A 72,089-nucleotide genomic window follows, 5' to 3' on the forward strand; every position below is an offset into this window, starting at 1 on the left:
GCAAACCACTTAGACTTATCCAGAATTCACGAATTAGGGACTCAGTGCTCCACAATATTGCACTTACTTCAGATGCCAGCCACAAGTGGGGTCCCTAGGCCCTCCACCCTTCTGAATGACTGGATATACGTTAGGAGTTCCTACAACAATATCAGAGTTGATAATTTGTTAGAATGACTCCCAGAACTCATTGAGAGTGCTACGCTTACTATTACAGTGGTGTAGTAATAGGACACTTACAGGGTGAGATCAGAGAGGAAGAACAAAGCTTCCCTTTCCTTCCCTGGTGGAATCCAGGCATGGCACCACTTCCCCACATCAATGTGCCACCAAACAGAAAACTCTGATGAGCTTTGGTATCCAGAGATTTTATTGGCATTTCACTATGTAGACATGATTGATTAAATTATTACTTGTCTGATTGAACTTAATTTCCAAGTTCCCTGCCCTCCTTAGAGGTAGGGTGACTGAAAGTTCAAATCCTCTAATCATGTATTCGGTCTTTCTGGTGACCAGTTTCCATCCCCATCCTGAAGGCATCTAGGAGCTGCCAGGAGTCACTTCATTATCATGTAAAAGACATTCTTATCACTCTGGAAATTTCAAGGGTTTTTGAAACTTATGCCAATAACTGGAGGACAAAGACCAAATATAGAGTTTATTGTACTACAGTTGTATTAGTCAGTGTTCTCCAAAGGGACAGAACTATATATATACACACACACATATACACACACATACATTTCATATATATATATATATATGAGTTTATTAAGTATTAACTCACACTATCACAAGGTCCCATATAATATGGGTGAAAGATGTAGGCTGCGAGGCTACACTCAGTATTAACAATTACAAGTTCACCTCTTGTCAACTTGAACCCATACACATCTCCTGAGATAATACATATCCTCAAATAAAGACAATAGTAAGGTCATAATTGCACCTAACATAATACAACTATCCTTTATACAACCAGAAATACACCAATCCCCAACCCAAATTGTTACATAAAGTTAACAATGTTTAAATGCTGATGTGAAGTCAATAAATCACATGTTACATGATAAAGGAGAAAGGAAATAAAATGAAGATATTGAAACACCTATGAGGGTCTGCCAAAGGCTTCAAACAGCATCCCCATCTGCCACTGACACCGCAAGGAACTGGATCTGCTGGGTCATATGGCCCAAGTGGCAGACCAGCTTCCACAGCAGCCTGGATCTGTTGCAGAGCCTTCTCCTGTTCTGAACCCCATACAAAGCAGCCTTTTGGTTCAGTCGATAAATGGGCCGGAGTAACACACCCAAATGAGGAATGTGTTACCTCTAAAATACAACTAGGCCCATTAGGTATTGTGTCTCTTTATTAGTTGTAAAAGGGCCAACTGCAGCAGCTTATCCTTTACCTTAGAAGAATTGTCTCGACAGGCCCTACACCACTTGACACCTAGAAATTTTACTGAATCTCAGTCAGATTCATTTCCCATCCTCTGGCACACAAATGTCTCACCAGTAAGTTCAGTGTGTTTACCACTTCTTGTTCACTGGATCCAATCAGCATAATGTCATCAATGTAATAAACCAGTGTGATATCTTGTGGAAGCCAAAAGCCAACAAGCTCTCTCCAAATAAGATTATGACACAAAGCTGGAGAGTTGATATACCTTTGAGGTAGGGCAGTAAAGATATATTTTTGGCCTTGCCAGCTGGAGACAAATTGCTTCTGGAGGGTCTTAAGGACAGGAATGGAGAAAAATTTGCAAAGTCAATGGCTGCATACTAGTTACCAGGAGTTTGTTAATTTACTCAAGCAATGAAACCACATCTGGTATAAAAACTGCTATTGGAGTCACCACTTGGTTAAGCTTATGGTAATCCACTGCCATTTTCCAAGATCCATCTGCCTTCTGCACAGGCCAAATGGGAGAGCTGAATGGGGATGTGGTGGGAATCATCACCCCTGTGTCTTTCAAGTCCTTAATGGTGGCACTAATCTCTGCAATCCCTCTAGGGATGCAATATTGTTTTTTATTTACTATTTTTCTATTAGTCAGTTCTAATGGCTTCTATTTGGCTTTTCCCACCATAGCAGCCCTCATCCTACCAGTCAAAGAGCCAATGTGGGGGGTTCTGCCAGCTGCTAAGTATGTCTATGCCAATTATGCAATCTGACACTGGGGAAATGACCACAGGATGAGTCAGGGGACCCACTAGACCACTGTAAGTAGAACCTGAGCTAAAACTCCATTAATTACCTGACCTCCACAATCCTCTACTTTGACTGGAATGATGTTGTGGGTTACATGGAATCGACCCAGTGTCCAGTAGTCCCCAACATGTCTGATCATTTCCCTTCCCATAATGCTCAGTTACCTTGGTAAAATGCTGGATGTCTCCTTGGGGAAGGATGGGCAAAAGATTCACTGCATAAGTTGTTGGTAATGTAGTGGGGTCCTTCCTCAAGGGGACTCCACCTGCCTTTCATTCAAGGAGTTCTGGGTCTGTAAACTGGCTCAAGTCTGGAAATTGATTGAGGGGCCAGAATTCTGTTTTCATAATTCAAATTAGCCTTTGTCCGTTTGACCTAGAAGTTTTCTGTTTATATAAATTAAGTAGGAATGCAATAGGCTTCCTATCAATTTCACTTTTAGGAACACTATGATTAATTAGCCAATGCCAGAGCTCTATACAAGTGAGACTATTCTGATTGCCACTTTGCCTCTCCTGTTCATTATGGTAGCTACATCCACCTTGACTTTGAGGGTTGAGAGCCACCACTTGGCCCCTATTACCTTGGGATCCAATTATTCCCATTGTATTTAAATTTTGTAGTTGAGTGACTGCGATTCCCACTGTTAGATCTGATGTATAGAGAAGAACAATTGTAGGGCTCTTCAAAGATGTAGGTGCTGCCCTCACAAATTTATTTCACAAGGCATTGGTCAAGAGTATCTCTTCTAGACCCTCCAAGCTGGGATTAATAGGTCTAAAGTGACTAATCCATTCCACCAACCCAATTTCCCTAAGCCTTTGGATCCCTTCCTTTACATTAAACCAAAGGAGATCAGGCATTTCCAGCTCACTCACAGTAAGCCATCTTTGAATTCATATTTCAGCTAACCAAGCAAACAAACTATCAGAACCTTTTTAAACTCCCCAAGCTGCAACACTAATTGCAGAGTCCTTACTTAGTAGGCCTGAATCAATAAATTTAGCCTGATCCCATCAATAAATTCAGCTTGATCCAACTTTGTTCCTTCCAACATTATCCCACACCCTTAATGTCCATTCCCATGCCTGTTCTCCATGTTTCTGTTTATATAAATTAGAAAACTCAAGCAGTTATTTTTGAGTGTAGCTCACTTCCTCATGGGTCACACTCTCAATCTCACCTCTAGGAGCTGCCAGGACTTTAGTCTAGTTATACGTCCAGAAGAAAACAGGGGTGAAGGGGATGGCTCCTGAGGTGAATCAACATTATTTTGCCTGGCAACTGCCTTAGGGGAGGCCATCACTGTTGCCTCAGGCAGCACAGGGTTTACCTCCTCAGACAAAAGTGGAAAGGCTGATGGCAGCATGGGAAGGGATGTTGCCACTGCTGGGGATGGGGAAGTTGTTTCTCCTGGCAAAAAGTTCATCAGAGTTTACAAACTCAGTGTCCCTAGCTTCATCACGGTCCTCCCACACATCCCAATTCCAAGTTGCTGGGTCCCATTTTTTTCCAATCAATGCCATCATCTTAATAGTAGAACCTGGCAAAGCTGTGCACACACCTTTTGTTGCAGGTCAGCCACTCACATGATAAGAGCTTGTGTCTGGTTTTCCCACAATTTCAGCTCTTTCTTTACAGGAGATAAAACTCTCACCTGGGCAATCTTAGCAGATTTGAGGCTTAGTAATCATTTTCCTTCTTTTTGATCCATTTCTCTGTCCTTGATCACATGGCTATTAAAAAAGCCTTTCTTTCCTTTAAGTTTTCTCTCCTCATCATTTTTGCTTTGAGTGGATAACTTACTATGGAGAAGGAAAAAAATAAATTAGGAACACTTTCAGCTTTCCTGACAATCCATAGTTAAATTCTCTTTAAAGGTCACCTCTTTTCCCATAATTAAGAAGTTGGGAGATAGAATCCCTGAGTTCATCATTTTCTTTCATCAGTTCATCTACTGAACTTAGGAGCAACAAACCAGTTTCATTATGTTCCTTGATACTCCACATATGGTCAAAAGTATTATGTAGAGAGTCACTAAACTCCTTGCCTCTCATGAGCAGTAAATCAGAAGTGTCAAATGCATTTATTTTGCATAACTCCCTAAATGTTCACAACAAGGACTATCAGTGTTCTCCGTGGTATTAGAAGTAGGGTTCTTAGCATTTTGAGGTCTAATCACATTAAGCAGCCAACTCTAGAAACCCCAAAACCAGTGAAAGAACTTCATCCTTAATATTCTGTTCCTCTAGAACCACTCTTGGTACCAAAAGCTGTATTAGTCAGGGTTCTCTAGAGGGACACAGAACTTAATCCTCTGGGGGATTAAACAGCTTTAACCATCTGAGGAAACTAACTGGAATTTCTCTTTTGAATCCATGCCCAGGTAGAATCAATGAGGACGTCAAACATGGAAACCTTAACTTGGACATCAGCAATAGTAATGGGCTTAGGGCTAAGTTAGGAGACAGAAAAGACTTCCCAGTTAAGAGAAAGAGAAGTTCAAGTCCAGTTCAGTGCTTTTCTTTCCTCCTGAGCTGAGGCCTGTGTACTATGAACTTTTAGATTAAAAAGAACTATATAAATGCAGAGAAACATTATCATAATTACTTTTGACACAGAAATATTTTTAGCTAATGTTATTTTAGTAAGAGCTTCTGTCAAGGGGGAAAAGGCAAACCATAGTAAGCAAAATTTTATTCTGATGTTCTCTGATTTAATGTTCCCCTGCCTGTTTTACTGGATATTTTAGTGTTTTAAGCAGTCCATTATTATTAGAAATGCCTATTTTCCAATCCCAGATGAAATATGAGAAAAGTCTCTGTGCCAGACATTGTGCTAAATATTACAGGAAATGGGATACAATAATAGGACTCTGTCTGTCCTCAAGTAGCTTACCATTTAGCCATGTGGTGACATAGGCATCTGGATGCTAACAATACTAGACAGAATGGGATTTAGTTATAAATAAATTATATGGGTGCAAAAAGCAGAGCTCAGATAATTCCAAAGGGAGATGTGATGATATGAATTCCTGGGAAGGTGGCATTTGTGCAGGGTCTAAAAGGATGTGTAGAAACATCATTGATCTAGAAAGGAAATATTATTCTAAGCCAAGAAAAGAGCCTGAATAGAGTCAGAAAATCTTGGAAATGCATAAAATAAATCTCATAAATTTCATGAACTTTTGCTACAAAGATCAATCTGACAAAATTATATACATTAAAGTGCACTACAGAGAAATTATCTGGGTTGCAAATGCTATTTACTTTATAACACCTAATAGCAATGGTTCTCAAAATGTGGTGCCTATACCAGCAGTGTCTGTACTAACTAGAAACATGTTAGAAATGTATATTTTCATATCCTGTTTCAGATCTACTGTACTATAATCTCTGGCAGTGGCATACAGTAAACTGCTTTGACAAGTTCTTCAGGTGATTCTGATGGATGCTAAAATTTAGGAACCAAGTGGCATAGCTCGATTGTATTTTCCTTCTTTTTGGTCAATTTTCCTGTCCTTGAGCACATGGTTATTTTAAACCTTTCTTTCTTTTAAGTTTTCTATCTTTGTCATTCTTGCATTGAGTGGATAATTTACTATGCAGAAGAGAAAAAAAATATTAGGAACCTTTTCAGCTTTACTGTCAATCCACAGTTAAATCCTCTTTAAAGGTCCTCTCCTTTCCCATCATTTTTACAGAAAGAAATATCGCTCTTCCTCTACAAGCCTAATGATTCCTTACTGTATCTTGGAGTTTATTCTTTCCACCAAGACTCCCAGATTTTACTGTACCAGTCACCGCTTCTCCCATGTACTTTCATACCTCCTTCCTTACTGGTCCAATTCTTTCTGCTTATGAATCTGGTTAATCTCCCAAGAAGACAATAATAAAATCATGAATTATGGAAATCTTAACTTTAACCCTGTGTATTCTTTGGCTTTTGATTATCAGACTATGCAAATTCAGGAAACCAAACCTGTTGCCAAAGTTCAATGATAAATATCTATGATATGTAATGCTACTCAGGCTTTTTATAGTTTCTGATTTTTTTAATGCTTTCTGGATTTAAGATGGGTCTTCCATTGATTTCTGGACTGTTACTAACTCCCAGATAGTCTACATTTCTGACTCTTCCACAGCTTCTTTACCTACCCTTCTGGTTCTTGCTTTTTTGACATTTAATCTCTTTTCCATTTGTTTTACATGGCTCAATGGCTGATACAAGTAACTTAGATGGGCCCAACCATTGACTATATTTTGCTTTGCTACCAAATTTGCAGTTAAATCTCTAACCTCCATACTTAAAAGAAACCCTATTTATACTTTAAATTGGGTATTTGTATCCCCAAAGCTTGAATCTTTAACCCCCTAGACTAGTTTTTAAAATATTAATTCATGGCAGCTATCTAATATGTCAAGCCAAAAACTTGGGATTCATTTCAATGCTTTTTTTTTCTTTCAAACCCTGAATTAATTTTGACACTAAAGTCTATAAATTTATCCTCATGAGATGTTTATATACCGTGTTTTATTCAGTTGTATATCTGAGAGCATAATAAATTAGATTTATTTAACAACCTTCCCACTATTAAAAAGTAAAAAGCCTAGAACATAAACACACATATTCACACACAAACATATATAGAACACCATAATCAAAAGTCAGAAAATAAAATGGAGACTTCAGATATTGAACTTAATTCATGTAAAATATAAAATAAGTATATTTAACACATTTAAAGCCATAAACATGGATTAAAATATGATTAAGAATTAAGAGACTGTAAAATTATAAGTAGATTTCAAAAAAGAATAAATAGAGCTTTTATAAATTAACTATATAGTTGAAAATAAAACCTCTATAGTAGTGTAAAACATAAGATTAGCCACTATTTAAGAAAGAATTAGAAAACTGGAAAACAGTTTTGAAGAAAATTTTTTAAACTGACGAACAGAGAAAAAGAAAGAAAACATATAAAAAATGAGTAAGAGATATGAAAATAGAGGTCTATTATATGCGCAGTTGAACTCCAAAAGGAGAGGAGGGATATAATGTGGACTATGCAATATTCCAAGAGAGAAGGGTTAAAATATTTAAGAATTAATTAAAATTTTTAATCTTAGATTTAGAGAGCATAAAAAGTCATAACAAGTAGAAATAAGAAATCTATACCTAAATATCATGACAGCCTATACACTAAGTCAAAGATATAATCTTAAAAGCAATCAGAAGGAAAAGATATCTCCAAAAAAAGAATGATAGTGACATATGACTTTTAGTGAAAACATGCTCAAGTTCAAAGTCTAGAAGTAAATGCAACTTCGAGACTCTCCTTCATTCGTACAGCTTCATTTGCCCCTTCATCAATTCTTATTTATTGTACATACCTCCAACCTTTTATTCCCCTTAATATTTTATTCCACTTTGCTGTACATGATATCTTTCCCACATCCTGTAAAAGAACTTATTAACATGTAATCATACCACTCTTCTATTTAACATTTCTGTTTGTTTCTTACTGCAATCACAATTAGTTAAAAATTGTTAACTTCGGCATTCAAGATTCTTTCCAAAACATTTTGTTATTTTTCTTCCTTTCCCAATTTTCTGCAATTTCCCTAGGATTCTGCTTCACTGACTTTTCATCAGACTCTGAATTCACAGGCAGTATCATGACCAGCCTTTAAAACGCTGTCCTTTCTCTAAGATCTTCCCTTTGAGTTCTCTAATCATGCATTTCTATCTTCGCCTATCAGCCTCTCTATTAGACTGCTTGGACTGCATAACAAAATGCTGCTGATGGTGCGGCTTAAATAACAGACATGTTTTTCGCACAGTTCTGGAGTCTGGGAAGTCCAATATCAAGGTGCTGATAAAATTTCTATCTCTTGAGGTCTCTCCTTGGTCTGCAGTTGGCTGCCTTCTCGCTGTATCCTCACACGGTCTTTTCTCTGTATGCATGTGTTCCTGATGTCTCTTCCTCTTTTTGTCAGAACATCAGTCCTGTTAAATTAGAATCCCATCCTCGTGACCTTATTTAATCTTAATTACCTTCTTAAAGGCCCTATCTCCAAACATAATCACATTGTGGACTAGTGCTTCCATGTATGAATTTTTGGGGGACACCATTTAGTCCACCAGAGCTCTCTTTTAGAATTGTTTAAGATCCCATTTCTTTGAGAGATTTTCTGAATCATTTCCTACAGACCCTTAGCACTAATCTTTCATGTGCTGTAGGCTCACAGAACATTTTCCCTAACAGGGTGGCTATACCCTTAATGGAGAGTGACAGTGTACATACATGGACTTCAGGAACTGGACATAGAGACCATATTTGCTTTCAATTCGAATCCACAGAAACTAGAATGCCTAGCTTAAATAAGTACTCAACAGAAGTAAAAGTAGTAGGTTAAAAATATATTCAAGATCCTAATTTAGTGTTGTTTATAACATGAAGTAGCACTCTCCTCTTGGGATAACAACTCTATCAATATATGTTACCTTCTGTTACAATGATTAAAATGTACCATCCATGTATGCACACCTACCAAACTTCTGGTTCCTATGGTAGTGGAACAACCTTCACATTAAGTATGTAGATCTGTTCTCATGGAGGGGGAGATGAATCAAAGTAAAGGTGTGGGTTACATAGTCTTTGTTCATCATGCATAATACATGGTGATTATGAAGAAGTTTTCCCTGTAGGATGATGTAGTTACAGGGATACTTACAGTGGCTTTCATGTATGATATAATTGCCTCTAACATTCTCCAAGTCAGCCTTTCAAGGTGACTTTTCCTCTTGTATATATCCTCTCCCATCCTGTGATTATTTTTTTTTCCTATTGATAAGATTACAGATTAAGATAAAGAAAATTTGAAGATCACTGGTGTGTTATTTCTTCAGGAGATTCCACAAAGATGTAATTTTTTGTTCTTGCAAAAGTCAAAGTACTGATAAGGGGGGTTTATTAGAAGAGATTATTTTTTAGGTAGAAAGATGGGAAAGACTATCTGTAACTAACAAAAATCCTCCTGATTTCCACTGCTACTTATGTCAAACATGAAATTAAAGAAAGCTTACAATAACCTGTTTTAAAGTAAAGTTTTTATTCTTATCCAGAAATTTTAAGGCCAAAAGATCAAGAGACAGTTGCTATTGAAGAGATAGGTTGTTACTCACATTTCTAAACAGGAGCAGGTAAGCCACATATACAGGGTCACATGGAAAAGCACCAGTTTCAGTCAGGAAGCAGAAGGAATATGACAGGATGACATAGGCAAGAGTCTTTCTGTCTTTGGAAAGACTCTTTCTTTCTTTCTTTCTTTCTTTCTTTTTCTTTCTCTCTCCTTATATTTTTAATTTTTTACAGTGAAGGCACATTTTTATTTTCACTTTAAGTTTGGGGATACATGTGCAGAACATACAGGCTTGTTACATAGGTATACATGTGTCATGGTGGTTTGCTGCACCTATCAACCCCTCATCTAGGTTTTAAGTCCCACATGCATTAGGTATGTGTCCTAGTGCTCTTTCTCCCCTTGCCCCCCACCCCCTGACAGGCCCCTGTGTGTGATGTTCCCCTCCCTGTGCCCATGTGTTCTCATTGTTCAACTGCCACTTATGAGTGAGAACAGGCACTGTTTCGTTTTCTGTTACTGTGTTAGTTTGCTGAGAATGATGGCATCCAGCTTCATCCATGCCTCTGCAAAGGACATGAACTCATTATTTTTTGTGACTTTATAGTATTCCATGGTGTATATGTGCCACATTTTCTTTATCCAGTCTATCATTGATTGGCATTTGAGTTGGTTCCAAGTCTTTGCTATTGTGAGTAGTGCTGCAATAAACATACATGTGCATGTGTCATTATAGTAGAATGATTTATAATCCTTTGGGCATATTTATGGTTTCCTTGGAAATAAATGGTCACGGTGGGGTAAGCAGGTTTGAGATTGGTTAGCTTGATAATTTTAGTGGGTTCTAGGGTATAGGGCTGTCCCTTGTTGTCTGATACATGGCATTTGGGGAATTTGGGAAGGGAAATAATGGCTCTGAGTGTAAGAGCCTGGTAGAGGAGATTGTTGAAGGTATGGACTCTGGACTTGTTGGTTTTCATATGAAAGGCAGGTGAGTTATTTGCCATCTCTAGGATTTGGTTGGCTCCGGGAAAGGCAGTCTCTCTAGGGCCAGGAACGTGCCAGAGTCAAAGCATCAGAATGAAAAGACATGCTTCATACATAACCGATTCAACTTAACCACAGATTCCCTTAGCAAGTTTCCAGAAGTCATCAGAGAAAAAGAAAGATAAAGGAAATTAGCAGAATGAGGTAGGATAGGGTAGAGGATAAGCTAAACATTCCTTTTAAATACACTTTAAGAGTTTCTGTCTTCAAAAAAGTGTTAGGAAAACAGGTCCATGTGGGGAAAAGCTCAGTGAATATAACTGCGGGAAACAGCAGCAACACCCTCACCCCGTTAGCCAAGCGGGTCCTGTGTAAGTTAAGGTGCTATTTCCTATGAGTGACCTCATACAATTTTACTAGAAAATGGCTATGATAAAGCTTGCAGCTTTTGCTGCCTCTGAACATGAAGTTTAGAAACCCCTGGAGTTTGGGGTAGGGAGTGAGGGGTGGTGGTTGTTGTTTGTTTGCTCTTAAATTAAAAAAAATGGGAACATCGAAAGTGAATGTCCTGGTGGAGGTTCATGTCAATAATGAGTGAGTAGCTAAAGGCTACCATGGGCTGCCACTTGGCTGGACCAGCGTAATATTCATGTCCTCATTCCATGCCATCCTTTCCTGGCACTTTTTTCTCTGCTGTATATCCCTCTGGCAACCTGTAAAGCAGCTACTTATCTGATTTTTTTCTGCACACCCGTTGCTGCCAAGAAAATACATTGCACACCCAGCCTTGCATGTGCTGCCTTGAATCATCTTTCCGTTTTACCACTTGCTGGAAAAACTGCATCTCAGCAGTGCCCCAACTCCCCAGGGAAAGACATCCATCAACACAGACCTGCTTTTCCCCTTAGGTGTCTGTCCATTTTGGTGCCTCTTATTAAGCCTCATAGGTTCCTATTCATCAAAATCATGCCAAGGAAGCCTTCAATTCTTTCTGAGGTGCATATTCAGCAGAATGCCAAGGAAGAGTGGAGATAGCAGAGGGAAAGCATTGAAAGAATGTGCAAATTAGGCTTCCTATTTTTATTCAGCAGACCCCAAAATGCAAAGGCATGGATTGGAGCTTTAAATAAAACCCATTTCTGATTTATTAGAAGCTCTGTGCCTACTCTCCTCTGTTATTAACCATCCAAGGAAGTAGGGAGGTTAGAGGTCAAAACATAAGGTTAAGAATGTATATCCTAAGGGTAGTCATTCAGCAGGGAAGGAAGCACACACAGGCTTTTGTTTATCTTCTTATCTATTTCCATAGCATTCCTAAGATGTCTGAAATAAATATGAATGAAAAGCATCACTTGTCATGTTGAAGAATATTCGATGGAAAGAATGCTAAGATGGGAGCTGTGACAGGAATCTACCTTAAAAATCCTGTTGAACTTGAGTGTATGTCCAGTGTAATAGATTACCTAGGAATTGAACTGTAATTAGGCTAGAACAATGTTAATGATTATACTATTTTTAGAGAAATAATTAACTGAGTGTTTAGGACATGTAACTGCAATCCCATAGTGGCTGGTGGAAGCTGTGGTCATTGATGGGAAGCCAGAAGACAGAATGCTTCTCCTGAGGGGAAAAAGTAATAAGTAGACTTCATCTGTTAAAGATGAAGAGTGCAGAGTCCCATTCTAGGAGCTGTTCGTGTTTATGTGTGCATCTAATCTCTTTGCAGAATATGCTGATCTTGATTGGAAGCTCAACCAAGGGAGAGAAAAACAGAGGGTTGTGTGTCCAGGGCAGGTAAGCCTAATTCAGATGGTCATCACGTGCAAAATTCAAAAGTCACTGGGCTTAGTGGATAGCAGAAAGCATGGTTTTTGCATAAAGCGGAAGAGTAGCATCAGACCACAGGCCAGAACCAGGTTGAAAGAGAGAGAGAGAGTGAGAGTTTCCAGTGGAAAAAGAGGTGGGCATTATCTTGGTCCTCTTTAGGGGCAAAGTTTGAAAATTGCTTTCTGTACTGAATAACCTCTTTGCCCATAGCGTGTATCTGATAAGTGAGGCAACAAGCACTGGCAGTGGTGCCTAGGCTTCCCTTTGAATGACAAGGTAAGAGAAGCACAGAGAATACACCTGGGGTTCATGCAGCTGGCCAGTAGTTCCCCAGGGAAATCAGCTAGCATGAAAGAGAAGCAAATCTGTCAGGGTGTTTGTGGTTGCTGTTGTTGGTGGTGGTTATTTTCTCATCTTGTTGCAGCCTGGTTTCCTGGAATTTGGTTTCTGGGTGTGTGGGTTTGAGATTATCCTCTCTCCATTATGTTCTTTTAAATAGCATTGGATATCAGCACAGGAAACTAGTTTCAGCCCCCAGAGAATCACTGAAGGTAGCCTCTGCCTGCACCCACCTGATTTTCCTCAGTTCAGCCACGATCTATGCTTTCTGGGAATATATGTGCTGGAATTATTTAGGTTACCCGGAAGTGAACATAGTCTTTGCAAATAAAGGATTATGAGATAAAAATTGAGATTCTAAAGTGGAGTCAAATAGGAAAGAATTGAAAGAGATTGTTTGGTTGATTACATTCACACGGGTTTAAAGGATTAATGTTAAAATGTGCACCTGCATCCTCCTTACCCAGAACGTAGTCTGTGAGCCAAGATTATTTTGCTCAGTTGTAAAGATATTTGTGCATTAAAATTCCCAGATCTACATTATGTTATTAGATAAGATGAGTGAGAGAAAAAAGTGAAACTATTGCCAGAAATGACTTAAAAGCTAGAGAAATGCTCTCTGAGGATAAGCTTCCTTCTCATTCTTTAACATGTACTAGTGGAAAGTTACCTAAGAAAAGTACAGAGCTCACCTGAAGAAGTCCTTGGACAGAAGGGTGTTGTGCATTTAAATTTCCCCTCATCTGTCTCTTCTCTAACATCATGGAATACTCAATAAATATGCTGCGATCAGTGTTTTTCAAAATAATGCATATATGAGCATAATCTTGAATTGGGCAAAGTTGGCAGATTGCTTTCTATACCTAATGCCCTTCTTTTTTTATAGAATTTTACCTTGATACAGAAGGCAATATTCTATACTCCAAGTAGAAACAAAGTTTGCTGTCTGAAAACTGGAGATCATTTCACTTTCTGGCATTTTCCTCTACTTCCAATAAATGGCCTCTGGTTCTGAACAGTTTGTGCCAGGATCAGCTGTACAAGCAGACTAGAAGTCAGGAATCAGGCTTCTTCTATTCTGTTACTAAAGGCCTGTGGGCATTCATGAGACTCCACTATCTCTTCAGTATGATTCCTTGGGTTTTGAATTATCCCAAAGCATTCTACAAGCTTTAAAATCATAAACCCATGTTTCTGTGATTCTAACAGCAGAGTTCCATGTTGGATGTTTTCTCAAAGATTAAGTGCCATAAATTGAAGAGTAATAATAGGCCACATTTTTCAGATACAGTCACTTTCATGAGAGAGATCATAATTGAGATTTGCATTTTAGTCCAAGACTTTCATAAGAGCAGTTGAGAAAGGTTGTTTCACTTCCAGTCTTTTAATTATGTCTTTTTGGAGGGAAGCAAGGTCTTCTGCAAGAAAATGATTATACCACCTGACAGTAGACAATTTTGGAGGCTGCAGTTTATGGAAAGAAGACATGAATTTTTTTTTTTTTTTTTAATTCTATGAATTTGTTGCTCTGGGGGTGTGTTGTGTGTGTGCATGTTCATATGTGCATTCAATCATTTGCAGATGGACTTATTTAAAATATAGCTTATCTAAGTGATCATCTTATCTTTCTTTGTAGGGAATTACTCAAGAACCAAGGACTAGCTTTTCAGGTAGCTGTTTTATAAAAGTGTTGACACAAGCACAGACACATAAAGGTTTGATGCAATCCCTGTCAGTTGCCTTCAGGTAAGCTCACGTGCACATCCGCAAACACGCTCACGTGCATGCTCTGGAAGGCACCCTCCTCCCACTAGTCAGAATTAATTTCAGGAATACTGATTTTTAATTTGGTACTCAATATGCAACCCAGCTATGGAGTGAATATCTGGCAGGAAGGACGCACCACCTCACTGGTCACTGCTGGTTAGCAACACCAGAAGCAAAAAGGAAAAATACATCTGAAAGAAAGAAGGGAGTAGCAGGTGTTGGATTTCCAGATCCGCTCAGGTTCCAAGATCCCTTGTTTTGATAAAGAGTCTCAGGAGACTAATAGATGCTGCATTTTCCATCTGATTTGTGAATTTTTCTGCTCATTGGCTTTTGTTTTTTGTTTGGGGTTTTGGTTTCTCATTATACACATGTTTTCTCTTGTCTGAGAAAACTAAGGTGGAAAACTTTTAGGAGCTTAACACTAAGGCTTGAGATCGAGTGAAAGGGCAGAAATTTAGCAGACAACCCACGGGTCTGAATGTAGTTTTGACTTAGAAAAATACAAAGTAGGGAAATACTTTGAAAGAGAAAATGTTTTGTCTATTTTCTTCTTAAACCTCATATCACCTTCCAAATTCTAATCCTTGAATTGGAACATGGAGTTTTACTTAAATCAGTTCTTCCTTGTATCAAAATTATAAATTGATGTAGCTCTTTCTATGAAGCTTTTTACAAAAATGCAGCATTCTTACGTTCTCCTTTCTCATTCTCCAAAAGCAGCACATTTCAACACTTGTAACTGACGTTCTTTTGAGGTAGGTTAGGTAGGGTGGTCACAGCCTCCTTTAAAGGAGAACAAACTTGCTAAATAGATGGAGAGAATAAAACCCCCGACAGTGCACCAGTCACATCCTGGTCTGGTGGTTAGAACACCCTCCAGCAAAGAGGCAGAAGAGCAAAAGAGAAAATGCCCAAATGTGCACAATCACAGAACCCATGAACGGTGTTCTAGACCTGACTCATGCTCATTATATAGTAAAAAGCACACCCCAGGGTGGAGATTTAAGATGCTTATGAGACATGCATCTTAAATGTACTAGCATGTACAACCACAGCACACGTACATGTGCTAGCGGCTACGACCACAGCGCATGTGCGCCAGGAAACCACCCATAACATGCTTAATGGTAACATTCCATCCCACTTCTTTATGAATAAGCATATAAGACTTCCATAAAGGGAGTTTCCCCGTGTCGGTCAGTGCTATCTCACCTTTGAGAAGCCGGCTCTTATCAACTTTCAGAGTGTACTTTTGCTTTACAATAGATTCTCTCACCTGCATAGTATCAGATGGTGCAGGCCAGGAGGAAAGACAGGCTTGGGAAAAATAACTAATGAGTACTAGGCTTAATATCTGGGTGCTGAGATTATCTGTACAACAAACCCCATGACACAAGTTTACCTATGTAACAAGCCTGTACGTGTAGCCCTGAAGTTAAAATAAAAGTTAAAAAAAAAAAAAAACATTATTTCGCCTGCTTTTACCTTGTACTCGCTCTCATATTCTTTCCCTCAGCAAAGTCAAGAACCTGAACTGGCCCACCAGCTATACTTTGAATTTGCCTACATATCTATAAAGAATATGCAAATACTTCTACTGCTTGATTTTTCAGTTTTAGGTATTATCAATTCACTCGTTACTATGAAAGATTAGCTCTTTTTTTTACTACCTCCTTACCCCCACTGCCTACACATGCTATAAGCTTCCTGATCACACATTCTCTCAGTACACTTGTGTTATAATTTTGGTTGGATCAGTATTTAGTGTTTATATCATGACTGGGTAAAAACAGTTTACAGTTAGACCACAGTTATCTTTATTTTCCTCCACAACGTGGTTTCCTTTCTTGGAATTAGTAGTTCAGCTTCTTTTTCCCTGTTCTTTCGTTTAGTTTTCTTTGGTTTTTTAAAAAATTAATAATGAAACTTGAACTTCTCACCCAGTGGTAAAAATTTCTACACAAGATCATTTTCACCACAATAAGTAGTTTGTCAATTTCACGTTAGTGAAGCATTGTGTTGGTGTTACCTTACATGCTCTTCTGTGATCGTACACAGTTGTCATTTCGACGTCTCTCTTCATCATTATCCTGGTAATTTCCTTTGCTTATCTTAGAATTCAGTTTCCTCTTTTCCTGGATCCCATTTATTCTTCCATTTCAGTTTCTTTGGTTAATTTGTTGGAATATATTTTCCAGTAGCTTCTTAAGAAAGAGTGCATTGGGGGTAAACTTTTGGGGCAATGCATGCCTAAAAACGGCTCTATCCTACCCTCACATTTAGTTTCTAGCTTGGCTGAATAGAGTTTTAGGTTGAAATTATTTGATCATGTGGAAATTAAGAAAGAAATCAGAACAATATCCAGATTTAATAGCCCGTGATAAGCTATGCTACAGCAACAACCTACAAATTTGCAGCCGCAGTCAATCATGATAATTTTTTTTATCAGTTACTTTGCATGTGGTCAGCTGTGAGTCAGCTATAATTAAACTCCATCTGCCTTCTCACTTCAATATCTAGGATGAAGTAGCAGCCCCTGTCTGAGCTTTGCCATTCTTCTAGCAAGGAAAAGAGTATTAGGGCCATGACCCTTAAAGCTTCTGCTCAAATGTCCTTGGCTAAAGAATGTCTGTGGCCAAGCCTGACCATACAGTGGGGAATTAAATTACTAAGGCAGGAAGATATTACAAGATATATGACAACAGAAGGAGATTTATTATCTTCTTATAGGAAAGGGAGTAAATAATTGGAAAAAATATAACCACACAGATAAAAGTTAATGCTAGGGTTTCATTTATATTTGTCTTCGTAGCTCATTTTCTATTCTTGTCTCTTGTAGCTTGTTTTTCTAAAAGATTTTTAAAGCATATTAAAATGAGTGAACAGTGCCTTATATTTAATATTTTCCACTTGTTCACTTGTATTTTATTTTTTCGCTGTTGTGAGTACTTTGATTAGAGGAATGTGTTGATGTTTGCTACCACTCAGTCATAGAAATACCCTTTCAAAGTTAGAATGAACTGTAGGGACCATTTGATAGAAAACTTTTATTAGACACAGATTACTAGATTGTGAACCCTGGCTCTGTCACTTAAAATCTTGAAATCACATGTTGGAGTTTAGATTACTCATCTGTAATTAATTGTATAAGTAATCTTGAAGGAGCAAGATTACATAAAATAAAAATTGTTTTTAAAAGCATACCCTTCTGTAAAACAGAGCTACTGATAGTTGATCCACTAGGCTATTTTGACAATTAAATACCATCACACATTCAAGGAAACATAGCCAAGTGTCCAACTTGTAGTTGGTACTATCTTCAGATTGAGTTAAGTCTCCATTTTTCCAGATCGTGAATCAATAGAAATTCAACATTATAGACAGAGTGAGAACTAAGTGTACATTAATCCTACACCTTACTTATTAGAAACAATATTTGTTATACTCAGTAGGCTATGAGAATGCATTTTTACTTATATCAGCATGCTTATTATTAACCCAAGAATTACAGGTTCCCAGAAAAATTGAATAAACAGTTGCCTTAAAAGAAAGCCCAGGAATGCTGCATTGCTTTCAACCCGTTTTTGATTTTTAACCACGAACATGGGTTCACAACAATTACTTTATAAACATTTGGCATATGAGCCAGTGCATATGTTTATGGCTGTCTTATTATTGACAGCGGATCATAAAAATTCCCACTATATTGTATCACAGCCCATTCTGGCTTCCAGCCTGCTCTATGTTCCTGTCCTAATGGACAGCTCAGCTCCCGTGGGATGGAGGAATAGTTTACATACATCAATCTGAGATGCAGGATGGTGATGTAATTTTCAAGCTGTTCCCATCATAGGATGCAGTTAGGTTTAAACTTTGAAATCTGTAGAAGTTGGAAGGACTTTACACTTTTGTGGAAATTTTTCCTCCTGCAGCTTTCATTTTAGAAAACTCAAGTTTTGACCTCTGAACGTACTTTTGGAAAGGAAGCCCCTGGCTTAGGGCATATTGCCATATTGTTAATACCCAAGGTAAATCATGTCTGATTGTACACTAATGGCTATCACTGCCCCTCGGTACTTTTCCCAAGAGAACTGTATTTCCTGGATGGGAATGATGAAGTCGTTATTTACAGTTCATAATCTCCGTAAGGTGCCTTCAATCGATCTAAACCCTGTTTCTTGATACATGGGTACCTCTCTCTTTCTCGCCCTCTTAGTCACTTTTTTTTCCTTAAGGAATTCATACTGGTCTCTCTCTTCTCTTGTGACATTCTTTTTCTCTATGTTTGAAATGAATGTAAATAATTCAGAACTTAATAGATGCATAAACACCATGTTTAAGTCAAGACCCAAAATCCCCTACCCTCGACACATTTTTCTTTCAAATAGAAATCTATGCTTATGGTTCTTGAGGGAAAAATTATGTTGTTGAAACATAAAAATATATTAGCTTTTGATAAATGAACCTCCAAAGTCTAGGACATTTATTATTACTTAATTTAAAATGCTGAAGAAAAGTATTTGTTCCTTGGGGTGTGAGTGAAAGGGCATCAAAGAGGTCCTTACAGTTTGTGAGATTTTCATTTTTGCTTTATTTGCTTATTTATTTATTTATTTATTTATTTATTTGAGATGGGGTCTCACTCTGTCATTCAAGCTGGAGTGCAGTGACACAATCACAGCCCACTGTAGCCTCAACTTCCCAGGCTCAAGTGATCTTCCCACCTCAGTCTCCTGAGTAGCTGGGACTACAGGTGTGTGCCACCCCACACCTGGCTTAGTTCTTGTTTTAGTTTCCTAGGGCTACCATAACAAATGGTCACAAACTGGGTGGCTTATAACAGCAGAAATTTATTCTCTTACAGTCCTGGATGGCAGAAGTATGAAATCAAGTTGTCGGCAAGCTGTACTTCCTGCCAAAGCTCCAAGGGGGAACCCTTCCTAGCCCCTTCCTGTTTCTGGCAGCTCATTAGTATTCCTTGGCTTGTGGCCACATCTCCTTCTCTGCTGTCTTCACGATGCTTTCTCATCCGTCTCTCTCAAAACTCCTTCTGCCTTACTCTTGTAAGGACACGGATGATTGCATTTAGGGTCCACCTGTTTAATCCAGGATAGCTTCTCCTCCCAAGATCTGTAACTTAGTCACATCTTTTGTCATATAAGATAGCATTTACAAGTTCCAGGGGTTTAATCTGGATACCTTTTGAAGGGTCATTGTTCAGTTCACCACAGTTCCTATTCTAACCGCTCATGGCTATAAAATCAAGCGGGACTTTTCCTTTTTTGGGATGGGGGTGGGTACTGGTACTTCCTGAACTTCCAGAGAACACTCCCAACAGGCGAATGATGACGTCTGTTAAGAGGTTCCCTTTGTTGAAGCTCAGTCTGAGATCACTGGTTTTCACTCTCACCCGGGTTCCTCTCACCTGTTTTCTAAAGTGAGCACGCAGGGGTTTTCTTGAGTCCACTGTCTCCTTTTGCATATTCACACAATTAGTCAGTATACCAGCAGCCTTTATTTGGAGTACGAGCAGTGGGAATTCTCTGATACTGTTGAAACTCACAAAACAATACCTTAAAATAAAGGTCTCAGAAGTAAAAGTTCTTCTCTGATCTCCTCCCACCTTCCAGTCTCTCAGTCCCATTCTCCCCTGAGGCTAGTAAGAGAAACTGGAATTCCTGTTCTTGAAGATGGGTCATAGAAACCAGAAATCCTTTTCTCCAAAGCCAGCCATAACACATAGAACTATTGCTCGAATTTTCCTTCTGCCTTTCTGTGTAAAAACTGGCCATAAAGAAATTCTCTCACCTGCTTTGTTGTACTGTAGGTCATGAGATCCCCTTTCCAGAGAGGGTCCCTTTCTTCCCCATACCTAGAAGAAAGGAATGAGTTCTCAGAGTGGCCAAGAAGACTCTAGAAAACCAGGCCTTGCTGGGAGTCTCCACTCAGTCCATCAGCATTAGATTATTCCCTTTTTGTCCAATCATATTTCTACATGACAGTCCATACTTTGTTAAACCTCAGCATGAAAGTGGACAATTTCCCCTGCTTTATGAGATCTTCATTCTGCAGGCTCCTGTGTGCACATGTTAAATAAATTTGTATGCCTTTTCTCTAATTGATCTGCCTTTTGAGAGTTGATTTTTTTCAGTGAACTATTAGAGGGTGAAGGGGAAGTTTTCCCTTGACTCCTCTACAAGGCTATCCCAGATTTAAGAACTTATCTTAATTCTTAAGGTAGTACACAATTTGATGTGTAATAGTAGATTGGTCTCCCTCTTGGTGATCTCTTGGGATAGTTCCCTTCTGTACTTGGCCATTGAGGGCTTCTCTGACTCTTTTTGGAGTGTAGAGGCTTTTGCAGTCAGGTAAACTCTGTGGAATCTGATTCCAATTTTCACCTTCGGGTATCCATTTCTTAGGGGAAAGCAAAGGAAGGGAATGACTACTACTAGGTCTAAAAAGAATAGGGAAGGGAAATACGTTCACCTCTTTCTACCATGAAGGCCGGAACAAACTATCAATGAGCTGTGTGTTCACAAGCTCTAATAATCTCTGCATCTACCGTAACCATACCCGGTTGTCAAGTCCAGCACTAGACTGAGTCTGCTGAGTTCCTTTTGGCATGGGACTTGGTTCGAGGCTGTCCGTCCTTTACCCCAGGGATAACCACATAGCTTTATCATTTAATTCATAATAGCTTCCTATTTGCACTCTGTACCCCTTGCCTTTTCTCCAAACCACAGAATGAATTATTAGCATGCTGATCTATTTCTGCAAATACACCTGACAAGGATTTGAAATGGAAAGACTAAAACAATAATATGATCTAAGGTTGGTTTTCTCTGAAATGGAAAAGGGTGAAAATAAAGTGCTGAGTAGGGTAGCTATATATACCAACTTCTATGCCCACCTTCTGTTTCTTCTATTTATCATGCCTTAATCACACAAGAACTTGTAGGGTGCACGTGGAAGAACTATCAAGTATCCTGGAAAGATAACTCAAGCATCATCCATTACACATAGTCAGTCACGAGCATCTTTTGCCAACAGCAAGTCTCTCCCTCTGTATCTCAAGGCAAAGAAAGCTTTGGATTGCTGGGAGTGACACAGTCAAAGTTCATCTATGAATGCTTATTGCAAGAAAACCCACCAAGAGATTAGAAGAAAGACAAAGTACCCCAAATGAGTGAATTCATTTTCTAGGGCTGCCGTAACAAATTACCACAAATTGGATGGATTTCAAATAACGAAAATTCCCCCTCTCGTATTCCTGGAGGATAGAAGTCTAAATTCAAGGTGTTGGTGGGGACTTGCTCCCTCTAGAGCCTCTAGGAACGCATCCTCTCTTGCCTCCTCTAGCTATAGGCAGCTCCAGGTAGTCCTTGGATTGTAGGAGACTAACTCTACTCTCTGCCTCCATCATCACAGGGCTTTTTTCTCAGTGTTTGTGTCTCCCTTGTGTAAGGACACAGTCATTACATTTACTTTAATCCAAGGGATATGGTTAGGCTCTTTGTCCCCACCCAAATCTCATCTTGAGTTGTAGCTCCCATAATGCCCATATGTTGCGGAAGGGACCTGGTGAGAGATAATTGAATAATGGATGTGGTTTTTCCCGTACTGTTCCTGTAGCAGTGAATAAGTCTCATAAGATCTAATGGTTTTATAAGCCACTTTTGCTGGGCTGTTAATTCTTTATTGCCTGCCACCATGTAACACATGGCTTTTGCCTTCCACCATGATTGTGAGGCCTTCCCAGTCATGTGGAACTGTGAGGCCACTAAACCTCTCTTTCGTTATAAATTACCCAGTCTTGGGTATGTCTTTATCAGCAGCATGAAATCAGACAAATACACCAAGATAATGTCATCTCTAAATTCTTAACTACATTTGCAAAGTCCTCTTTTCCAAATAAAGTCACATTTGTAGGTTCCAAATAGACTTTTTTTTTTTTTTGGTGATGGTGGGGGGTGTGGGGGATGGGAAGCATCATTCAACTTACTACAGTAAATACGTGATAGGCTCTGATTTCTTATGAGCCACAATTGATTTTTCCCATGTTCGTATCTCGTGTTATTAAACCTCAGACACAAAACTGTTAACAAATACTTTTTAAAAACGAAATACATTTTCGTCTCACAATGTGTTGCTGTGATTTAGATTCACTCATAGTAAATGGCTATGAAAGAAAATATTACAACAAATGATAATATGACAACTGTATACCATTTTTACCTTTTGGATTGTGATGTTGAAGAATTTTCAGCATTTTCTATTTCTCTGGCCATATAACCTATTCCTATCTACATGCATTTTCCTCCAGCATTAAAGGCAGAGATAATATTTCCTTTTCAAAAGTGGTAATTGTTCTTCTATGGACCTTGATTTTTGTTAATGAAAGCACAGTTTGGAGAGAATAATACTTCCACAAATAATGCATGACTAAGCTTCTAGGTGATGGTTCACTACATTTTACAGTCTTCAAATTGTATGGAAATATTATTTCTGATGCTATAAATAAGTCTTTTGGCTAGTTTGCATTTAAGAAATATTTAAATTCTCTTAAATGCCTGCTAGCCAACTCATTATGTGACCACCATTTTACTTTGCAAGATCTGTTTTTCACATTTGACTTCTTTAAACAAAAAATCACACTTTGGTATAATCTCTGTGAAAGAGTAAAGGTGTTGAATCCATAATCTTCTTGGTTGTGTAAATAAATTCCTTTTGGGAGAAATGCTGGCTTCCTCTCTAAGAAATGGATAACTTTATTTCAGCATCAATTTTAATATTAATTTTAAAATATAACAGCATCTTATTCCAATTACAAAATTATTGTTTCTCCCTTAAACCTTGTTAGGCCAAATGGATCCATTGCCATTTTTTATTCCAGGGGTTCAGCTTGTCTTCACACAGGACATTTGAAAAGTGCTTTTCAGATTTTAGTGTGCATACAAAGCAGCAGGGATCTTGTTAAGATGCAGATTCTGATTAAGTAGGTCTGACCTGAGGTCTGAGGTTTTGCATTGCTGACAAGCTCCCAGGTAATGACTATGCTACTGGTCCGTGGACCACACTTTGGTAAGATTGCAGGCTATATTGGAAAATAAAAGCAATGAAGATGGTGTTTACAAGTAAAAATGTTTCCCCTGGGAATAACTGATTAATTTTAGCTGGAATTTGAATACTAACTCATCCTAGAAACTGATCCTGTAGCTCAGGGGTTGCTTGTGGAAACTGAACACCATAATTATGTAAATTCTTTTTGCCATGTAATTTCTTGCTTTTGCCATGCATTCCTAGAGAGAATGACAATTTTGAGGTTGGCCTCCCTGCCCCAACCCAATCCCCATCACTACTGTGTCCTATGGTAAGATGATCGCATGTCCCAGGGATGAATATGCATACCTCCCTGGATAAATAGATATCACTTTGCAAGAGAAAAGTTTCTTTTCTAATGGGAATAGTAAGTTGGAGGGAGGTGATTTTGGACCCATTTGTAAAAACAGGCTGATAGGAGTAAACAGAACCTACATTATTTATGTACCTGAACCAGCCATGCTAAAGTCAGCCTTTCCTATTGCATAAGTTTATAAATGTCCCAAGATATTTTCAGTTGGGCAGTTTTTTCCAGTTGTAACTGAGAGCATTCTGATTAAGACATTCACTGAAATTCAGGTCAATTGGCTCACTGAAAAGCTGTGTTTTACTTAGATTTCCCAGAAAGCAAAGCCAGAGGCAAATGCTTATGTGCTACTACTTTATTAGGAAGCAAAATCCAGGGCAGGAGGAATGAGGAAAATGAAAAGGGAGGTAGGGAAGGAGAATCAACAATATTAAGGTGTGTTATGAACTGACCATGGCTTCGTGTCAAGATCAACTAACTGCAAAAGCTTGTAGGATCTTCAGCTAAGAGGCAATTGAACTCATGTGTCTTAGGAATCTGCTTTGTTGGACGAGGTCAGAAGCATTTATCTGCTTTCATTCATCCGGTAGAGTAAATGTTTTTCAGATGCTGTGGTAGGGGCCAAAGCCCTTGGAACCTTAAATGTTCCCTGAAAATCACTGACATAAGGCAGATTGATTAATAGGATAAAAGGCATCCAAACCCATTTAACATGTACACGGGAGCCTTCAGAATGAAGACCCAAAGATACAGGGAAAATTGTCCATTTTCATGCTTACGGACATACAAGTGTGGACAGCTGTGTAGAAATATGATTGGACAAAAAAGGAATTACTTAATGCTAATCGATTGAGTGGAGAAACTGAGCAAGGCCTGTCTGTCTAGATTCTTTTTTTTTTGAGACAGAGTCTTGCTCTATCGCCAGGCTGGAGTGCAATGGCGCAATCTCGGCTCACTGCAACCTCCGCCTCCTGGATTCAAGCCATTCTTCCACCTCAGCCTCCTGAGTGGCTGGGACCACAGGTACATGCCACCATGCCCGGCTATTTTTTGTATTTTTAGTGAGACAGGGTTTCACCATGTTGGTCAGGATGGTCTTGATCTCTTGACCTCGTGATCTGCCCGCCTCAGCCTCCCAAAGTGCTGGGATTACAGGCGTGAGCCACTGCGCCCAGCCCTGTCTAGATTCTTATTGGTGTCTCTGAGCAGCACTCCTTCCTTCTAAGTACTGACAGGACCCTCTCTGGAAAGGGGGCAGGGTCTTATGATCTACCGTCAAACAAGGTCAAACAGATTATTTCTTGATGGCTAGTTTTTACACAGAAATGCAGAAGGAAAAATTACAGTTAATAATAGCTTTAGATCTTATGACTAGTTCTAGGGGAAGAGGGCTCTGATTTCTGTGACCCACCTTGGAGAAGAGGGATTCTAGTTTCTATAGATAGCCTTGCAGGGAGAATGGGACTGAGAGGGAGGAGCACAGGAGAAGAGAGGAAAATTTCCTCCCAAGGCTGCTTCTGATGGCTTGATTTTGGAGTATTGTTTTCTGAGCCACAGTGGTGTATTAATCCACTTGTACTTCTAGGCTGTGTATGTGTAGACATCTAGTCACGTGGCATTTCAAGGCTTAGTCATGATACAGCCTCAGGGCAGAAAGCGTAAAAGGAGCAACAGCATGAGGGAAAGCCCTTCCAATTGCCCCTGTATGCAGCTGGCTCTTCCTTGCAGTGGTATCTGGAATAGGACAAGTGTCAAAGTTCCTGAAGACAGATGAGGCTGAGAAGGTCTAAGCTGGTACATTCTGATGCTGCCTTCCATATCCGTAAGCTCCCCTATGCATCATTGTGATTAACAATCTCTGCCTGTCCCAATGATCCTAGACTATATTTAGGTTTTATGCTGAAGTGTGGCTTTCTGCTGAAGACCTGACACAGGAGAGTCCTCTCATGATACCGGATATATTGGTTTCCTAGAGCTGCTATAGTTAAGTGTCACAAACTATGTCACTTAAAATAACAGAAATGTACTCTCTCACAGTTTGGGAGGCTAGAAGTCCAAAATCAAGGCATTGGTAGGGCTGCACTCCTTCCAAAATCTTTAGGGAAGAATCCTTTTCTTTCTTCTTTCAGCTTCTGGTTGTTCTTGGCTTTTCTTGGTTTGCGGCAACATCACTTCAGTCTCTCCCTCTGTTGTCACGTAGCCATCTTCTCTGTTTCTGTGTCCTCTCCTCTTCTCATAAGAACACCAGTCATTGGATTTAGGATCCACTCTAAATCCATTATGATGCAATTTTAAAATTCTTAACTAATTATATATGCAAAGACCCTATTCCCAAATAAGGTCACATTCTGAGATTCAAAGTGGACCTGAACTTTGGGGAGACATTATTCAATGCACTACGCCAGGGTAATGTTGTAAGGACAGAGAACAGCTTGGCTTACAGCATTCCATGTGATCTCATTGACTCACGATGCATGCAAGAATGACAGACATACGCTATGATAATACATCTTTGTATAGAGCCCTTCTTCACAATCTTAAATAGCACCATCCCTCAATTTTGATAGAATTATGTTCCTTTCCAAGCTCCTAGAGAAGATTATAAGTTTTTCTTTAAATTGAGTATATTATTATGATCCATCTGCCAAATGTCAGACCTCAGTTCTTCCCTTCTCATGGGAATCTCCAAAAGTTCTCAAATTCTGTCGTTATTTCACAAAAGCCCAAATGCCTGTCCTGCTTCGAACTTCACTAAGATACCAATGATACATCAACAACTTTTTGGCAGGTATGCATTAATTGTAGGGTAGGGTCAAAGCCTGTGAGGGACCTTGAGAAAATGCAGAAAGCAGAGACTAAAGCAAATGTATTTACACTGTAGAATTGCCATCTAAGGCCTAACTCTGAATATCCCCATCCTTCAAGAATGGGATTCTGGCTCAACTTTCCACCACTATATAAGCTTGTTATTCCACTGGCTTACCTTCCCTCGCTTGCTTTGGCATCTGTGGTACTTGCTCTCCCAGCTCCAGCTTTGTAGAGTCCTCCAAGATTTCGCCTGCATTCAAATCATCAGGGATGGTCTTCTTGTTGGCAGCCTCCTTCTTCTCTCTTTGTCTTCTCTTGGGAAATGATAGAAATATAACATATGTAAACTTTCAGAGCAGAAATTTGACCACAAACTTTGGTGGCTCTATGTTTCATGAGGAGGCATTATTTAAAATGTAAAATCCTTAGCTCTGCCCCAAGATATTCTGATCAGTTTGGTGGGGTCCAGTGCCAGAATTTTCACAGATCATCTTGATGTGGAAAAGTGCTCTTTTTTCCAATACTTTGAGGTATTAATTTGCCTTTCCCCCTTGTCCCCTCCCTGTTCTCCATGTTCAGTCAATCTACAACCTCTTCTTTTCTAATTTTTAATGAGGTATTTAGCAGGGTGGAAAGCAGAAAAAAAGTTAACTGTCTCACAGTCTTCTGTTTTCAAAAGTTTTATTTCCTAGACTAAAGGCCAACCACCAGTTGTCTCTCTATTCCAGTGCCTTGGTACTTCACAGGACCCTTCTGTTATAGCAGAAAAAAACAGACTAAGCCTCACTGTTGTAATGAAATGTCATAAACTGGGTGGCTTAAACAACAGACTATTATTTCTTACAGTTCTGGATGCTGTGAAGTCCGAAATCAAGGTTCTCCTGATTCAACCTAATTCAATCCCTGGTAAGGACTCTCTTCATAGGGTGTTGATGAGAATCTTCTTGTTGCTGTGTCCTCACATAGCAGCAGGGAGCGGGGAGGGGGGGAGAAAGGAGAGAGAGAGAGAAAGAGAGAGAGAGGAGAGAGAGAGAAGAGAGAGAGAGAGGAGAGAGAGCGAGCAAGAGAGAGAGAGATGGAGAGAGAGAGAGAGAGAGAGAGAGAGAGAATGCATGCTGGTGTCTCTTTCTCTTTCTATAAGGACACCAATTCTATCATGGTGGTTCCACCCTCATGACCTCATCTAAACCTAATTATGTCCCAAAGGTACCATCTTCTAATAATGGCATATTGTGGATTAGGGCTTCAACATATGAATTTGGGGGTACACAAACATTTAGTCCATAACAAGGTCAGGACCCATAATCTGAATGAAAGACTGCAGTTTAAAACACACACACACACATATATGTACATGTGTGTGGGGGTGTTTTATATATATATGAATTTTATATATTATATAATTATATATTATACCTAAGTTTAATAGGAATAACTTCAGGAATACCTGAGCTTGTTGACTGAAACTCAGATCTCTCCTTTTAGAAAGTCCAGATACAGACACAATGCCATAAGGTTTCACCACATAATGTGTCACAGGTAAGCTGCATGCACTGGCCAGTGGCTGTCATCAGGAGCTGAGGAGCAATTGTGCCCTGGAAGTTTCCATTATGGAATTCTGGGACTGGACTCCATTCAATCCACCACTAGTTCTGGTTTAATCTCCAGTTTGCCGAATGCACGGGAGTGGAAGACTGCCTGGAAGCTACCTGTGCTAAGGGACAAAATCAGAGGGTGGAGGCTGAAGGTGGGGACAAAGAAAAGGCATGAAGAGGGAGCAAGAGGAAAAGAATGTCCCTGAGTTCCAGAATTGCAAGGAGCAAGCCTATGCAGGGGGGAAGGGACATTAATACCATCCAGTGCTTTACAGTCAGGCAGTTTTAAGCCAAATGAAGCTGATTGCATCTCTTTAATCTCAGTTGTTGCTTATTAAGAAACATTCTTCTTACCTTCGCATCACAGCAAGGGCTTTTCCCTGCATCTGTTCTCCCACCAGAGCCCAGAGCTTTCTGACAGGGGAAAGCAGAGATCAAAGCTGACACTCAGAGGAAAGGAAATGAAGCCCTGCTGCAGGAAAGCAGGCTGGGGACGTGGAAATCCAGTGTTGGGTACGTTCTGGCAGGCAAGGTCCTGGCAGCATGCTTTTCAGCGCTGGAGCTATAGTAGAGAACAGCAAGGAAGTTCTTGTAACCGATGAAGTACTGCTTTTTGCAAATTACTTACTTTAAATGTATGAATGAAATTCAAGGAATCTCCATTACAAAGTATCAGTCGCTTATTTGTGTTCCTCTCAAACAGATAAAAATATTACTTTAGAGTATTCAGTACTTGTCCCACCATCCCCATCTTACACCTGCGCACCATCTCTAGACCCCACCCCAACCCAAAGGAAGTTCCTGATGGGTTGGCCTCCCCTGACACTCCGTAAGAAAAATTCTTCCTTGTTCTATTAGCTATTACTTTGCTTCAGAATGAAAGTTGAGCATAAAATTTAGGGAAAGGACGGTATCAGAAAAGGAGTGATTCCTTGGATTCAGCTTGGAAAGAGCACAGAGCTACAGGTGAAACAAATGTTTCTGTAAGAAAAAAAAAGAAAGAAATGTGGATGAACCAGAAGAGATGAAGACTGACAATGAACCTGAAGGTCTAAGATTTTTAGTAGAAATTTTAGCTGTAAGTAGAAAGAGATTCTTTTTGTATTTGGGGAGTAGAATGGGGTGCTGCAGCTTGAGTGAGAGAATAAAAACACAAAGAGTGGCCTTTTGAGCAGAGTATTTTAGGTATGGGCGGGTTGTGAGTGAGACCTTCCTATAGAGCTTTGAGAAAGACTTCATTGTAGATTTAGTTTGAAATTCAATTCATTTCTCCAACTCCATAGTGTTGGGATCCGCCCCTGGACAGAAGCTGCTTTAATGCAACAGGAAGCTACCCTGAGTTTATGTGGGTTACACTTGAATGGGAGAAGAAGGCAGAATTAACCCAAGCCAGGTCTGAAACTGTGCACAAGCTGATGGTTTTATTCATACAGCACCCAGAACAGGTCCAGTCACCCCCTGGGTGTGCAGCCTTCCCGACACCATCCACAGCCAGGCTGTCATGGCTGATAGATGGTGGAGAGCCGCTCTTGAAAGGCAGGATGCCCTGTCTATGATTGAGGAGCGAAAGAGGAGAGGAAATCCGGCAAGTCCTCACTACCAGGTCCTCACCCCATCATCCCCTTGTTCCCATCTTTCCACAGAGGCTTTGAGACAGAATCCTTCCACTGGAGCCTGTATCCCCTCAACTGCATGAGAATTATGAATCTGCCTGGTGCTGAGGCTGTGTGGAGAGACCTGTTGTTTATGACAACATCCCGGATAGCTTGGTTTTGCTTTAATGGCATCTTTTTCATCCTCAATCGAGAAGTCCATCATAACAAGCTACTATAAATTACTGCCAGCACTCCTGTTTTGCCACCTCCAGCCTTTCAGCTGTGATATAGAGCCCATAAATCTTGTCAGGACCCATCTCACCACATTCAGTGCTTGGGCAGCCTCCTCCACATCCTTCTGTTTTTTGTATTTCCTCTATCTCTTTTGACTGTGAATGGTTCAGCCAAAATGGAAGTGGGGCTGCAGTGGTGTTTAATCAGACCTTGTGGGGCTGTGAAGATGAATGGGATTTGGGATCTAGGGTTAAGAGAGGGGAGGGAAGGAGAAGAAACAGGTCAGCAGCAGTTAAGTCTCAGGGGAACTAAATATTTCACAACTGGAATTGGCCAGAGAGAGTTGCAGGGGTGTCTGAGTAGAAGAGAGAGAGAGAGGGAGAGAGAGTGTGTGTCTGCGTGTGCATGTGTGTGTATGTGTGTATACTTTGTGCTGATAGATACACAGACCACAGCAGTTTCCCCAGCTCAAAGGATAAGACTTGTTCATTATTGATTTTCTTACATGTTTGATTAGAACTAGACCTGGAGGATGGAGGGAGAGAGTACCTCTAAGCCCTGGGCATACTTTGATCTTTGCAATAAATCAGAATCTTTTTTTTTTTTTTGAGACAGAGTTTTGCTCTCGTTACCCAGGCTGGAGTGCAATGTCGCAATCTCGGCTCACCGCAACCTCCGCCTCCTGGGTTCAGGCAATTCTCCTGCCTCAGCCTCCTGAGTAGCTGGGATTACAGGCATGCGCCACCATGAATAAATCAGAATCTTAATAGTTTTTTTTTTTTTTTTAAGAAGGTATATATCTAATGCTTTTCCTCCTGTATCAACTCAGGGTACATTCTTCAGTTTATTCTGCACTACAAAAAAATGAGTAGCAAACCTGAGAACACACAAAATCCCACCTGATTCAAAATGTAATAAATAAGGATGTTAATAAATAACATATAAATAAATAAATACAGCTGCTTCCTGTAAAGGACGTGTACTTTTCAAAGCTGCCTTCTGATGTCCCTCTGGCCTGGCTTCTCTTCCTTGGATCGGCTGAGACTGATGACCTTATACCTTTCCTTCTCCCTTACTCTAGTTTTCTAGCTCAAGTATGAGCTTTTCTCCTCCTTGACTTTTTCTGGGTCTCTGTAACAAAGGTGTTCCTCAAAAAGGGAGGGTAGGGAAAATAGGGATGGCTGTGAACCAATTTCCTCTGAGCCGTTTGGAGACTTTGCAAGCTTATATTAACTATCAGACAAGGTTGAGGTGAGGGCAAAAGAGATAGAAAAAATGTGGGAGGTGGGATTAGAGAAAGTCCTGGAAAATATTATTTTCTCCTCTGCCAAGCTTACCTGAGTGCTCCACACTCTTGCTTTTGTTTACCCTGGACACAGCTGGCTTTCATCTGCGCTGCTGCCTTCCTGCTGTGCTCTAACTGGATCCTGAGACCTTTCCCCATCATAGGCCATAGTCATTTCCTTCAGTTTCCCATTTTTTCACTTTACTCTTCCTACCTTTCCAGATTCTCTTACTATTTCTAACTGAACACTGCAAGCTCCTCTTTCTCTTTTCATGCATTAACTAGGTTTTTACAAAGGTTCCTTCTGCAATGATCTGATTTTTTTAACACCTCTAAATTGCATATGCGTCACCACAGAGAATTCCCCTCCTTGTGACTCAGTCATCACAATTTGGACCGTTTATGCATCCCCTTCTCTACCCTGCCTGACCGCCTGAGCTCCAGTGCCACATTTCCAGCTCTTCCCTGGGTATAGGCACTTAGACATCCTGAGATCAATAAAACTCAAGACACCTCTTTTAATGACACTGTTTTTTCCAGCTCAAAACCTCAGATAACACTTTGATTCTTGCTTCACTTATGTCTTCACTTTCCCATCATCATGCTCTGTAAAATGCCTAGAATCCCTTCCTTCCTTCCTAGATATCCTTAACACCTCTTACACACACACACAGACACACACAGACACACACACACAGACACACACACATTATTCTCAGCCCTTCAACCCAGCTATTTGTTTAAACTCTACTCACTCCATAGTTCAATACACAGTGAACAGCTGCCATACACATTTGGCTTTGTTTGCCACCCCCAGAATAAGAAAACCTTGTTTGTAGAAAATCCCAAAATAATGGGAGAAAAAGTCTTGCCTTTCACTGTAGGTACTGAAAGGGTATGAGTACATATATCTCCTTTTTGGCCCCTTGGAAGCTAGGAAATACACATGTGACAGAATCTGGATAAATGTATGGCCCCACCGTGAATTTGAATCTGATAAAGCAGCAAAAGGACACAGTGAGAGTGAAGGACAGTTTGCCACAGCCACGGCAGAGTTCAGCAGTTGCCATGAGTGGTCGCTGGTGGAGAGCCAGCATGGAGTGAAGCAGATTCACTGCTGGGCCCAATAGTGATGTGCCACCCAGGATATCCAGGGGTGAGATCTTAGCTGAGTCTTCAGTTGCCTGGACTCTCTGAAATCCTGCTCATTTTTTTAATCGAATTTTATATTTTTTTATCAATTCTATGAGTAGCCCAATATCTTTTCAGTGAATTCCTTTATTTGTTTAAGTTATCCAAGTATAATAACCATGTTTTCTGGTTTCTGCATTTGATTCTCTGAGATCTGGGGCCTCACGGACCCTGGATGGACTGCATCTCCCAAGGTTAGCCAATTCCTGAAGACTCAGATGTGAGCACATCTGTACACCAATCAATCCAGAGCCCATGCCCCCAGCCATCTCCTTTATGGATACTGCTCTAATCAGTCCAGCATAAGTAGCAGCTGACTAGGGACAACCCTTATGCCGCAGAGCACACTGAAAGTGTTCAAATCAGCCAATCCTAAATGTGCTTACCTGACTCTCCAATTTTTTCCCGTGGAAACTACAGTATCACTTTTCCTGTGGAACCTACAATATCCCTTCTCCATGCCTGCATGTCTTACCATATCTGATTAAAATAAGTTCCAAGTACTCTTAAAATACCAAGTTTGGTTGTGTTGTTTACAGCCAAGAACCTCAACTGGCATAATTCCTATCTTATCAGAGGTTTGTGGGGTGATTAGGAACAGGAAACCATTAAAACTAACTTAAGAAGGGTTATACTGATAATCAACCCTGTTCTATATCTGTATCTATAAGACATCCTCTTAGATAACCAGGATTAGGAAGTAAAGAACAGCTAAGCCACATGGGATTCGGTCCACGAAAGCAGGGAACAAAGGCTCTCGCCACCATCTCTCAGAGTTTTGACATACCCTCTTCTCTGCTCTCTCTACCAATCTGCTCCTCTATCATGTTTCTGCCTCACTATTGGCTTTCTTTGATTAATCATCAGCATGTACATGACCACAAACGGCTGCATCCTTACCCAATTCGATCTTTCAGTTCAAACACTCACCAGTATGTGACTCAGGGCTCAGTGAATTACAGTCCGCAGGTCGAAGTGTGACTGGCACCTGTGTATCTAAATACATTTTTATTGAAACACGGACATTCTCATTCACTTGTGTATTATTTGCAGCTTCTTGTTTGCTACAGTGATAGAGTTGAGTAGCTGTGATAGAGTGACTGGCTCACAAATACAGAATTTTTACCATCTGGCCTTATATAGAAAAAAGTTCTTGACCACTCATCTAACTAACCCAGTCTCTCTGCTTTCTAACCTCAGATAGATTCAGCTCTGGTCAGATGTCTACCCTGGTCCAATCGCCTAAGGAGAAGTGGATGTGATGCTGTGTTGCTCAAGGAAAATATCTTGCTGATTTTGTGGTGAAGGAATAAGTCTCTAAGCAAAGGAAGTAAAAAAAGAATGCATCGATTATCACTTCTGCATTAAGGGAAACTCATCACTTTTATCTTTACTACGTGCTTCAAAAACATGTGATAGCTCCCCATTTCTCACTAAGATAAAAACTAAACATAGCTGCATAGTTTTTGAAGTTATTCCCATTATATCGGTATGATTTTATATGAAAAAATAAGCTCCTTTGCCTCCTGACCATGATAAATCAGGCACAGAAAGCTGACATTTGTGACTCAGAAACAAAAATGATGGGAAGAATGGAAAAATGGGCTGGTCACGTTACAGTGTTGCTATAACAGGATACCTGAGACTGGGTAGTTTCAAAAGGAAAGAATTTTATTTGGCTCATGATTCTGGTGGCTGGAAGGTTCAAAATTGGACAGCTTCAACTAGTGATGGCCTCAGGCTCCTTCAACTCCTGGTGGAAAGTGGAAGAGGAGTGGCACAAGGAAAGAAATCAGTTGGCAAAAGGAGAAGCAATAGAGAGAAACGAGGGATGCCAGCCTCCTTTTAACTAACTGCGTTTAGTCAAAATAAACTATTTCGGATAGAGGGAAAGCCATTTACAAGTAATTCACCCTCACGACCCAAATACCTTTTACTGGGCCCCGACTCCCAACATTGCCAATCAGGGATTAAATTTTCATGTCAGTTTTGACAGGGACAAACTGCATCTAAACCATAGCACTGGGGTCAGAGCCTGATGGAGGACGACCAAAGGGTGTTAACAGCTCAGAGAAAGAAGCATAGTGTCTGGTGTGGGCAGCAGTTAATATCTGAGAAAATCTAGGAAAAAAATTGTGCAGGCTATTAAAGAGAAAGTCCAAGTATTACCTGCCCTTTCTCCTGAAATGATCCAAATTACTGAATTCACAAGACCTCTAGCACAGGCACAAGGCAAGATCCTACCTACATAAAGCTTGCATATGAATTTGGTTCCGAAGATGAAGCCAGCCATGGCTAAGCATAGGCATGCTTAAGTTCATAGAAATCCCAGTGAGAACCTGGAATCCTGGAGCTAAGCCTAAATTTGAAGAAGAGAGGTAAGGATGTTAAACAACAACAACAACAACACACCAGTATCTGGTAGGCAAGCCTGTGCCCTGTCATTACGCCAATTACCCAGATAACTGGTTTGATGGAAGCAAGGCTAATTCCCAGTGTTGACAGCTAGCTGAGCTGAGGCTTCACACTCAGCGCCATTCAAACTCAGCAGGGAAATAGAATGTTGCTGAGCCTGCAGATGACAGGAATCAATGGCTTCCACTGAGATGACCTGGTAAAGGTGAAGTTTTATATTATTTACTTATTTTATATCATTCCATAGTATGAGTCTTTCAATTCACATAGATTTGTTTCTATCTTATGAATTATAAGCCATTGTTTGGAGGCTGAGAGAGGAGAATCACTTAAGCCCAGGAGTCCAAGGCTGCAGTGAGCTATGGTCATACCACTGCACTCCAACCTGGGGGCCAGAGCAAGGCCCCTATCTCTAAAACAGTAATTTTAAAAATAACAATATAAGCCATAGTGTTCATCCAAACCTAAAAAGCTGTGCTATTTCCCTGACTTCTAATGTCCACCCCTTTATTATCATATGACAAAGCAAATAATGAGAGTCTGCTATGTACAAGATATTATTCAAGAAGTTAGGGTCACAGAGGTATGAAGTGCAAAGTATGGGTAAAGAAATGTCCCAAGGTGGCCATGTTTTTTCAAAATATGAAATGCGAATCATCTTATCTGGAGACTGTCAGAAATACAGATTATCCACTAGTTATTTGCATTAAGGTTGTTTCATTTATAAATAATCCAAATCAAATTAATTTAAGGTAATAAAATAAAACAAATATAAACATGAATGTGAATGTAAATAATAAAAAAAGAAACTAAGTTGACTAATTTAACTTAGGAGTCCATGAGATAAGCTTAGAAATGAGCTCTTTTCACATATGGCTGTTTCAAGGACTAAAATTATACCAAGTTGTATTTTCTCACTTTTTTTTTTCTTCTCTCTGATCCTAACTCTTAGCTGTACTTCTTTTTATGTTGGCTTCTTTCTTAACTTAATAAACAAGTAAACAGATTATTCTTAACTTGGTGGCAAGGATGAACACAGACAACTCCAGGTTTGTGTCTCACTGGCTTTGCAATGCCAGTCAAAAAAGTGTTAAGAATTATTTTTACTGACCCAGCTGAGGGCATGTCTCCAACTCTGAATCAATTATAAGACATCTTGTATTTCTGCCAAGGAAGAGAATCTTTGAGAAGGTCAGTGTATCCAGTAACTTTGGATTGGGGTGAGGGTTAGGAGTCTTGGATAACATTCCTTGAAATACGAGATGACAGTAGGCACCTGGTATACCTAATTTACATTCTTATCAGGGAACACAAAACTAGAGATCATCACCTTCAGGGCTTTATATATTTCTGAAAATTTCCCAATACCTGAAGTTGAAAATATGTTCCTCCATGACACTTTGTGGCATTAAGTTCCTTAAATCACAATAATCTGTGTTCCAGTATATTGGGGAAGCAGGAAAGGAGGTTGAGGAGTGGGGCATAGAGTAACAGGTAGCAATATAGGAGAGAGGACTCAAGCACAGATGGAGCAAAATGCTCTTAAAAAATAATGGGGCCATTGATCTGAAGTCACATGCGTCCAACCATTAGCATGAAATACCACTGTGGTGTGATTCTATCCTGCTCATTATAAAGTGACAAGCCTTTGAGCTACAAAAGCCCATCAGAGATGTACATCAGAATTGTCCCATGTGGGCTAAGTGAATAACTGGGTGTTTGTAAACCTCATCTACCAGGTGACTTCCCATCTGGGAGACTGCCACTGTACCAGGATCTACACAGGTCCTTACATCATCTCGCCCTGTTCCACTGTCCAAGTCCCTAATGACCTTCTCATGGTACTTTGGAACAGACACTACCCTGAACAGATGGAATTGATAGGTCTGAGGGCTTACCAAACAGTTATAAACAGGAACAAAGTATGATCTGGGAAATTGAGAGTGAGCGAAGTCAACGATAGCAAGTCAGCGTATAGGCTGAGCATGAGGTGAGGGTGACAGGGAGGGAGGGCATTTGTATTGGGTGTTGATACATGGCACAGTAGAGGTAGGCTTTCTTCCAAATATTCCCACTTTCATGCCTTCTACACCAACCAAATAGAACCACCCACTTTTCCCTTTACATGCCAAATTATGTCATATCTGCTCTCATTAATTATTTGAACTAGAACTTCTTTTCCATTCTGTAATAATTCCATATATCCAATTACTACCCATCTTTCAGATATAGAGAGACGTTCTCCAGGTCATAGAATTGTTGCATTTGAACTGTATCCTGATTGTCCGTAACATTTTACATACATCACTAGTACAGACAGCTTTAGCTGAATGCCTTATTTTTTTTTTTTTTTAGTTTTCTATGCCCTATATGTGATATCTCTGAACAGATTAGCCGCTCTTGGAGGAAGGAATCCATGACCAGTTATTTCTTCCTGCCTGACACAGCTTCCTTATTCAAAGTAGGTACATCCATTTGTTAAATCAACAAATAAATAAAAATGTTACGTTCCTTCTGACAATCATTTTCTTCTCTGAAACTCCTTCCTCATATTCGTATGTCTACATCCTTCAGTCTTTTCCTCAAGTTACTACCTTGAGTCTCATATCATCCTCTGAGTTCTCCTGGCTCTACGAAATGCACCTTGATATTTTTCTTCTTTTCCTAGATTTTCATAAGATCAAATCCAGCACTAAGGCTTACTAAGAGAGAGAAGAAACACAATGTTGCCAAAAAGAGGAGTCACGATGGTTATTGCAGTGTCCTGCTCCAGAAGTTTGATCAGATGAACTAAGCAGACTGGCCCAGGGGCTGTCTCAGATATGGTCACCCAAGTCAAGGCACAGAATCTAAGCAGCGTTGCAAGCTCAGATGAAGTGCAGCTTCCTGTCATTTAGCCTTATCAAAAAGACATGGGGTTGAAAGAGTCTAAACAGAGGTCTACACATGGGAGAAAAAGAAAGGGGAATAACTTCAGTTACTCTGTGACTGGTGGTAGTAAGGGTGCAGAAAGAGGAAGACGATGAACTCCTCATTGTTGATTGTACAATACTTTTGTATTTTTGTTTCAATTTTGAAAACACTCCTTATTCACTAATTGCCCAACACATATATGCCTTGAATCCAACATGGGACTAAAACTTAAAAACAAAAATAAATAAACAGATCATGTGTTCAGAACTCCCTGGCCCTACACACAGCTTGCCCACCCCCAAAACTCAAACTACAACATAGAACTGGAGACTGAGCGGTTGAGGGAATGAATAATTGAAGTGGCTTTCTCTGGCCAGATTCCATTCAGGGATCCAGCATGGACACTGGCAACAGGCCTGTTTGAGAGTACATTCTCTCTAGTATTACTATTTTCATTCTAATTATGTAACTCTGAGCAATTGCTTCATAATCATTATTGCTTTTTTCTCATCTGTAAAAGGGGGATAATAAATGCCATCTGAGGTCTTTATAAGGATTAAATAATGAAATAATATATAGTGGTTGGCACTATAATATATTGTCCCTTAGCACAGCTCTTTGCTCAGTAAAAAGTGTTTAATAGATAGTTAGCTATTATGTAGTCTGCACTTCAACATTATTTGGAACCGTTTGATTTTGGCCATGATCATTGCCATTTCAATGTATGACTTATGAGTCAAAAACACCAATTTAGCATTTAAGAGGAAAATAGTGGATCTATATTAGCAAAAGTAGAAATGTCTAAAGACAGACTTCACTAATGTTTTACAGATTTCTGGTATTTGTAATTTGTAGAGTTCTAGAAAACAGTGAGGCAGATCCAATTGAGATGTTTGTTGCTCCCTATCAAAAGTAATTCTGAAGTGTTAATTCTTTTGTCCCTTCTGTTTTGAGATTGTTGTGTGGTTTGCTACATGCCTCTAAAAAAACTATTTACTCTCAGCTTCAGTTGGACTTACTTCCTTTTTGATAAAATAACATTACTGATAGGAAAAGCAGAGCTTTTTATTTGTGTTCCTTCATGAATGTGTTCCTATCACACATATCTCAAAGGTCATTTACATCAATTAAGACACAATAAACGTATTTCTAACAGTCCTCATCATTCTGTGATGTGCTCCACATTGCTACGCATGGAGCACTCTCTGTTCATCCCTGCCTGTGATGTCACCCTGGCCCAGCAATCCATCTGAAATATTGTGTTTTATTAAGCCATTTACCCAGTATGCATAGCATTATGAATCAAGGTTATTTCCTGTAGACTTTTGCTTTTTAGTAGTAGTCACAGCTGCAATAAAAAAAATGGCTTGATTTATTCTCAGTTTTTGTTCTACATTCCCTTTGGAGTAAATTCAATAGGAAAGGGGGAGTAGAGAATCTAAAAATCCCTCATAGTAAAATTCATCCAAGCATGTTTCTAACTCTAGGGATCATCAGTTTCTCTAAGGGGAATTTTCTGATTGATGTCATCTGTCCTTGCAATCAAGCAGACTGTAGACATTGCCTGCGTGATGTGGTTAATGTAACCGGGGCCCAGAGACCTGTAAGAACAAAACACCTACTGCTGTGGTTTGAATGTCCCCTCCAAAACCCATGTTGGAATTTAATGACTGTTGTGGCAGTATTAAGAAGAATAGTTAAATAGTAATTAGGCCATGAGGCTCAGCCCTCTTGAGTGGATTAATGTCTTTATTGCAGGAGCGGGTTGTTGTAAGTGAGAGTTTGGTGCCCTCTCACTCTGTCTTTGTCCATCTGTCTCTCTCCGTCTCTCATGTGCTTTCATGTCCTTCCAGCTTCCACCATGGAATTATGCAGTAAGAAGGCCCTCTTCAGGGGTGGCCCCCTTGACTTTGGGTTTCTCAGACTCTAGAATCATAAGAAACATAAATTTCTATTCATTGAAAGTTGCTCAGTTTGTGATACTGTGTTACAGCAACACGCAAGGACTAAGACACCTACCAACTTGTCCATGATCCAGAATTTCAATTTTTGGCCATTCCTTTTTGTTAAAGTATCTAATGCCTCTGATGAAACATAAAAAGTCATTGTCACATAAAACCTCCTACAGGAAGGCTTCCCTAACTCTTTTTAGAATCATTACATGTGCCTCTTGTGTGCCCCTCCTACAGCCCACTGGCTAACTCCCAGCGGAACATGATTATCACACTGTTCAGTGTCCTTGGCCTCCCTTAGAGAGCAATTATTATTGTTGCTGAGAATTCATTTTATTAATTAATTTTAGCTGGTCTAGCACATAGTGCTTACTTCAGAAAAGTTGAATTACTCAGAATCCAGATATCCAGGTAGCATATCCTTGAATAAGTGAATTAAAACAACTCCAGGGCCCCACTTACCAGCCATTTCTTGTGACTTTTCATTCCTGATCATTCTCAGGACCGTTGGAGTTGTTTAGAAAGCTCTCTGTGTGACTTACCTGATGCCTTCCCAAGAGAACTCCACTTAAAGAATTAGTGAAAAACATTCGAGATTAAGTTAGTCTATTGTGTTGTAGTAGTTTGTTTATACGTATCCCACTCTTCTGAGATCAGTGACAAGTAACACACTTAATAGTGTGAAATATTTCTAACACTACCAGTGGTCTCTGCTGTTGTGATTCTTGGAAGGTAGAGAAGGAAGAGGAAGGAGCTATAATATCTGGAAGCCCTATCAGAATTTCTGGGAAGCAGGTACATTTTGAAATATCTCCTTAGGTGATTCTGATGTGCCTTCACTCTACTTAGATTTGGTACCTGAAAACATAACCAGAGCTATTTTTCCTTGATCTCCTGGCCATTTTTATGGAACTGGCATATAATAGATGTGCCACATAAGTGAGTTAGCTGGTTACACTGTCACTCACAAAGGTAAAAAGGGATATAGTCAAGAGAAGGATAGGCATGTATTTATAGAAAGGGAGGAAAGAGCGTTAACATAAATGTCTTTATCACAACAGGTTTCCCAGCAGAGGGAAAGGCAAATCAGGGCAACGTAGCTCTAGCAAAGGGGATGTGGGACCTTAGAATTGCCACTGAAAACAGGAGTCCAGGTTCAATAAAGAATACTGAAAACTACGCTTTCCTATTTGACTTTTGCTAAGTTCCAATGCTACATGTGTTTCTGCCTTTTTTCTTTCTTACTTTTCCACAAGACCTGTCAGATGACAACTGGGGCTTTGACATCAGCATCTCAAAACAATGCACGCCTAATTTAGAGTTCATGCTGTCATTTTCGTTAAAGACACGGCAAACATGCAAACAACCTTAGAAACATCCACCTACATTCTTAGCTACAATTAGACACCTATACCTGTAAGCATGCTTCATCCTCTTGTATGTCAGCAATTTGCTGCACTCTTATCAGTGTTTTCTTCTAAGTGTAATCCTGTTAATACCTCATACATCCACAGACACATTTCTTAAAGGAATGTTCTGAGCTTGCTGCCTTTACTAATTCCTTACTACCTCAGCCTACTGAAATCTGGTTTCTGCCACCTCCAGGAGGCTAAAAATGATTTTCTGATGACTGCAAGTGGAACAATTACACAATCCTGTAGAAGTTTTCCTTTCCATTTCTTCTCATTCACACAACTTTTTCTCAGATTCTTCCCTGCCTCTCTCGGTACTCTGCCCAGTGTTATTTGGTGAATTTTTCATTCTCCTTGCACATTAAAACAATCTTTTCAGTTGGTAAATGGTGTAAAAAGAAAAAAAGAAAATAAAACTAACAAAAAAAAAAAAAGGAGAAAAAAAGCTTAATCTTGTCTACAGGTATATCCTTCAAGCAACTTTGTCTCAATCTATGCTCTTCCTGGGTGATTTTGCCAGACCTCTGACTTCAATGATTCCCAAAGCTGCATTCTGCTCCTAACTTCACTCCTGAGTGCCAGACCCCAGTGTCACCCTCTTCTTCTACTTTAAGATATCAGGATGGCACACAGGGACAATCTATTGCCAGAATAATTCTTTCTTCCTAGTAACTGCTTACAAAAATTCTGAGAGTTAAAAAGAACGTACAAAAGAATTCTGTTCTGTGCCCATGATGTGGCCTTCCATGTCACACAGAAAACTTCCCAGCTGGATATTTACTCACTGGATCTCCTGAATTTCTCCATTTTCCATCATTTTGGCCTTTTTCTGGCTCACATAGCTCTATCTGGCCAGCAGCCTGCAGTCAGCTGAAAAAACATTAACAGTTCTATTCTGGAAGGAAACAGTGACTCTTAATTATTCAGAATGGAGCAGCAACAAGACAAATACACTTCCTGTTTCATACTATTTTTTGCTTCTCCCAATATGACTTCAATGCATTTTTATGTTAAAATACCCACTGTCCACCGTGGGGAGGATTAAATCATGAAATAATGGATGGTTGTTGGCACTGTAACCTATAACTTCCCAGCATAGTTTCTGATGCAGATAAACCATGTTTAAACATGATTCACTGTTTTAATTAATTCTACATTCTGACACTTTTGAAGCTATTTAAGTTTGGCAGTGACCAGCGTCTTTTCATTGTATTAGCTTTGCATTAGGAAGAGCAATTCAGCATTATTAGTTTGTATTGACAAAGGGAGAGGGCACCCAGTCCTACTACACATATTTCTAGCAGCTAAGAGTGCTTTCACGTGGCTGTGCTGCAGGATCTCACTCTCGCCACCTGTAAAAGAGAATGACTTCACTGCTTCTTGGAAACTGGGTCCTCCTTGCCTAAATTGGTCACTTCCATTGCCCAGATTGGAGTCCATTTTTTTTTCTTTTTTTTGTTTTGTTTTCTGAGATGGAATCTTGCTCTGTAGACCAGGCTGGAGTGCAGTGATGCGATTTTGGCTCACTGTAACCTCCACCTCCCAGGTCCTGGGTCAAGCAATTCTCCTGCTTCAGACTCCAGAGTAGCTGGGATTACAGGAGTGCACCACCATGCCCAGCTAATTTTTGTATTTTTAGTAGAGATGGGGTTTCACCATGTTGGCCAGGCTGGTCTTGGACTCCTGACCTCGTGATCCTCCAGGCTTGGCCTCCCTAAGTGCTAGGATTACAGGCCTGAAACACTGTGCCCAGACAACTGGAGTCCATCTTTATTTCACTTTCTATCACCATTGTTCCTATATCTTGTCGGGTACCAAATCTTTCATCTGCCCAAAATAAAGCTCAAAGCTGGTCTCCCCTACTGTCATTACCTTAATTCCACCAATGCTAGTTTAGTGTTTAGTATTCTATGTGGATTGTCTATTTTTTTTCTTCACACACAAGCTATAAAATCTGTATTATCCTACCCCATTTTACAAATGAGCAAACCAAGGCTAAGAGAGCTTAACTAACTGTCCAGGATTACCCAGCTTAGAGCTGGTAAATCACAATTGGAACCTAGGCTTGTTCTGTCTGATTTCAGAGCTTGACATCTTACTTGCTACTATGTGCTTCCTCCGTTGCTGTTGTACCTCTTGTTTTTCTCCTCTTGCCTGTCTTAATCTCCTGATAAATGCCTATGTAGTCTTTCTTTTCTTTTCTTTTCTTTTTTTTTGAGATGGAGTTTTGTTCTTGTTACCCAGGCTGGAGTGCAATGGCGCGATCTCGGCTCACCGCAACCTCTGCCTCCGGGGTTCAGGCAATTCTCCTGCCTCAGTCTCCTGAGTAGCTGGGATTACAGGCACGCGCCACCATGCCCAGCTAATTTTTTGTATTTTTAGTAGAGACGGGGTTTCACCATGTTGACCAGGATGGTCTCGATCTCTTGACCTCATGATCCACCCGCCTCAGCCTCCCAAAGTGCTGGGATTACAGGCGTGAGCCACCGAGCCCGGCCCCACTATGTATTCTTTAAGGGGGAAGTGAAATAGTCACTCTATTTGTTTGACTCTTACTTGTGAGACTCTTTTCCTGACACCTTCTTTTGCCCACTGTCCTGGGAGATTTCTCTGTTTTCTCATAGCATTTCATACCAACATATCGTAAAACATTTCTTACACGGTATCCTAATTTTGGTGGACTGATATTTTGGAATGCTATTTATGTTGTCTTTACCCTTGTTTGCTTATTGTATCCCTTGGCTCTTCCCACATTCATTCAGTGAGAGTAGGCTTCATTCAGTGTTTCAAGGGTGGGCGACAAACAGCATACATAGGAAGAAAGGAATCACTTTCTGGCTTTTGACATTCAAAAGCGCAGCCCTCTTGAAGAAAAAGAGAGAACACAGGACTTGCATAAGATAGTTGTGAAGCCATCTAAGGAGCAAGAGCCAAGCATTCCTTCCCCCAAGTAGATAAACATTCCATTTTCTGGACAGATAATAACGAAGCTCTTTGGGAGTACGGCATGTTGAATTATGAAGTCTAGATTAGAAAGATGAGAGGCAGCTCTCTTCCTCACATCCAGATGAGACACTGGGAATGGATGATAGAATCCCTTCTATGTTTGAGAAATCAGAGACCAGATGAATTAGTCTATTTCACCTATTGAGTGCCTACCTTGTGCCAGGCACTATTCTAAGTGCTAGGATACAGCAATAAACAAAACAGGAGGAAATCCTGACCTTGACCGACAGGGCCTTCAACAGTCTCAACAAGTGCTCCTGTGTGTGGCTTGGGACTGCTGAGGGACATACAGATGGCCGATAAAGTGCTGGGCCTTACCAAATCTTATACTTGGAACACAATGTGTACCACAGGCAAATGGTTGAGACCACATCAGAAGAACATCTCTGTACATAGGTAGATGAAAACCCACAGTGAATAGTCAATGCTGCATATCATCACAGACATGAAACACCCTTCCCGATCCTCTATCCTCTCAAACAACTAAGACCACAAGGAAACTGTAGAGTTTCTCTTATCTTGGTGGAATAAGGGTTCAGAATATAAATTTAACTGAGTTATAAAAAACTAAAGAAATTTTTCCATGCCTTGACTTCCTGAGCTCAGGGCCTGAGATTTTTGCCTGCTGTGCATGTTTTTTTTCTTTTTATGACAAGACTGTGAGCTCTCTGAAAGTACTCCATTGATCAGGGACAGCGATGATTAATACGTACGGGAATTATTGTAGACATATTATAAATGCATTCATTTTACATATTTATTGAGTCTAACTTTTGAGCAGTAGGCTAAGTGTGCAACAGAGAAAAAGACAAGATCTCTTCACACAGAGAGCCAAAACCTCAGCTGTGGTTTGCATTTTAAGCCCAAAGTCATGCCAGGCAGTATGTGTAGAAAGAAGATGTTCTCCTCCACAACTTTCTCAGTATGGTAAAAATTCTCTCCTTTTATTTTTGTGTTTGTTCATGTATTTCTAAGCTACAAATTCTCTAGAATGTCTCAAGCCACAAAGACTTAGAAATGAGGAGAAATAGGAATGCTTTTACACTATTGATGGGAGTGCAAATTAGTTCAACCATTAAGACACTATGGCGATTCCTCAAGAATCTAGAACCAGAAATACCATTTGACCCAGCAATCCTATTACTGGATATATACCCAAAGGATTATAAATCATTCTACTATAAAGACACATGCACACATCTATGTTTACTGCAACACTATTTACAATAGCAAATATTGTACTGTAACCAACCCAAATGCCCATCAATGATAGACTAGATAAAGAAAATGTGGCATAAACATACCATGGACTACTATGCAGCCATCAAAAAGAATAAGTTTATGTCCTTTGTAGGGATATGGATAAAGCTGGAAACCATCATCCTCAGCAAACTAACACAGGAACAGAAAACAAAACACCACATGTTGTCACTCATAAGTCAGAGTTAAACAATGAGAACACATGGACACAGGGAGGGGAACATCACATACTGGAGCCTGTCGGGGAGTTGAGGGAAAGCGGAGGGAGAACATTAGGACAAATACCTAATGCATTTGGGGCTTAAAACCTAGATGATGGGTTGATAGGTGCAGCAACCCACCATGGCACATGTATACCTGTGTAACAAACCTGCACGATCAGCACATGTATGCCAGAACTTAAAGTAAAATAAATAAAATATAATAAATAAATAATAAATAAATACAGAGAGCCATTAGTGGTGGCACCTAAAACCTAAGTTAGAAGAAATGCATTGAGGTGTACACTGCTGCTCTTCAACAGCTGCTGACTCTGCTCAGCAGGGACGTGGCTGATTTGAATAGTTTTTTTTTTTTAACATTGATTTCTCTGTGAGGACCTCAAACACTCTGCCAGAGAAGTCAACGTGAGCCTGAGGCAATCCTTAAAGCATATTTAAATAAAACAGACCAAATAAAAAACTTTCTTCAAACTCTTCCTTCCAAAAAAATTTTTAAAAAGTGAAGAAAGAGAAAAATCTGTTTGACTTTTCTGTTGGGGCAAGACATTGGTCTCCTCACAGCAGATTACAGAAGCAACATCCTAACTGCTTTCCAAGTCTCTGATCCAAGACAAGACTCCTCCAAATCTGTTTTATGTATCACATGCTATCAAACGGAACTTCCTAAATCTTGCAGCTCTGTTTTTCTTCTAGTTGATTCCTTTTCTAAATATCATGTGTTTCCTCATTGAAAATCCCCATCTTCAGAAGTCTGACTCCTTCAAATAGGGTGGCCATGAGGATTGGTTGGCATCAAACTGCTCTGTTTTGTACCTGTTACCTCCTTTCCCTCTCAAAGCTGTCCTGGTGTGAAGAATGACTTGTATTCTGTGGGTCTTTCCTCGATATTCAAGTGTGGCATGTTGAGATCTCCGTATCCCCACCCTTGGCTCCTTCTTCCATTCCCCCAGCCCCTCACATAGCTCACATGCTCCTGCTGCATCCTTTTCATGGAAAGCACATCCCAATTCCTCCACTTATTTTTCAGGATTCAACTCATGTTTAACTTCCTCCAAAAGGCCTTCATCAGCACTCTGGGCCACGCTGTGCTCTTCTGTCTATGAATCTTTATAACCTCTCAGTACCATTCATTTTGACACTTCATCATTTACTACTGTGCATTGTTAATTAACAAGAATAAAGAAAGAGGAAAATCTTTCATCTTGTGTATTTTCCCAGGTAACTCAAATGATTTTTCTTTCAACATTTTATGCTGAAAAATTTTAAGCCTCAATGAATAGTTCAAAAATTTGTACAATAAAAAATATATATACTTCATCTGGAGTCACCAATTGTTAATATTTGCCACATTTCCTTTCTCTCTTTCTCTTTCTTTCACCGTTTCTACCTCTATACTCACTCTATGTGTGCCTATTTGTGTGTTTTTTGCAGAAACATTCTTAAAAGTCTGCAAATCTGATGATACTTCACTCTTAAATACTCCAGAATGTATATCCTAGAATAAGAACATGTTCCAGTATAACCACAATAGTATTAATACACCTCATAAAATGAACAATAATTCCACAATATCATCTAATGTACAGTCCATATTCAAATTTACCAATTGTCCCTAAAATTATCTTTATAGGTATATTAGTTTCCTATTGTAACTATAATAAATCACTCCAAATTTAGTGCTCTAAAACGAATGTAGATTTATCACCCTGTTATCTGGAGGTCAGAAGTTTGTATTGAATATCATTGGGATAAAATTGAGGTATAAAAAGGACTGTATTCCTTTCTCGATCTTCTAGGGGATAATCCATTGTCTTGCCTTTTTGGGCTTTTAGAGGTGACCTACGTTCCTTGACTCATGGCTCTCTTACATCTTCAAAGCCAGCAATGCTCATGTGAGCCTTTCTCACAGGATATCAGTTTGACACCTTTGCTTTCCTCTTCCACATGTAAAGTACCTGGGATTAAGTGGACATCTTAGGAATACGGCATCACATTTCTTCCCTCTGGCCCCAAAAGATTTATATCTGTTCCATATGAAAAATAATTCCACCCAATCCCAACTGAGGGAATGTATTCTCTTCCCAGGTACCCAAGGGGGCATAGTTTCAAAGGCAAGAACTTCCCAGCACCATACCCCCACCCATGTCTCCATCTGAGATCTTAGAGGTCTTCATTTAATGTTCACGTGCATGAGAAAAAATCAAAGGTTAATCACTCCAGTGGAAGTTTAAAGGAACTCCTTTCACAGGACAGAAAATTTGAATGGGGCAGGAAGAGCTTCCAGGTTAAAGTCCCCTTCTACCACATCCAGGCAGACTCCATTATCTATATCCCTTTTCATGACCTAATGGAAGCTGCTTTTCTTTCTCCTTTTTCTCTCCCTCTGCCTAAATAAATCACTTTCTGCAAAACTCTTTGGGGTCCAATATTTACTTACGAGTGTACCACGCCCGGTGCGGTCCTCCCTCCCATTCTTGGGTGAGTGAGGGACCAAGGGCCTAGAAGAACACATCTTAACGGGGAAGCTGAGCCTCCCCTGTGCTCCAGAATCCAGTCTCATCTCTGGGGAGCAAGCCAGGAGGTACAGCGTTAAGAGACTGTTATGTCGGAGTGGTAAGTTATATTGGAACCCCTCACTTGCAATCTGTCCTATGACTTTAAGGAAACACCAGGAGTGGCCCTGCCGGACTGTGGGGGCCAGCAGGGCCTGGTTGTCAATCCAGGCCCCAGCCTGTCTTTAAGTAGTGTAGGCCAGCCAGACTTGAAGGCATATTTTCTTTTTTCCCAAACCTGCTTTCTTCCCTCTCTCTCTCGGCTGCATCTCTGGGCCAAGAAACCAGGCAGGGCCAGCCACTTGGTCATGAACTGCGGCCAAGGAACCGCCTCTCAGTCATGGAACTGGGGCTTGCGTGGGACCGGGGAGGGCAACAACCTGGCAAAGCCCAGCAAGCCTCTCTGGTATTCCCAAGTGGGCAGCAGCAGTGCAAAGAGGCACCCAAATAGGGATGCACCTGGCTTTCAAACTCACAGTGGCAAGCAGTGTTTTTTACTTTCAGTTCATTGAAGGAGCCAGCAGCTGAAGCAAAAAGCAGCCGCTGGCTGCAAGCCCTGCCCAGGCTTTTGGGCCCACACCTGGGTCCAGATTTCAGGAAGACAAACTTCTCCCCGGCCTGCTTTCAGAAGGAGTGACCTGTTAGCACAGTAGGTTAAGGCATAGGGCTAGCAGTTATGAGGTTTGCCAGTTCAAATCCCCAGTGGGATCAGTCTCGAGTGGGGCAAACCTTTGGGGGAGTTCAGAAGCTGAAGGCTATGGGACACTGTGTTTTTTACACCTGTACATTTCCCAATGTAACTAAATAGTGCCAGAATATAATAATGTACAATTTGTCATGCTTAGAATTGGTTTTCTCTATGGCAGAACTTCTCCATCTAGAAGATGGAGATAGTCAAACCAGGTCCTAGCATTTTCCTATAATGGAAAATGGGGTGGGGGAGGAGGCACAGGTCCTGAGGGCATTGTTCCAGCCTCAGCCATGCAGAGCCAACTTTGAATTGTATGCTCTGAGACCCCTCCTAGAAGTTTGCCCTCCTAGGGCAGTTTTATAATCAGGCCTGTGTAAATTGGACTTTTGCCAGGGAGTATTAGTACCCATCTCCCTAGTCTCACTGGCCTGGTTCAGGGACAAGCTGGTATGAATCACCCATCCCAGCAGTCCACATGTCTTTATGGTGGTCACTAAAGTCACACAGACAGTGAGTGTGAGTACCCATGGCGCTGGTAGTGTGATTAAGCCCAGCACATGGGAGGCCCAAAGATGATCACGCATCTTTGGCATACGGAAATTGCCAAGTACTGACTGGGGGATGCCCCAGATGCAATGCCCTATTTGAGGGATGCCTCAGATCACACGATTGCAATTAATAACCAGGGATGCGGGCATCCCTTGTGTTCGATTTCAGATGGGTGCTACTCTTCCCAAAATAAAGTCACCATTAAAATGTATCCTGGAGAATCGGGGCCAATTTAACACACAATCTTTGAAGAAAAAGCAGCTCATTTTTCTCTGCTGAACAGTGTGGCAGAAATATCTTCTGCCGAGTGGAAAATCCTGGCCTACAGGAAGTATAGATTATGTCACTATTCTACAATTAGACCTGTTTTGTAAAAGCGAGGGTAAATGCCTTGAGGTCCCCTATGTGCAAGTTTTCTTTTCTCTAAGGAATAAGCCTTAGCTCTGTCAGGCCTGTTCCCAAACCCTACTCAGCCCTCCTCAGGACTACCTCCACATTTGAGACTCCCTGTGGCTACTACTTCCATCAATGCCAACCAGGGCTCCTCAGTCCCTGTACCCCGACAGGAGCCAAGAAGGGCCGAGACGGCCAAGGCATCTCAGACTACCCAGATGCCCAGACTCTGCCCCCTACAGACAGTAGGAGGAGAATTTGGCCTGACCAAGGTGCACCCCCTCTTCTCACTTTCTGATTTAAAGCAAATTAAGGTGGTCTTAGGAAAGTTTTCAGATGACCTGGACAAATACATAGATGTTCTGCAGGGCGTGGGTCAGTCCTTCGAATTAGACTGGAAGGATGTCATGCTAATGCTTAACCAAACTCTAACCAGCAATGAGAGAGAGGCTGCTCTAGCAGTGGCTCAAGAGTCTGGGGACACCTGGTACCTTAGTTAAGTACGTGACCTAATGATGCCAGAAGAAAATGATAGACTTCATACAGGTAAACAAGCAGTCCCTGGCATGGACCCTCATTGGGATCCTGATTCAGAACAAGAGGACTGTGGCCATAGGCATTTCTTGACCTGCATACTTGAGGCATTAAGGTGAACTAGGAAGAAGCCCATGAACTATGCAATGTTATCCACCATAACTCAGGGAAAGGAAGAAAACCCAACAGCTTTCCTTGAGCGATTGCGGGAGGCCTTAAGAAAGTATACTCCCCTGTCACCAGACTCCATTGAGAGTCAGTTAATACTAAAGGGCAAGTTTATTACGCAGTCAGCAGCAGGTATTAGGAGGAAACTCCAGAAGCTGGCCCTGGGGCCAGAACCAAGTCTAGACTCATTACTGAACCTGGCAACCTCAGTGTTTTATAATAGGGACCAGGAAGAAAAGGCTGAAAGGAACAGGAGAGACCGGAAAAAAGCCACAACCTTAGTCATGGCCCTCAGGCAAGCAGACCCAAGGGGCTCAAATGAGGGAAAGGCTTGGGTTAGCCGCCAGTGCAGAGCTTGTTACCAGTGTGGTCTGAAGGGACATTTTATAAGAAATTATCCCCAGATGAATGGACCACCAACTCATCCATGCCCACTGTGCCAAGGGGATCACTGGAAAGCACACTGTCCCAGGGGATGTAGGTTCCCAGGCCTGAGGTGTCTAACCAGATGACCCAACTGCAGGACTGAGAGTGCCTGGGGCAAGTGCCAGCATGCATCATCATCCTCAATGAGCCCCGGGTAAAGCTGACCATAGAAAGCCAGGAGGTTAATCTCCTCCTGGACACTGGCTCGGCCTTCTCAGTATTACTTTTCTGTCCTGCACAGTTATCTTCTAAGTCTGTAACTGTCCGAGGAGTCCTAGGATGAGCAGTCTCCCGATATTCCTCTCAGCTCCTATGAGATACTTTATGGATGACCCTTTCTTACTAATGATCTTGTATTAGACAAGGAAACAGCAGATCTAATAAAAGACACAACCTCCTTGGCTAAGAACCAACAGGCTCTTAAAAATTTACCTGAAGGACACCCTAGAAAAAAAGGGAAAGAGTTGTTCTGCCCTGGAGACTTGGAGTTTGTTAAATCTCTACCCTGATTCTCCCTCTCTAGGCCCATCTTGGGAAGGACCATTTTCAGTTATTCTGTCTACCCCAATGGCAGTTAAGGTGGTGGGAACTGACTCACGGATTCATCACACTCGGCTGAAGCCTTGGACACCTCCTGAAGTTCCAGGAGATGACTCTCTGTACACCTGCTAGCCATTAGAGGATCTGCATCTCCTCTTCCGACAAGATCCCCAGGAAAGTAACTACTCATGGGTCTAGTTTACATCATGGCATTAATAGGACTATAACTCTTAACTTTACTATCACTCAAACTCCAATTATTCTTTTCATGGAGTAGGGGGAGGGGTCAAAAAATAGAAAAACTTGGTGCTGGTGTTAGAAAAGTTACTACCTCTATTCAGTTACTATAAGCTATCTCAGGAATTAATTAATAACATAAAAGCGTTGCTAATGTTCTCTGCAAAGGCAGCTCACTCTGCAAAACAGCTTAACTCTTTGACTGCCTTAGCTCTTCAAAGTAAAAGGACCCTAAATCTACTAACAACAGGAAGAGAGGAAACCTGTCTCTTTCTAGGAAGAAATGCTGCTACTTTGCAAACCAATTAAGTGCTGTTTTAAACAAAGTTAAAGAACTCAAGAATCAATCAAACACAGAGCTAAAAACCTTCATGAAATAGTGCTTATTTAACAACTGGCTGTCCTGACTATATCCTCTCCTAGGTCGGTCTATAGCCATTCTATAATTATTGCCTCTGGGCTTTTTATCTTTAACCTTCTTGTCACATTCGTTTCTTCTAGAACCATAAGGTCATAAATAATCCTACAACTGGAACCCTGGATGTCCTTGACTCATGAGCTCTATCGTGGACGACAGGATCAACCTCTGCCCCTGAAAGACTTCCCTCTGGAGGAAACCTCAACCCAGGGCCCCTTCTATGCCCCATTTCAGCAGGAAGTAGCTAAAGAGCAATCGACGCCCATGTCCAAACAGCAGTTGGACTTTTCTGTTTAAAGGAGGGGACTGAGGGAATGTTTTCTCTTCCCAGGTGCCCAAGGGGCATAGTTTCAAAGGCAAGAACTTCCTAGTCCTGTACTCCCCCACCCCACATCTCCATCTGGGATCTTAGAAGTCTTGTTTAACTTTCACCTGTGCGGGAAAGAATCAAAGGTCCATCATTGTAACAGAAGTTTAAAGAAACTCCTATCATAGGACAGAAAATTTGAATGGGGCAGGAAGCTCTCCCAGGTTAAAAGTTCCCTTCTTCCACTCTATATCTGGATCCCCTTCCACTACTTTGTGAAAGCTGCTTTTCTTTCTCTGTTTTCTCTCTCTCTGCCTAAATAAATCACTTTCTGCAAAACTCTTTGGGGTCTGATTCTTGGGTGAGTGAGGGACCAAGGGCCTGAAAGAACACATCCTAGCAGGGAAGCTGAGCCTCCCCCATGCCCCAGAACCCAGTCTCACAACGTTTCCCCAAATCTCAACTGATTAAGCATAAGCTCAAATTCCAAAGTCTCATCAACTCAATAGTCCAAATTGCACCATCTAACTTAGGTAAGCATGAGGCTCTGGCTATGATACAACCTGGAGAAAAATTCCTCTCCATCTAGAGACCTGTGAAACTCAAGAAACAAGTTACCTTTTCCCAAAATAAAGTTGTGATAGGCACAGAGACATTCCCATTCAAAAAAGTGATATAATGGAAGGAAAAAAATACATAGTTTTAACCAATTTCAAAATCAATTAAAGGATGGAATTAATTCTCTGGGCTCATGACTCTGTCCTCTGGGATTTAAGCTCTTTCTTCTGAGTCATTTTTTCCTTCTTTCTTTTTTTTTTTTTAAGAAAAGGTTGCACATTTTTCCAATTGAGTAATTTTACCAGCCTCTTTTCTGCCTGTATATTTTTGGGGATTTGACAGTCTTCTTTTACTTTATGCTGTCTCTTCCAATCCAAGCTGGCAACATTTCTGCTGGTGTAAAGTTCTCAGGAACCTTGTATGTCTCAGATGCATGTAACAGAGATTTACTCAATTAGAGAGAAAAGCTCTTTTCATGTGTGATGGATTCTGCAGGGCTGGCTGAGAGGATCCACTAGTAGCCTACCTGATCTCTTCAATTAGTTCTATATGGCAGAATACTCTGACCTTTCAATCTTTCCAGTCATGATTCAAAGTTTGTGTGGCCACACCCTTGACTTTCTTTTTTAGCATTCTTTGTAATCTGGATAGACAGAGAATTTATCAAATCCAGAATTCTTGGTTTCTTTTCTCTTAATGATTAGTCTTACAATCTATCTCTTTCCTTTCACATTTTAATATGAACATTAAGAAGAAATCTAGCTGTGCCTTCAACATTTTGCTTGAAAAGCTTCTCAGATAAATGTGAACTGACATATTTAAAATGTCTGTTTTCTACATAACTGCAGAACACAATTCTTCTAAGACTTCTGCACTACATAACAAAGATCTTCTTTTCTCCAGTTGCCAGTAAGAAAAATCCTTGTTTCCTTCTGAGCTCTCAGTAACAAAGCATTTAATATCCATATGTCTGCTAATAGTTTTTTATCATGTTCCTTTTTCTATCATGTTCCCTACAATTTTTTTTCAGCCTCTACCCATTGCCCAATTCCAAAGCCATTTCTGTATTGTTTCAGGGAGTTGTTAAAGTAACACCCCACTTCTGGTTCCAAAATTTTTATTAATTCCTTATTAATGAAACAAATTATCACAAATTTAGGGTCTTAAAACACCACATATTTATTATCTTATGGTTCTGAATTCAGAAGTATGAAATGATTCTCACTGGTTTGAAATCAAGGGACCTAAAAAGCTATGTTTCTTTCTGGAAGATAGAGGATAGAAATTGATTTCTTAACTTTTCCAGTACCTAGAGGCTACCCATATTTCTTGGCTCATGACCTTCCATCATCAAAGCCAATAATAATGTGAAAAGTCAAGTCTTTTTCACAATATATCACTGTTACTTGCCCTATTTTACCTCCCTCTTCCACTTAAAAGATTATTTGTCGTTTACTGGGTCCATCTGGATAATTCAGTACAGTCTCTTTAAGTTCAGTGATTACTAATTTTAATTCCTGCTTCTTTGTAATAATATTCACATTTTCTAAAAATAAGAATGTGGACATCTTTGAGAGGACATTATTCTGCTTACCACAATAGACTTTACCCCCAATTCAATTTTTTATCAAAGTTTACATATTAAATCTTATTGTGATGTGTCATTAATTTCTTTAAATCTACAACAATCCCCCTCACCCTACTATCAACAAACACAGCTTTATTTTATGACAGTGAGTTATATGAGGAAACCAGACCAGTTATCTTGTAAGGTAGCTCATATTCTGCCTATATGTGATTTTTTTTCTCATTATTAGATTTAGGGTTCAACATTTTTGGCAAAGACACATTTGTGATATTATATACATTTTACTGTATTGTATCATCACTATTGGTGATTCTAAATTCTATTATCTGGTTTACAGTGGACTGTCATCACTCTATTGTCAAGGTACTATTTCCCTTGAAGTAGTAAATAATTGGGAGAGTGACACTTTGAGATTTTGTAAATATCTGTTTTCCCTACAACATTTTACACAATGGTTTTAACTTCTATTGGTGAGTCTTTTATGCATCAATTTATTACATTTGCCATTAAAAATTGGTGACTTCCTAATTTTATCACCTAGTTCTATCACCACATAATTATATGATGTGGCACTTTTCTGAAAAGGAGAGCATTTGCTTACCACTTTTCAAGTATTTTTTTTAAAAAAAAAATATATATATTTTTTTAAAGACGGGGTTTCACCATGTTGGTCAGGCTGGTCTTGAACTCCTGACCTCAGGTGATCTGCCCGCCTTGACCTCCAAAGTGCTTGGATTACAAGCGTGAGCTACCACACTTGGCCCACTTTTCAAGTATTTTTATGGTTCTGAGTATTTTAAAATTATTATTATTGTTAAATGTGCTACAATTGCTGTTGTTGTTTGTCTTTTCTTTTTCCCCCTCAATTTATCCCCTATGTAACCAGTGTGAGTCCCTTCTGGCCAGATCCTAAGTGCTATTGACACAACTTAATTATACTTTAAATAGATCTTTGCTTTCCAGCACAATAAGCTGTCCAAAACTTGCCTGGAAATTTTGTCTGGAATCACTTATTTCTCCAGGAAGCTCTGGATGATTCTTAATAAAATTAGTATTTTGAAACAGAGATCTGGTCAGTTAGAGGTACTCTAACTATTGTTTCTGTGTGACTTACTCAATTATTTTTAACTCTTCTACGTCCACCTCACTTCTAGTCTGAAACCTGACTTTGATCAATGGAGTCAATGAATGCGTGAACTGTTAAACAATTGACAACTTCATTCATCTTACCATTAAATAAGCTAAGACATGCTTTGAGAATAAAAAGTGTTATTCAAATCACAGTTTTTTTCACAGAGATTTTTTTATTTAAGGTCTTATGTCAAAATTTGATAAGGTGAGAGGGAAGAAGAAGAAAGCACAAATTAGTAAAAATTAATAAGGAGATAAACAAGGGGGTATGGCAAATATTTTTTATAGCTTTATGGAGTCAGACAGACTTGGTTTTGGCTATGGATTCCAAATGCGGCTGTGAAAAAAAAAAAAAGGAATTATACCTGCAGATATATTCTGTGTTAACTTTTTCACAAAGCACCAGAGCCCTCGGCCAGTTATGTTTCTATTAACTTAAATTCTGAGAAGGTGATGGCAAGAAAAGACAGAGGGAAGCAATGCAGAATCCTGGTGCAATGATGGGTGACAGCTTAGGCTATCAGAAGGGCACCAGAATCTCCTAAAGAAATATACGTATGTTAGCTCCATGTCACTGTGCATTTTCCGTACCTTTCACCTTTTCAGGGGCCATTTCTCTATCCTGTTCATTTCTGAGCAATTACTCTATTGGAAATGCCATCTTGAAACAAAGTGAGAAATTATTTAACTTCTCATGAGAATTACCGTGGTTTTTCTTTTGATACTTGAAGGTGATACTGGAAACTATTGTCATTAGGAAAAGCTCCAAGCTGAAGTTAATTTAAAGAAAATGGAAGAAACTTCCCAATCCAGTGATACTTATTGGGTGTACAAAATGTACTACACAACATCACTTTTCTGTCTGTTTTTTAGAATGTAATTAAAAATAAATAACATTATAATTCATTTTTTAAAAGAACTAGTATCTACCAATGTTGATAAAAACAAAATATAGCCACCAAGCAAACCCAAAATCCCCATAAGTATTTAAGATGACTCTGGTTTAAATAAATTGATTTATGCTCATTAGAGCACTGCAAATACCAGAAGGCACAATTCAATTAAGTAAAATTAAATTTTATAAGGCAAATTTGGACTGTGTCCAGAACAAAATAAGAACGTATTGATACAATATATTTCTCAGAGAAACATCCGGTGTTTGGAAAGCGCACCAGAGACAGCCCATTTAACACCCCGCTGACTTCCAGGACCAAGGGAGTTCACAGATATATTAGGTAAAGAGTTTATAAACAATAGGACTTAAGTTTTATTTACTTTTCTATTTCCATTTTCCTTCACAAGATTTGGTACTCAGAAGACAATTAATATTTCTGAGTGCATAAATGAATGAATGTATTAATGTGTTAAATGAAGGCTTAAAAAATATAAAAATAATTTTCCAAACTCAACTAATTATGTTAGAATCCATATTGCACATTAGCTGTAATATAAAACCATTTTTAATTGATCAGGCTTTTATCTTTCTTTTAAAGCAGAACAAAGCATGTCTTCATTTTAATAATTAATTTCACCAATATAATAACTCAGCTGCTTCAGTGAGTTTGATGACACAAGAACAACCCAGCTTTGAATTTGTGGAGTAAAAATGTATGCAACTTTCCATTGAAAAGAAACTTCAAATACATTGACTATGTCCCTGAGAGGAAAGAAAACCTTTCCAACAGAAAACACTAAAATACACTATGTTTAAATATTGAATAACTGGGTACTTTGTTTTGATTGTTAAATCCATAACTAAACTGTGGGAACATATGACAGCTTTCTAATATAAAGTTCCTCAGGATAGCTAAAGACCTAGGATGAGCCTGAATTAAGTAGCAGTCTCTTGAGACTAAGCCCTAATTAATTAAAGGAATGAGTAAGCGTATCATGGGTACTTTTACAATGCCGTCTTCTGGTACCATCTCAACATGCTCAGGGACCTTAAACATTGGTGGTCATCTGCAGTGAAAGGCAACCTCTCCTTATGATGCAATTTTTTGCATGTTGCAAAAACAGTCAATGGTTGCAATTAACTCAAACTCTGGATGGGACAGTTTGGGCCGTAACTGTTGCAGCAAGGACCTATACCACATGATATACCTGCACATTGTTAATCCCTGGGTTTCTGCTTAGTTTGAAAGGTCAGGGTTAGCTGGAACCAGGTTGTCCCTTCCGTTGTTGATTTGGCTATAGCTTCAGAGGTTTTTACATTCCGCTGGGCTTTGTATTTATATTACACAGTTAGTTCTGGAATTATTTATTCATCTGGATAATAAGTGCTCTTGTCTGTGGACAAAGCAAGTGATACTCAGATAATTAATGCCAGTCCTTCAAGATCCACCATGAGAGCTGGGCAGGGGTCAGGCACAGAACATCGTCTAACTAAGAAACCTGAAGATGGCTATGTGGGCCACATTAGTATTTCTGAACATGACCAGCCTTTTCAATTTCCATTTTCTACAAATAAGAAGCAACATGCCCATAACAGGCCGACTGATATTTCTTTGAGCGCTCCCGATAGCGTTAGCTTCTAGCGTGAGTGCAATCCATGGATCTGGCAAACTCTTGTGGCGAATTTAATTCAATGGAGAATGTTTCTTGTTTATTATAAGGCCTGAAGCAGTGCCAGCAACAGTGATGATTAAATTAAAACATTTTTAAACAAAGAGAAGCAGCATTTGTCTTGTGGAGGAATGGATTATAGATGTGTCCCTGACTGGAATGAAGAAGGCATGCAGAGGATCATAAACTTGAATCTGTCCAGACTTTTACTTATAAATGTCCAAGAGTCATGATAAGGCATTTAAATTCTCTTTTCTGGACTATTTTATTTTTATTTTTCCCTCTGTAGGCTCATTCTTAGAGTTCAGCCTTGAACCTTAGAAGCACAATGACATAATTACAAAAAGCAGGAAAATCTCCAGTCCAACTGCCCTATTATTTAGGGCTCAATTGAGTTCAAAAAGTCCTTTCTTGCAGGTGCAGGGCAGCAAGAAAGATGGGAGGAATTAGCCAGGCTGGACAGTTACACTGAGGTATGAGGCAGGACTTGACTCTGGAGGTAGGAACTGAAACACGAAGAGGTGGAAGTACCTCTCCATAAGACATGCCCACCAGTGTCATGTCAGTTTACCATTGCTATGGCAACATTTGAAAGTTACCACAGCCCCCGCTTTTTAAGAAATGTCTGAATACTGTACCCCTTCATTTGCACGTAATTTAAAGTGAGTATAAATACGACTGCAGAACTGCCTCTGAGCCGCTGGTCTGGGCACACTGCCTATGGAGTAGCCCTGCTCCACAAGGAGTGGTACCTCTTCTGCTGCTGTGCATTGCCACTTCAATAAAAGTTACTATCTTACACCAGTGCTCATCCTTGAATTCTTTGCTGGTTGAAGTCAAAAACTCTCCTAGGCTAAGCCTCAATTTTGTGGTTTGCCTGCCCTGTGTCAACATGCCTTTAAGTATTTATGCAGGAGCCAAATTTCATGTTTAGAAGAACCATGCACTTGCCCTTCATTTCATTTCTATTATCATGAGGGTAATATAGAATATAAAGTTGGGTGTCTGGGTCCACCCTATGTAAAAGCAGTTCCTTCTCGACCTTCAGGCTTCTGCTTAAGTCATGGTTGCCTCATCTGTAACTATTGATTGTAATTGATTTGTTTACTTTCCTATGGTCTATATTTACAGTTACAATGCAACTATTATAAGGTAAGAGGGTAAAAAGCCTGCAAGCTGGCCCCAAATCATTCCCCATCCTAGCATTCATACCCTGTGTGGTCTCCTTGCATTTTGTATCAGAGTTGGTCTATGTGGCCAATCCCATGCAGCTGTAGTGATGATACACTACTTTCAAGATTAGGTTATTAAAGACTAGGACTGCTGCCTTGGGCTTTCCCTCCCCTCTTCTCCTGACCCCTTCTTTCTCTCTCTCTCTTTCATCACTTGCACTAGGGGACACCAGCTGCCCTAACCTGGGTAGCCCAAGGGAGGGACCCAGGTGGCAAGAAACTGAAGCCTCTTGCCATGGGCCCTCTGGGTGTGCTTGGAATCCAGTTCTCTAGCTCCTCCAAGTGATCTCAGCCCTGCTCAACAAGCTGACTGCAGCCTCATGAAAGACTCTCAATCATAAGCATTCAGCTAAACTGCTCCTGGATTCTTACCAGAGAAACTGCTAGAGAATAAATATTTGCTTTAAATTGTTCAGTTTTAGAGTAATTTGCTCTGCAACAATAGATAACTGATAAAGGAAATATCCAGTTATGATTTCATGCTCCAGCTCCCTGCATACTGTGGCTCATATATCTCAATAAATTGGCTGAAGAAATACTTGGTGAACAAACACATAAACCTCAATAGCTTCTTGGTCCAGGCACTTTCTCTAAGGAATGCTTTGTATTTGCTCAAGTCTAAACAACAATATTTTGACTGCAGTTGTTGGTTAAGGAAATCTGTTTGCAAATAAACTGAGAAGAATCCTTTACCTCAACACCTCAGTATAAATTAGTTTAGTTACTAATAACTGAAGCTGTCCTCTAGTACAAAGAGCACACATTATATTAAGCAGTTGACATGGCACAGATATTTACAAAATTAAGTGTAAGAAGTTATAAGGTATGATTTTGTATTGACTTTCAATTTCTTCTCTGCATGCTAATAATTCATGTATGATGAAGGGAAGAGCCTTTCCCGACTGGTCTATTCTAGTGGTCTGCAGTCTCTGTTCTTGTTCTAGTTTTACATCATGTACTGAATCCTCTCATCAGTCCATGTTTCTATCTGATGCAGACTGTATGAGAATGAGTGCTCCTCTGTTTATACAATTCACAAAAAGTATCAGATCTTTTAAAATTCAGTTGTTCAAATTAAATAAAGTAAACCATCAAAACTTTCAAAACTTACTTTCATTCATAGCCTATTCTCTAAATGATGGTTGTTTAGCTATGCCCTGGGAGTGAGTCCTCCTCTCTCTCTCTCTCTGATGTCTATACTCTGGCTTTGCCTGTGTCCCTCTTCCATGTCAAAGAAAAGAAAATGAAGACTAAGAGGTTTAGTGGTACGTAAAGAATATCAGTGAAACTATGACTATGGCACAATTTTACAATGTTTTACTTCTTCAATTTGGAAAACTCCAGACATTTCCATGTGTCTTATAGGGCATCTGGAATTTTGAATATTTCTTTATACTGATTAGTAATTGCCATGGTCATATCTAGCTTTCATTAACATTTTTCTAACTATGCTTTTAACAAATATCTTCTACTTGGAACAATTCTTCTTCTGTTTTAACACATAATTAGTTTTATTTAGGCACTTAGTAGATATTTTTAAACCTTAATAGAATCTTTACTTAGATTTCACTGTTCAATTTATAAATATTCTCCCTTCCTGTTGACCCCACCCCACACATACACACATAGAAACCATGTCCATTTTTACCACATTACTGTTTTCTGAACCAGTGATTGCCCGCACCACCTGCCAATAAATTTTTCGCTTCATTCAAAATGCACTTTAAGGCTCATCTCTATAAAACTTTTTCAGTTACAAGGATTGTTTCCTCCATTACTGATTGGCTCTAAATAAACTCAAACATCTGTTCGCATCATGTCTTCATTTGGTTCCTGAGTTCAAGTCTTCTCTCTACATTTAATTTGCAGATTTTTTTTGAGAAGGCACCATATCTTGTACCTCTTTGACATTCCTTATAGCAACCAATGCTAGGCATGGATTTTCATTTATACTGTCGTTAATTAAATCCACTTAACATAATCTTCAATTAGAAGAACAGAGACAGACAAAAGTACAAATTCTATTTTCAAAGAAACCATAGTGGCAAGTATACTAACATCACGTGTGGCTAACATGGATAGAGTCAATTGCCTATTAATTTCCAAGTGTCAAATCTCAGCTTCTCATGCTTGACTTTTCGTAGTTTTCATAAGACACAGAGGTGAGCTTGTCTCCTTTCCCTTTCCAAGGAAGCTTCTGCCTACTCTGTTTCTCAAGATTCTTTTCTCTACAAAACTAAATTAAAAAAAAAGAAGCTCTACTTTTTTGTTGCCTCCTAAATGTATCATGTATTGCTCTTTTTATTGAAAATTTTATCTTTAATCTTTAGGGGCAAATAAAGAAGACAGTAATGAACATACCATCTATGCCAAATATATATATTTTTAATTTCACAAATGTCTTAGATCCTTCATCCATGATCTATTGCTCCTGATTTCTCAGCTTAGATGACATCTAGAAGCCATATGCATTTCTACATTTCTTAAGGGAGATGCTCATCACATTTTTCTCTCCCTAGCTTCCATCTCAAACACCTTTAATTCTTTAGGTTTCAACTACTTTCCTACACAAAGACTCTCTTTTCCTAGAAAATAAGCCTGAAAGAGTGGATGTTTTATCCCTTTATAATTCTGCCTGTCTGCAGTGCATGCTTTGTATATTTGAGAACGTCCTAATGGGTGGATTCTGACTTCAGTTAATGTCCTTATCTATAAAATAAAATGGTTGCTTTGTTGTGCATGGCTCTCACATACTCATAACCTTTAGTCCATGACCTACCACCTTCCAACCAAGGCTTCATTGCTTCTCTGAATCATGTGATACTTATCTTCAGTCACTGTTTTTGTCAGCATGATCAATTCATGTGTTTTCATCCTTCTATTGCATTTGCCCTGCCAACCCCACTCTCGGACCCATCCCTCTATCTAATCTCTCTATTGCTTCATATGGGCTATGAAACAAGAAGAAATACCACTAATGCACAAGTTATATGACCTATATTTTATGATGTAACCTCATGGATCCACCCTAAGCTAGACTTTCAACCATACTTGGAAATCCCATTGTGCATCCTTGAATGGATCCCTCTCTCATTTCTCATAGTGCTCATGCAAACCTTTTAAAATTTCACCTGGTTTGTCTCATCTCCCATCAATCCTATCCTTCTAATAGTTCAAATGTTTTGTGGGAAATAAATAAGTAATTATATGTAAAAAATATAGCATGGTGCTTAACACAGAGCAAATATCTAATAAAAGTTAATCATTGTTATATTAAATACTCAGAAAATTCAGAAAATAAATAACAGTATCCCACCACTTACAGATATTTACTGTTCAGTAGTTTTTAACAGAAATAATATTTAGCTAAAAATTATTACCTCAAAATATGAATATTGATTTATTAATAATTTATCTAAACAAAACTTTATTTAAAAAATTAAGAAGCAGAGCTACTAACATATTTTAATCTCATATGTCTTAATAAGGTTAAGTTGTATACCTGTTTGAAAACTATTGTCATAAAAACTAAGGCATGAAACTATATTTTCCAATTTTTATTATAAAAGAGTAAGCAATGATAAAAGTAAAAAGAACAGTTTAGTTAACACCAACATACCCATCAAGTAGATTCAGGAATAAATATTTTATTGTTGTTTTAGCTCTCTTTTGTGTTCGTGTGTTTGCTGAATTTTTTTTTTTTCTTTGAGAGATGGGGTCTCAGGTCTCCCTCTGTCACCCAGGCTGGAGTGCAGTGGTGCAATCATAGCTTACTGCAACCTCAAACTCCTGGCCTCAAATGGTCCTGTGCCTCAACCTCCTGAGTAGCTGGGATTACAGGCAAGCACCAAGGCGGCTGCAGAACATTTTAAACAAATTTTCAGATATGACACTTCTAAATATTTTAGCACCTATCTCTAGAAATAAGTACGTTGGTACACATAATCACTATTTTATTATCACACCAAGGAAAATGAAAATTCTTTGATCTCAACTAATATATATAGTTTTATAGTCTTTATTCAGTTTTCTCTAATATTTCCAAATATGTTTTCTAAAGCTACCTTCATTTGAACGAGACCCCATTAAGATCTACATATTGCATTTTGTTTCCATATATCTTTGGTTACTTTTATTCTATTAATGGCCCTCCCATTTTTTTTTTTTTAACCTATGACATTGACTTGAAAGACACAGGGGTGGTGATTCTGACAACACCCCTGTTCAACTCTCCCATTTGGCCTGTGCAGAAGACAGATGGATCCTGGAGAATGACAATGGATTATTGCAAGCTTAACCAAGTGGTGACTCCAATTGCGGTTGCTATACCAGCTGCGGTTTCATTACTTGAGCAAATTAACACATCTCCTGGTAACTGGTATGCAGCCATTGACTTGGCAAATCCCTTTTTCTCCATTCTTTTCCATAAGGCCCACCAGAAGCAATTTTCCTTCAGCTGGCAAGGCCTGCAATATACCTTTACTGTCCTTCCTCAGGGGTATATCAACTCTATGGCTTTGTGTCATTATATTATTTGGAGAGATCTTGATTGCTTTTTGCTCCTATAAAATACTAAATTGATGACATTATGATGATTAGATCCAGTGAGCAAGAAGTCTCTCTAGGCCTGTCTGTTCTCTCCAAGACATACACATCCTCCTACTGTGATTTTACTTCCCGGAAGTTCAACCAAAGTTCACAGCGGCCCTGCTGCTGGTCACTATAGAGAGGGTGTGTTGTTCCAGCTCCCTACAAAGAGTCACAATGCTAGTCGGCCTATTTGGATTTTGGAGGCAACACATTCCTCATTTGGGTGTGTTACTCCAGCCCATTTATTGAGTGACCTGAAAGGCTGCCAGTTTTGAGTGGGGTTCAGAACAAAAGAAGGCTCTACAAGAGGTCCAGACTGCTATGCAAACTGCTCTGCCACTTGGATCATATGACCCAGTAGATCCAATTGTGCTTGAGGTTTTGGTGGCAGATAGGGATGCTGTTTGGAGCCTTTGGCAGGCCCCCATAGGTGAATCACGGCAGAGGCATATAGGATTTTGGAGCAAGGCCCTGTCATCTTCTGCAGATAACTACTCTCCTTTTGAGGGATAGCTGTTGGCCTGTTACTGGGTTTTGGTGGAAATTGAATGTTTGACTATGGGTCATCAAGTCACTATGCAACTTGAACTTCCTATCATGAACTGGGTGCTTTCTGACCCATCTGGCCATAAAGTGGGTTGTGCACTGCAGCATTTCATCATCAAATGGCAGTGGTATATATGTGATATATACCAGCAGATCCTGAAGGTACAAGTAAGTTACATGAGGAAGTGGCTCAAATGCCCATGCTCTCCACTCTTGCCACCCTGCCTTCTCTCTCCCAGCAGGCACCAATGGCCTCATGGGGAGTTCTCTATGATCAGTTGATAGAGGAAGAGAAGGCTAGGGCCTGGTTCACAGATGGTTCTGCACAATATGCAGGCATCACTTGAAAGTGGACAGCTGCAACACTATGGCCTTTTTTCTAGGACATCCCTGAAGGATAGCAGTAAAGGGGAATCTTCCCAATGGGCAGTGCACTTGGTTGTGGACTTTACATAGAAAGATAAATGGCCAGATGTGCAATAATATACTGATTCATGGGCTGTAGCCAATGGTTTGGCTGAATGGTCAGGGACTTGGAAGAAGGATGATTGGAAAATTGGTCACAAAAACATTTGAAGAAGAGGTATGTGGATGGACCTCTTTGAGTGGTCAAGACTCTGAAGATATTCGTATTCCATGTGAGTGCTCACCAATGGGTGACCTCAGCAGAGGAGGATTTTAATAATCAAGTGGATAGGATGACCCATTCTGTGGACATCACTCAGCCTCTTTCCCCAGCCACTCCTGTCATCACCCAATGGGCCCATGAACAAAGTGGCCATGGTGGCAAAGGTGGAAGTTACACGTGGGCTCAGCAATGTGGACTTCCACTCACCAAGGCTGACCTGACTATGACCACTGCTGAGTCCCCAATTTGCCACTAGCAGAGACCAACAGTGAGCTATGGCACCATTCCTTGGCACAATCAGCCAGCTACCTGGTGGCAGGTTGATTATATTAGACCTCTTCCATCATGGAAAGGGCAGAGGTTTTTCCTCACTGGAATAGACACTTACTCCGGATATGGGTTTGCCTATTTTGTGAGCAATGCTTCTACCAAGACCACCATCAGTGAACTCACAGAATGCCTTATTCACTGTCATGGTATTCCATGCAGCATTGCTTCTGACCAAGGCACTCACTTTGAGGCTAAAAAAGTGCAGCTATGGGCTCATGCTGATGACATTCACTGGTTTTACCATGTTCCCCATCATCCTGAAGAAGCTGGATTGACAGAATGGAGGAATGGCCTTTTGAAGTCAAAATTACAACTCCAGCTAGATGACAATACTTTTCAGGCTGGGGAAAAGTTCTCCAGAAAGCTGAGTATGCTCTGAATTAGCATCCAATATACGGTACTGTTTCTCCCATAGCCAGGATTCACAGGTCCAGGAATCAAGGGTTGGAAGTGGAAGTGGCACCACTCACCATCACCCTTAGTGAGACAGCAAAATTTTTGCTTCCTGTTCCCACATTATGTTCTGCTGGCCTACATGTCTTAGTTCTAGAGGGAGGAACACTGCCATCAGGAGACACAACAATTCCATTAAACTGGAAGTTAAGATTGCCACCTGAACACTTTGAGCTCCTCCTAACTTTAAGTCAAAAGACTAAGAAAGGAATTACAGTGTTGGTTGTGATGATGGACCTGGACTATCAAGATGAAACTGGTCTACTGCTCTATAATGGAGGTTAGGAAGAGTATGCATGGAATACAGGAGATCTATTAGGGTGTCTCTTAGTATTACCATGCCTTGTGATTAAGGTAAATGGGAAAATATAATAGCCCAATCCAGGCAGGACTACAAATGGTCCAGACCCTCAGGAATAAAGGTTTGAGTCACTCCACCTTGAAAAAAAATCCATGACTTGATGAGGTGCTTGCTGAAGGCAATGGGAATATAGAATGGATAGTAGAAGAAGGTAGTCATTAATACCAGCTACCACCATGTGACCAGCTGCAGAAATGAGGACTGTAACTGTCATGAGCATTTCCTCCTTCTTCTGTTAAAAACATGTTTGTGCACTTATACACTTGTACTAAGAAAATATGTTTATTTTATTTTATTTTCCTTTATCATGTGACATAATATTTACTTCATATCAGCATTTAAGTATTATTAACTTTATGAAATAGCATTTGGGTTGAGGATTGGTGAGTTTCCAGTTGCACAAAGGATAGTTGTATTATGTTAGGTGTAATTATGACCTTATTTATTGTCTTTATTTGAAGATTATGTATGATCTCAGGAGATGTGTATGGGTTCCAGTTAATAAGGGGTGGACTTGTGATGGTTAATACTGAGTGTCAACTTGATTGGATTGAAGGATGCTAAGCATTGATCCTGAGTGTGTCTGTGAGTGTTGCCACAGGAGATTAACATTTGAGTCATTGGACTGAGGATGGCAGACCTGTCCTTAATCAGGTAGGCACCAACTAATCAGCTTCCAGCAAATATAAAGCCGGCAGAAGAATGTTAAAAAGTGAGATCAGCCTAGCCTCGCAGCCTACATTTTTCTCGCCCTCTTCAAGGGCAGCCGCTTCCTGCCCTTGAACATGGGACTCCAAGTTCTTCAGTTTTGAGACTCTGACTGGCTCTCTTTGCTCCTCAGACTTGCAGACAGCCTATTGTGGGACCTTGAATATGTGAATTAATACTTAACAAACTTTATCTACACACACACACACACACACACACACACACACACACAGCCTATTAGATTCTGCCCCTCTAGAGAACACTGACTTACACAATTACCCTTCTTATTCACTATTTCTGATTCCCTTCATTCCTTCTTGTGAATTCCAGTTACCATCTAGTGTCATGCTTTACTCAACACAGCTTTCCGTCCATTTCCAATACAGTTTATGTTCAACTCTTTTATTCTATTATTGTCAAATGTATTGCATTTCTGCTAGCAACAAGTTGTCTCGGTATTGTTTTAACCTTGGAATGCTTTTATTTCACCTTTATTTTTGATGATAGGTATTTTTCCTAGTTATAAGAATCTTAGTTGATTTTTTCTTTTTCTTTTAATACTTTGAATATTCCATCCCACTGCCTTCTACCTTCCATTATATCTGATGAGAACTTAGCTGTTAATGTTATTGGGTTTTCTTTGTGTGTGAATAGTCATTTTTCTTCTTATTGTTTTCAAGATTTTCTCTTTATCTTTGGCTTTTAACATTTTGGATACGATGTGACTAGATGTGGATTTTTTGTATTTATCATACTTGGAGTTTCTTGAGCTTCTTGGATGTATTGAGTAAGGTTTTCTTCAAATTTGGGAAATTTTCAGGCATTAGGTCTTCAACTGTTTTTTCTGTCTTTTTCTCTCTCCTCTTTCTAGTGTACATGTTGGTGTATTTAATGGCATCTCACATTTATTCGAGGGTCTCTGCATTTTTCTTCATTGTATTTTTCCCTCTGTTCTTCTGATTGCATAATCTCAATCTATCTTTAATTCACTGATTATTTCTTCTGCCAGCTCAGGTCTATTTTGAGCTTCTTTAGATAATTTTCCATATTGCTTATACTTTTCAATTCCAGAATTGTTTGTTTTTATATTTCTATCTTATGATCAACATTTTTTATTTGTTTAGATATTGTCATTATACATTTATTTAATTTTTGAGATGTGATTTACTTAGTTCTTTGAACATATTTATATTAGCTTCTTTGATGTCTTTGTCTGCTAAGTCTAACATTGAAAGCCCTTCAAAATCAGTTTCCATGCCCTGCCTTTGTTCTCTGGATATGGGTCATAGTTTTCTGTTTCTTTTCATGTCTTGTAATTTTTTTTCTGGTTGACAATTGGACATTTGCAATAATATATTTTAGCTACTCTGGATACTGATTCCCTTAGAGTGCTGGTATTTTTTGTTGTTTGCTTTTTCATGTATTTATTAGTTATCTGGCTGAATTTACTCTCTGAAGTTTATTTCCTTCCTTGTATATAGTCTCTGTGTCCTTACACAATTTTTTTTTGTTTGTATCTTTTAGAATGATGACCTAGCACTAACCTCTGGGTCAGGAGAAGCCATTAATAAATGGTCAAAGAGTACTTCGGTCAGCATGGCCAGACAGATACTTGTCACTTATTATTGAATATGTATATACTTTTGAAGCTGCTATCATAATTGCAGGAGTTTATGTGTTTGGTCCACTAGTTTGGCTGGGGACTAGTAGCTTGCATTTTCTGTCTCTGATTATTAGTGGGAGTGTGAAGCCTTGGACATGTACACATTATTCCATACCAACAGGAATGTGTGATTTTTTTATGTTTAGCTTCATAAGATTTGTCTCTTGGTCAGAGTAGCTGTTCAGCCAGTATTCAGTCATAGTTTATGCTTCAAGCTCAAGTATTAATGAGGCTTCTACCCTTTTGGACTAATCTGTGTGCAGCTTGGGAAGTTTTCAAAACTGCTTAACATCCTGCTGTAATTGTTTCTGAGTGGAGATGGCCTAGCAGAAGCATACAGCCTTCTCATCCTCCAGGGTTGACTGTGAGCCCATGGGGGTCTTCTTAGCTGTCTTTTTAGCCTTGCTCTCTCTGTTAAACTAGCTGCTATTCCATTTTGCTTGTTGCTACCAGGATCATGGAATCATGAGATCTTAATTATTTCCTGCCAAGAACACCATTGTTTGTGACAATGCCTTTAGGCATGGGATTCTCTAAACTCTGTTCCAAATACAGTTAGTTCCTTCAGGTAAAGCTGAAGAACTCTTCTCTTTAATGCCTGCCTCTCCCTCTTTACAGGACTTTCCATCAGTGCACGGCATCTGTGAGTGAGAGCAGTGTGCTGCTTTTTCCAGAATGACACTTGTTCTATAAGGTAGAGATGGGGGTGTGGTAATTCCGGGTAATATTGGCTTATGAAGAAGCTGGGGAGGGCATGAAAAGGGCATGACAACCAGTATGCTCAGTTGTCTGTCCCTGGATTGGAGTTTTCATCCCATTAGTGGAGGTTGAAGTGAAGAGAACACTGATGATTGTGGCCATGCATGCTACGCAGAGAACCTCACCAACATTAGAGTGAGGTAGATTAAAAACAACAGATTACGTTTCCTGGGATGAAATTGTAGCTCTAGACTAGGAGCTTGGAAAAACAGAAAACAAAACAAAACGAAACAAAACTCTCATCTTCTTGGCCACATCTGCCTGGAATAGAGCATCTGGAGTCATTTCTATAAGATGCAGCTTGAAGTGGCTGGGAGGAGTGGATATTGGCTCTTGTGCTATTCTCTTGCTCTTCTTGTGAAATTTAGTAGAATTTTCTTAATATTAAATGTGTCTCTATTTGTTGTAAGCTCTTAGGACAATCTCTCAATTAACAATTTAATTAAAATTTAATTTAAAATCCAATTTAAACTACTGAGGTTTAAAAATAATTTTCTGTAGTTAAATAGTTGTTTTTTTGTGCTCCTCTTTCTGCTATTCTGGAAGTGGATTCACTCTTCCCTCTTGATTTTATAAGTTCCCTAAATATTAAGATTATTGAGTCCTCACACTTTGGGAGGCCGAGGTGGGTGGATCACCTAAGATCAGGAGTTCAAGACCAGCCTGGCCAATATGGAGAAACCCTATCTCTACTAAAAAATACGAAACTTAGCTCAGCTTGGTGACACAGGCCTGTAATCCCTGCCACTAAGGAGGCTGAGGCAGGAGAATCACTTGAACCTTGGAGGTGGGGGTTGCAGTGTGCCCTGAGGTGGTTCCACTGCACTCCAGCCTGGGCAACACAGCAAGACTCTGTCTAAAAAAAGAAAAAAAAAAGATTATTATTAAATCATTAATGTTAATGTGCCATGAATTTCAAATATTTTCTTATGTGTCTTTCTCATTCTCTTGATTATTATTAATTTTTGGCCATGGAGAAGTTTCTATTTAATTGTTCAGCAATAAAATATATCAATATTTCATTGTTTCTGGATTTTAAGTCATGGTGAAAACAAACTTTTGCCACTCTGAAGTTTTAAAAAAATTGGTCCAAGTTTTCCTCTAGTACTTACATGAGCTGATTCTTATTCTTAAGTATTATATCCATTTCAAATTTATTATTATGCATATTGGGAGGTATGCATTGTGATTTATCTTTTTTATATTATACTTTAAGTTCTGGGATACATGTACAGAATGTGTAGGTTTGTTGCATAGGTATACACTTGCCATGCTGGTTTGCTACACCCATCAACCTGTCATCTACATTAGGTATTTCTCCCAATGCTATTCCTCCTCTATCCCCCCTCAGCCTCAACAGGAGACAGAGTATGATGTTCCCTTCCTTGTCTCCATGTGTTCTCATTGTTCAACTCCCGCTTATGAGTGAGAACATGCCCTGTTTGTTTTTCTGTTTCTGTATTAGTTTGCTGAGAATGATGGTGTCCAGCTTCATCCACATCACTGCAAAGGACATGAACTCATTCTTTTATGGCTGCATAGTATTCCACGGTGTGTATGTGCCACATTTTCTTTATCCAGTCTATCACTGATGGGCATTTAGATTTGTTTTAAGTCTTTGCTATTGTGAACACTGCTGCAATAAACATACGTGTGCGTGTGTGTTTATAGTAGACTGATTTATAATCCTTTGGGTATATAGCCAGTAATGGGATTGCTGAGTCAAATGGTATTTCTGGTTCTAAATCTTTGAGGAATCACCACACTGATTTATCTTTTTCCCAATGATTACTGAGTTGTTCAAATACCACCTATTTATTTAACATGCCGCTGTTAGCATACACCAAGTTTGCTTATATCCTTGCATCAATTTCTGGATTTCACATCCTTTTCTACTAATTTAATCTCTATTCAAGAGCCAATAATACACTTTGTTAATTCCCTGCCCCCTCAGGGAAATAGGAGTGGTGCATTTTCTTTTGCTAGATATGGTCAAAAAAGAATGGCAGAAAAGAGTACAACACAGAGTTTTCCAAGCAAACCTATGACTTTCTCTCAACTCCATCCTTTTCCTCATAAGTTAGAAGCATATTTGTAGTTTTAAAATTAGAGGAGAGATATGATAGGAGGAACCTCAAACTGGCCTGCTATTCCATCCTTCTGTATCCAGTCTCAGCTAGCCTTTTTGCATTGAAACTTTATAATGTTTTAAGTTAATGGATAGATTCTTTTCTAGTTTACATAATTGATTCTGTAATCGATTGATTCTGATAATTCCTGTATTACTCATTTCAATGATGAGAGCTGAGAGAAAAACCACAGTGCCATCTCATTTGGATACCCAACACATATTTTTTCCATTGCGTAAGTCTCTGCCCTATAAAGAAAATAATAATCCCTTTAGCAAAGGGACTATGTTGTCTGCATCCTTGTTTCCCATGTTTGATACAGTGAATTGCTTCTATTAAATGCTAAGAAACATTTTGAAAAACACAGAAAAAATTTAAAAAGGAATGACAAATTGGGGAATAAGTGAAAGAGAAAAGAAAAAAAGTTTTAAAAAAAGTACAGAAAAGGTAAAGGA

At 39.6% G+C, this 72,089-nt stretch overlaps 1 long non-coding RNA gene across 2 annotated transcripts; it reads left to right on the forward strand.

The window, feature by feature from the left end:
• The first annotated feature begins 11,934 nt into the window (after nt 1–11,934).
• On the forward strand, nt 11,935–37,269 carry LOC135271460 (uncharacterized). 2 transcript variants are annotated; one of them, XR_010339604.1, is made up of 3 exons: nt 11,935–12,140; nt 27,346–27,405; nt 37,170–37,269. It is a non-coding gene; the product is annotated as an uncharacterized LOC135271460 (long non-coding RNA). The 2 variants fall into 2 exon arrangements; XR_010339605.1 differs by lacking the exon at nt 37,170–37,269 and adding an exon at nt 33,600–33,657.
• Nucleotides 37,270–72,089: the final 34,820 nt, after the last annotated feature.

This window comes from Aotus nancymaae, unplaced genomic scaffold (assembly GCF_030222135.1).
Source record: "Aotus nancymaae isolate 86718 unplaced genomic scaffold, 86718_ANA_hifiasm-v0.15.2.pri h1tg000079l, whole genome shotgun sequence".
In the NCBI taxonomy this organism is placed as follows: Eukaryota; Metazoa; Chordata; class Mammalia; order Primates; family Aotidae; genus Aotus; species Aotus nancymaae.